This window comes from Scomber japonicus, chromosome 19 (genome assembly GCF_027409825.1).
Source record: "Scomber japonicus isolate fScoJap1 chromosome 19, fScoJap1.pri, whole genome shotgun sequence".
Lineage (NCBI taxonomy): Eukaryota > Metazoa > Chordata > Actinopteri > Scombriformes > Scombridae > Scomber > Scomber japonicus.
The window spans coordinates 15,673,194-15,744,840 of NC_070596.1; the positions used below are offsets into that span (position 1 = coordinate 15,673,194).

A 71,647-nucleotide genomic window follows, 5' to 3' on the forward strand; every position below is an offset into this window, starting at 1 on the left:
TTGAGTTTGATCACTTGTGTTGTGTCTTTGAAAACAACATAATAGGCAACATAATAACCTGACTACGTGGTTAACATGAGTCTGTTAATTACATTACAGGGCCTTTGCCTTTGGCAACTGGCCTTACTTAACCCTTCATGTCAGTTTCTGCTTGAATTACAAAATAAATGTAACAGTAATCCATTACAGTTACTGAGAAAAAAATGTGTAATTAAATTACAGTTACTTATGAAAATGTTGATGAATACAAACCGGGTTACATCTGAAGTCAGACCTTTAAATATTTGCTCAGGAGAAGGTTTTTTTTCCTAATTTTTAATATTTAACATGTTACTGAATATATGTTTTACATATATTGCTGTTTTTAATTCTTTGAAAAGGATATTTTTTATATTGTGTAAATAAATCATGACGTGGGCTTAAATGGTCTCACAGTGCAAAATAAGCACATGCAGACTTTTGACTCATGAAATATCTGTATTTTATATTCCAAAATCTACATGAACTAAGAAATACATTTTCAAATGAGAGCTAAATCTTTCTTTATAAAAAAATCATCTCCCTTATAAATCATGTCAGTATCCATGAAAAACACCTGAATTTAGATTTTGGTAGTCTTAATGGGTACACTAAAAACTTATTACATTTTAAATAAGGTAACTACTAGTCAGCTGTAACCTACGATCCGTAAACAACACAGGAGCGGTTACGTCACAACATCTACGTTCCTACGGCAACGCGTTGAAGCTTTCTCCAAGAGGCTCATGGGAAACAATTCCTGCTTCTGGAGCGGAGGGAGTTTCGAAATATTTTATGTTTAGTTACGCTATAACATGTTATACCACAGTAATATGATATAGTAGGTGACTAATAGATACGAATGTAACATGTGAGCATAACCAATATGGTGGAAATATTCTGGTTTGGCTTTTTTTCCGGGACCACTTTTCCGCACAGTGAGGAAAATTAGCTGGGTGGCTAATGCTAGTTAACGGTATGATTTAGGTAGTTTTGTTTGGTTCAAACAAGAGTCAGTATTACGTAAAACGACGTCTTAATGTTATCAGTGCATGCCAGCTATTGCTGAAAACGTGTAACGGCTGAGTCTCACTTTTAAGTTTTATGATAATTGTAACTAGCTGACGTAATTGTAATGTTTATTTGAGCAAATTGACTAATATTACTATATCGGTTTGCTTGTCCATATAGCGGATTAATTTCGATAACCCCTTTCTGAATGCATAACCGCAAGGAAAAACGGATACTGTTTTTTAAACATGGAGCTAGAGCTAGAAGTTGTGTTGTCATCCAGCATCAAAAGGAAGAAACCATGGCCGCGATTCTGCTGGCTCGGGCAGGTAAACAAATGACTAATGAAGTATTTCACATTTAAGAAGGTGACAGTGGCTTTTATATCATTACCAGTAATATAATAGTGACTGCAAACCTGTGTCATGTCACTAGGAGAAAGAGTCTGTGTTCCTGTTAGATGACAAACGGATCAGTGAGATCAACATGGTGTCTGGCCGCACCAAGAAAAGGACACCTAAACTCCATCCCTTTCTCAACAGTGTGGTGACAATGGCTTCATCCCAAAATGGTGAGTTTATTGTGCCAGCTCATAGCAAAATACTTGACACTACCAGCAGAACTGAAATTAGCCCCAACAGTGAACATTTTTAAATCCAGGTTAAAAACACTTCTCTTCTCCTGTGCTTATGATTGAGCTCTTTTAAAGCACTTTACATTTTAATCTTTCATTTGCACTCTATGTCCTTTTAATGATTTTAAAGCAAATCATTATTTTATGCTGCAATCTTATACATTTTATTTCTCTCTTTCTATTTTTCTGTACTTTGTTTTTATTATTAGTGTGGGGGTGGGGGGTGGGGGGGTTAATTGTATGTTTTAATGTTTCTCAAATTACATGTTTTTCTGTTTTATGTAAAGCACATTGAGTTGCCATTGTGTATGAAATGCGCTATATAAATAAAACTGCCTTGCCTTGCCTTGCCAATTCTTATAATACACTACTTGTCTTTTCTTTTTCCAGGTATGTGGCTTTGTGGACTTTTGGTCACGGGAGAGCTGTTTCTGTGGAACAGGGATAAAGATTTGTTGAAAACTGCTGCAGCAGTCCCAGAAGTACTTCATATGATTACTACTTTTGAAGGTATATAATCTATGTATACATACATCTAAGTGTCATTGCAGTGTCAGTAGATTAGCAATGACCATCCCAGTACTAAGAAAAACATTACCCATTGAAGGAGCTCTGGCCTGCTGTCTTAACATCAGTGAATGGCTTGTTATCATGCTATTTACACAGGTCTTCTCAATTGTGAGACTGTAAAGTGCTGTGACTTGAGAATGTGGTTTGTGCAATTTGTCAAAGATTTACAGAACCAGTCAAAAGTATGGACACGCTCTCTCATTCAAGTGAATGGAAACGTGTACAAACTTTTGACTGGTACTGCACAAGTACCTGCTTGTGTAATATATTGCAGAAGATCACAATGACAGGAAATAGTGAGTGGGTATTGGTACAGTGAGTGTAAGTTGAATTGCAGATTTGCAAATTCCAGTTATATGTGCAACAGTTTTTTAAGATATCAAGTTTTGAATCCATGGATGTATTTGCATGTATTTTCCACAGGGAATGCTACAAGGCTGTCACTCCAAGTTTCAGGAGATGGGATGCGTGTACTCCTGGTAGCCATTACAGGGCAAGTGTTCCTGTGGGAATGTATGGACATCAGAGATTTGACGGGGGTACGAGATGGCACAGTCAAAGGACACTGGGCGCATATACAGCCCCTTGAAGATACCATTTTGCCATCTTTACAAGACAAAGAAGCATCCCAACACACCATCTTTGTTAAGACGGAGGTTTGTATTCTTCATAAGAATATGTGATTGTGTCATGTTTTAAATGAATGACAGAATTTAAAAAACCTGTACTCAATTTCTGTTTCACTATTGGATTATTTTCTATTGTACTTAAATCCTATTTATATCTCTCTCCAAATTCCCTTACAGGTAGTGGGTGATACCTGCTTATCAGCATTTGTTTTCACATGTGGGAAGAAGCTAATCCTCACTTGTCTGAAAATCCAATGGGAAGAAGGACATGTGAGAGTAGGGTGAGTAAACAGGTTTATGTAACTCAGTTCTCCCACTTGTTGTCACAGTAGTTACAAGTACACATTTCTCTTTGTAGTTCTGTGGGATACAGCATACGGTGGGCCACCAAGACATACCCCATGTCAAGTCTTACCCCAGCATGCCAACCAGTGAAGTCCAGGGGTGCATTAGTGTCAGCCTTCTCTCCTGATGGCCGGCTGTTAGCCATTGTCCTGAACCAGAGACAGCCCAAGGTAAGTGTATGGCCTCTCTTTCTCTTCTTGTCACATCTTCAACAGTTTTTTCCATGTCCATCCATACATCCATGGAAATGTGACACAAGATATGTTTTGAATGCAGGCTACACAGGTCCTCTTTGTGAGCACACAGAATTTTGTCTCGGTATCAAGTAGTCTGGGCGGATGTGGAAGCAAGAAATTGGAGATCCCTTCTAAATACATAAGGTACAGTATGGATAAATAGCAACAATAACAGGTGTTGTGGCTGGTGTTGGTGTGATTGGGTGACTGCCGCACACAGGTTTAAACTGAATTCAGAACATAATTTCCAGACTGTATAAATAAAAAAATATACCAGAGAGGAATGAAAGGAAACCACAATGTCTGTACAGCTGTATCAAGCCGCTATTACCTCCACAAAAGGCTGTGTTACATCACCCCATGTCTGTCTGTTGTTAGAACTACTTTGAAATCTTTGTTGGAGAAGATGTTTTTTATTTTATTTCTGAAGATGCTTCACTTATCTTCTCTTTTAGGTCGTACTGGGTCGGCAGTATGACCTGGTCACCGGGTGGCCTTTTCCTGGCCTGTGTTCTGAAGAGAGGCTCTCTTCTTATGTTGGCTCGCCTCGGAGGGCTTCTCACTCTCACAAGCTCCGGTTGCAATGTTGACTTCGGACCAGCACAGTTCCTACCCCTGCACCCTCTCGTCACTTACTGGTATGTCGTAAATTGAGGCAATTTACATTCATTGCTCTTATTAACCCTTATTACAAGTTATTGATTTGTTTGGGCTGATGTTCTGTGGTAATGTTTTCTATGGATTGGTTCACTGTCATGTTACAGCATGTGAGTTAAGAATCTCTCATTCTTTTGCACTTTAAATGAATGAAACCAGTGTGAAACGTGTGATGTTGTTTAACTATAACGCTGTTTTTTCTTGCTTTTTGTTATAAAAGTTTTTCATTTCCTCCTGCAGGCCACCAATGTCTGCAGGGAAAGGGGAGGCCTCTCTGTCCAGCTCTAGTATGTCTGTGCGGGATGTCCTGAGGCAGCGATATTCTGTGACCTGGCATCCACGGCTGTTCTATCTTATTGTGTCTGATGGCTACATGGCCACAGTGTTGAAGGTGCTAGATAGGCCTTCTCCTGCGCTGCTGCTGAAAACGCTACTAAGGGACACCAGCAAGGACCTCGAAAAAGCCAGCCGGATCCTGGATAAATCACAGGTGTTAAATCAGGAATTTGAAGCAGTAGAAGAGAAGAGATTTTATTCAAATTCAGCTTTAAGTTAATGTTATTTCTTGAATTATTTTATTGAAATAATTAAAATATCTTATTTTCAGATTAATGTGAGGGCATGGTTGGAGTCAGTATCTTGCCTGAATCTGGACAGCAGCCTTGAGGAGTTCAAACCTATCGTTACACGTTTACCCAACACCACAGACTCTGTCATTTCAGCAGCCACAGATAGGTCCACTTTACCCCTTTTCCTGCAGGACCAAGGGACATTTGGTGGCACCAAGGAGCTTCTTGAAAGAGTACAGGTCTGTCAAATACTGTTAGAATATAGAATATAAGTTTAGACTCAATGTCAAAATGCTCAAACTACTGCACTGCATTTGATTACACTTAGTAATATTGTATTGTGGCTACTGTATCGTTTGCTTTATTCACTTATATTACCAGTCTGTAACCTGGTATTTATGTGTTTGGTTTCCCAGACGTTCTTTGAAGATGATTCTGATGTAGACGGACCTCCTGTTGGATCTCATGTAGAGGATGGTGGACGTCTGGAGTTTGCCTCAATGTTTGACACGCTCCACGCCCTTGACGCCAACACTGAACTTGTCTCAAGCCCAGATCATGAAATCATGAAAGACTTTGCTGAAAGAGAGAGGAAGACCCCTCTTCTACATCTTGAACTTGGGAAGATCCAGAGCAGGCTGTTAACAGCCTGGGCTTTTAGCATGTCTCTAGGAGACACTGTGGAAAACAAAGCTTATCTGCTAAAGCACACCCTCAACTGTGTTATGCGGCTTGCTGCTTTACTTCATTTGATCCCTAGCTCCACGGTTAGCACGGGGAAAAGAAATACCTCAGTTTCTACTTGCCTCCTGCACCTTCTCAAATCGCTTCTTTCTTTTCTTCCATGGGATAGCGCTAACTCAGATGGGCCACGCTGCCTGGGGCTGATGGTAGAGCTCAGTAAACGGATGGTACACCTGCTGCTGAGCCCTCAGCCTGAGTCCTACCAGACTGGTCACTGTGTGCTGTCATCTCATAGTCTATCCACAGTACTGCTTATCTTGCAGCTGGTCTCTGATTCCCTTGACCAAACTTACAGCCCGCATCAAAAAACTGTCTGGTCCTCAGCAGAGAATCAGCCACCACACCAATGGCCTTCAGATGTACACTGTGTGCCTCTACTACAGGATGAGAAGGAAGAGATCTCCAGCTTTGTATATCAGGCTCGGCCTGTCCCCCAGCGACCGTCCAGCAGGTTGAGACAGTCTCTCTGACTTTTCACATATAAGTGTTTATGAGGAAATAGTCAGGTATTTGTTGTTGTAGATGCCAGTCAGACAAAAGTTGTGATTTTCTCTTTTGGTCAGAATGTTTGGCGTGTGGCAGCGGTTCTATGAGATCACTCAGCAATATATGGAAGAATTGAAAGGCTTTAAAGGTTGTGATGGCTTGGAGGAGGAAGAGCAGCAGCTGTCTGTCATCATGTCTCAAATCCAAACAGCTCTGCAAGCTACAGGAGAAAGGCTTGAGGAGGGTCCTGCACTGCTAAGTTACCCAGGTCTGAGAAAAATCTCTTATTTGTGTACAGCACCAACCAAAGCAAGTGTGATTGCATCCTAACCTAACTGTCTGAACAGTTATTTTTTGTTTTTAAACTAAATATTGAATTCTTCTCCCCTTCAGGTGAAGATCTTTTCCTGTGTGGCTTGTACCCAAAAAGTGCTGACACATGGCGGTCACAAATTTTGGAAGAGAGTAAAAAAAGTAAGACCATGTTGTCATTTTCCCCATTAGCAGAAACAGTACAGTAACACACAGTCTGAAATAGTAATCGTATATCTCTTTCAGGTTCTGATCGTAGTGTCTTCCAGGAGACTCGGCTTTGTCTGGCACTTCTATACAGTTTGTTGTCCCAGTACCATCTGAGAGAAGCCCAGGAGTTGGGAGACCACATGGCCCGCTTAATACTACACAGGGCTGGACAACAGGAAGACAGCACAACCTGCATAACAGGTTAGGCATTGTCAGCAATGATTTTTATGTGTGTGTCAGTTTATGGAATCAAGTTATTAGCGTTTTCATATTTAACAGCTTGATCCTTGATGGCTAACCCTTTATTTCTGATTATGTTTAATTATTCAAAACGACAAGTGTACCTCACTGTGAAATAAGAAACGTTGGTTATTAGCTTTGCTTTTGTGCCCTGCAGCAGACTCTCTTCCTTGCCAGTGGCTGCCAATGGACCTTCACAGTGACACAGCCTGTGCAGTGGTTCAGACCCTGGGAAGATTCATGGCTGCTTATTTCACCAATCAACCGCTCTACATCTTGCCCCCACACAATGTGGGCATCCTGCCTCCACTACACCTACCTCATGGTGTGTTTCCAAAATCATTTCTTAGTTTAAATTATGTTTTTTTTTAATTTAAATTTTTTTAAATATTAATATTACTATTTGGCAATACGCTCCTTCTCAGCCCCCAGTGTTGGACGTTTGGTGCCGCTGTGCCAGGAGGAGGTGGCTAGAGCAGTTAGACGACAGCATCTGTCAGAAGTGTGGACTGTAGATTATGCCCAGGACCTGCTCCTGCTAGGGGGTCTGATTCCTGAGACTGTGTGGTTGGCTTACCATCTTGGGGACTGGAAGACAGCAGCCTCTCTGAGCTTAGCCTACACCAGCTACTGCACCGACCACTTTGACTTCACTCGGTCAGTGTGTTAGCATAAAATATAATTGAGGAATGGATGAGTGTATTGTGAATGTTTCCAAATGTTACAATTTGTAACTGTTGCGAATCTTTATATAACAGGTTTAGGAAAAGAGAGCTCCACCTGCCAACAGTTTTAGAACCAGAAAGCATTTTTCAGGCTGAGTTGGAGTGTCTTTTTGGCAGTAAGACTGACTCCCAAGAGGGCAGAGACAAGGACAGTGACAAGAGTTTTACAGGTTAGTGAAACCTGACAACTATGAGATGACAGCGATGCACATAGAGCCCTTTAATGTTAATCTATGCTTTGTCTCATCTCCTATTACTAGATCCCTTGGAAGGAGAAGACTGGGACTTGTTACATGTTTCCATACAGGAGATTCTGAAGGCGTCAGTCATGGCTGGAGTGAATGTTATGTCTTCACCCTTGTCCTCCTTGTTGGACGCAGCCAAAGACCTGTGTTCTGGCCTGCCTGCAGTTGTGCCTAATGGACTGTATCTGCCTTCCCCACCTCTCTATTGTCCTCAGCCTTCCCCCAACACGCAGGTACATAACACAAAAGATAGACTCTTGCATATGCTTACATATAAATTCTCTGTAACTGCTTAAGAAAAAGTGTGTCTCATTCTTAGGACCCAATAGGGACATTAGGGCAGTTTACAGAGGTTGCGTCTCGTCACAAAGTGTCTGGGGTTCTCCAAAGATTACTGTTACTCCTGAGATCAGCTCATTGCTGCCATCCAGCTGCCCAATGGTACATCAGCCATCTACGCCGTGCCAGACACCTACTGCACAAGGTACTTTCCAGGGCTGAAATGTTTTTAACATGTGTTCTAAGAAGCTTAAAGGTCTGTGACATTCATAATGCAAATATTTTATGTTGTTTTTAGATCAAGAAGAAGTACTCCTATCCATCAGTTGCTGAAGAGGAAAAGGCTTTCCCAGAGGGTCTCATGAAGTTTGTCACCCGCACTGGATTCTTCAAACAAGGACCTAATAAAGATGGCTACTTGGACTCTGATATCATTCAAACTATTAGTAAGATAACACACATAGGGCCTGATTTACCAAAGGTTTGCATGTGTAAAAACATGTGCAAACTTGACATCATCCGCAAAAAATATGCAAGCTGTTAACGCAACGCACTGAGATTTGCGTCTTTCAAATGTGCAAGATAATACGCGCTGTCCATTTAGTACGTTTGTCATAATGAATATGTAATATGGGGCAGTGTGCAAAATACAGGGAGGAGAAAATGCAAATATGTTATTTAACACACGCATTGTGATTTACCAAACCTGAAGGTATTATTTCTGACGCTAACAGCATCTATAAATAATACCTTTGAAGGGCAGGTATTAACCAGCTGCGCACTGCGCTCAGATGACTTTTGTCACTGTGGAGAGGAGGAGACGGAGGCACAATGACAGAATACGCACAGGATGGATTTTTTCCACCCTTTTCTCCATCCTGTTGCACCTGTTTTCATTTACGCAGTTATTCTTAGTAGATGACCCGCAAAAGGCATGCAAACGAAACGCGCAATCTATTGCACTGCGCACGCAATTTAGTACCCACTATTTGGGGTCTTAGTAAATCAGGCCCATAGTGCATTGTGAACATCAATCAATTATCTAATTTCAACTGCTTTTTATTTACTATTTTTCTGCGTCAAGTCTGTTTCAGGGAGCTGTGTGGTTTATGCTGGATGCTTCACGTCAGGGATCAGCTCTCTATTTCCTGCAGGAAGTATCAAGGTGCCAGACAGAGTGGTAGAGATGAACAGGTATCACGTTTGCATTTGTGACATGTTTATGTATAAATATCCTCGTGGATTCCCCGTAAGTATTCATGTATATTTGTATCCCTTAGATCCCTGGTGATTCAGAAGTGAATTCTGCCTGTGTGGATGCTCTCCACTGGGCCTGTCGTTTTCTACCTTTCTCTCATTTCCTCAATGCCGAGGAAATCCTCCAGGACATACTGCTCAGCCTTGTGTCTGAACTGCCTCCTGTGTCTCTGGTGAAAACACTTTTTCTTGCTTTTTCACGCAGACGTTTATCAAAGTAAAACAGAATGACCTTGACTGAGTGCATTTCTCACTCTTGGCTGCTCTTCTTTTTAGGTGGCAGACACACTGGCACACGCTTTCCCAAAGGAGGAAGAGTCTGTCAGAGTCCCTCTAAGAGAAAAGTATAACTCACTGCTGCAGAGATTGAGACAGTGCAATGTCCTTGGTATGTATCTATTCACTCACAAAGTGCTTTGAAATATTATAACTTTTTGGGAGATTTATGCACTCTATAACATATTGTTTATGTTCTCTGGTACATGTATTGAATTATGGATTCTCCATGTTTAAACTATTTGAATCTGTAGATCAGAAAACTTCCTGGATCCCTTTGGGTGAATGGATAAATTACTTTAATCCTTTACCTATTATGCATTGCCATTTTAATATATGTAATATGTCTGTAATGTATTCTGTCACATGCTGTCTGTTCTGCAGAAGAGGAAACACAGGAGCCAACTGAGCTGATGATCATTCTTCTTCAAGACAAACTCAGGCAGAGGAGAAAACATCTTGGGCGTTTGAAGAGGCACCTTGCTGCCCCTGTGCTCCATCTGTGGGAGAAAGAGGAGGAAGAGGAGGAGAAGGGAAGTAAACATGGGATGGCCATGTTAAGACAGCTCTCCCTGGGTACAAGTCTGAGCACCAGCACTTTAACTGACTATGGGTTCCCCCCACTGTGCAGTGATGTAGACACAGCAGAGAATACATCTGAGGCTGTCTCTCCTGAACAGAATAACAGATCAATAAACAGGTATCCAGCGTGCAATGAAAGCACATCCATTACTTTCAGGAGTTGCTCACATGTGGCTTATTCTGTGATCTGTTTTGTTCTTTTAGGGGCGAAAAAGCTAAACTACGAGACGGAGAGAGTGCAAAGAAGACTGTTAAGATTGAGAGGGTGATCCAGGAGGAGAGTTGTGCAGCCAATGCCAAAGAGAATGATGACCAACATAATGTGGCTCTGCCCTCCTTACCGGTGGTTGGCACCTGGGAGTTTGAGCTGGAAGATGAAGAATATCTCAATTTCCTGGAGCTATTCCTCAGCTACGTGCTCGAAAAGGATAGTACTGATGGAGGGGACTCAGGCAGTGAACTTCCTTTGTTGAGAGGCTTCTCCTCCAAGTTGAGGGAGAGGGAGTTGCATTCTCTAACCTTTGATGTGCTCACAACTATACATCGACATCAAAGAAATGGGCAGCATCCAGCAAGAAAACACTGGAGCAACAATCCTCCAGTGTTCAGAGCTGGCTGCTGCTACAAGTCTATACAACAAGTTACAATACCAGAGCCACAAAACTCCATCTGCAGCGAAGTCCACATATCAAGTACTGGCCTTGCTGTCACCTCTCTTCCTGGGTTCAGAAATGGGAGGCAAAACGGTCTGTTTAGCCTCCAACAGCAGAGCCGTGTGCCTTTAGTCCAAAGAATGAGGAGAGCCTACTCTGGTTCTGACACTAGCCCTAATCAAAGTGCTTTTCCCATGGCTCAGTCATCAGATTATTTGATATTTGGCTTTTCAACCTCAGTGGAAACCGTGGTAGAACTGCAGCAGGGCCTCGATCCTAAATTAGAAGCTCAGTTCCCAGAGCTTGGCAGACTTCTGGAGTGGATGGTACGATGGGCTGATAGGAAGGTACTTCTGGGACATCATGGCAAAAAGAAGAAAGCCAAGGGAGAGGGGATCAGAGGAGCAGTTAATGAAGGAATAGTGATTCGCATTAAAGCCTCTGCGCCTGCTGTCCTCACATCTCTCAGCCTGCTGGAGCACAGGTACACTACTCTACTTGAGACCGATCATTACAGTGCCCACATCCAGATTCCAGAAACACGGTGGACTGTAGTCCCTGTGCTGCAACCTGAGGTGGAAGAGCTGAAGAGAGAGAGCAGTGTTGATACAGGCTACCCTGGATCTGCCAACACTCCCATCACTGGCCTTGATCACAATCTACAAGAAGAAGAACTGTTCATGTGAGCACCCCATGTTTGTCTTTACAATGTTTTATTTGGCTGGCTGAAAACAAGCACACCACACAATTTACTGAATATATGAAGAATCTACTGTATTGATATTGTATTTATGTCCCTGCAGAGATTCTCACAGAGATGAACCAGAGGAGCTGACGTTTCACAGGACACCTCTCCCCAATGACCAACTTACCTTTGACACTCAGATGAGACTATCAAGTTCACTCCAGCTGTCTCTTGGTGATTTAGATGTTACACCTGAAAAAGAAGGTATGATGCAAGAATAAATTGTCTTGTCAAAGTTGCTGCAAATGCAGACTGGTATAGCTGAGAATATTAATTAACATGTTTGATATTTGTCTTAGGCAAAAGTAGTGACGGTGAGGGCGTGGAGGTGTCGTCTTCTGTTTCCAATGGGAACATCTCTGGAAACATCTGCACACCTGAAACAGTGAATATTACTCTTAATTTTTCAAGTTTTTTACATGTGTCATGAAGGTTGTCACAAAGCACAAATAACTTGTGATTCTCGTCCTTTTCAGAGTTTAAAACTTGCAGATCTAGACTACTCAGAAAAAGACTCCACCTCTCTGTGAGTTTTGAGTGAATTATTTATTAAAAACGTGTGAATGGGTAAAGGGAGCCGTTACTGTAGTATGTTAGTGAGAAAACAGTTTAGCTAGCCCTTTTCTTTGATCTTTTACGTCTGTCACTATAGTTCATCATAATTCTTTAACTGTTCAACATCGCACTATAAAATTAAGATAAAACATAATCCCTGCTGAGTAATTTCTACATTTACATTTGGTTTTGAAACCCCATGTCAAAACCAAGTTAATAATTGAAATTTCCTGTTCTGTAGTTTAAGCCACAGTCATACTAGAAGCCAACAAGCCCCTACACACCCAGAGCCAAAAGCTCTTCCCATCGTCCAGGCTGAGACAGTGGTCCATGCACAGCTCCCTGATCCAACTGAAGTACTGCTCCCCAATGCACTAGAAGATCCCCCAAATGTTCAGCCACAAATCTCCACAGCCAGTGCACCCAATGTGGTTCCTACTGTCCCCAGCCAGACATCGTCCACTCCGCCAATGAGACAACGTCTGGGTGAAGACTTATTCAGATTGGTCCAGGTAAGAACAGACTGAACAAATGGACTCTCTAACCTTTCAGAAATGACTTGTAATTGACATGTATTTGTCCTTGCAGCATATCAACTACATGGGCCTGATGGAAGTTTTGGGAGAGTCATTTTCCAACCTGCAACTGGCCCAGCAGAACTCGTCTTTGGCACAGTCTAACACAAACAACTCACACCCTAATGTTCCATCATCTTGTGCTGCCAATTTCACACCTCGACAAAATGCCTTGTCGGCTCAATCCACAATTTCACGGGCCCCTCAGACACAGGCATGTGTGCCATGTTCAGAATCCAGCAACACTCAGTTTAGTCAGGCCCCTGCATGCATGTTTGCAAACCAGCCTGCCACACAGAGCTCAGGGAAACTCTCTCCAACAGTTGATCAGTGTCAAAGCACCAGGAATCTACCCTCCATTGCCAACGGTGCAGGTGTAAATTATCAGGTATTGCTCAAATGTATTGCTACATTGTGACACATTCTTTCTGTGTAAACAATATTGAAATGACAGCTGATTATGTTCACTCTTTTTTTTCAGGAAATGCAACCGCTCTCTGTCCAGGCAGAGTCACCAGAAATTCAGTTTAGTCAAAGCAGAAGATTAATCCCCCCCTCCCAAGGGCTTCTGACCACTACTGACACCAGCCATGCAATTAACAGTGCCCCTGTAATAGTGCATTCAAATGGGAGCGTACAATCTGACCATCCTACCCAGGTCATGGGCGTGAAATTACTCAAGCTCCATCGTCCTCCGTTGCCCCAGCAGGGTGCCCCACGCTGTCCCCCAGCCCAAGGATTCCAGATGCCGCTCACTGCAAACCCTGCTACTCTGGAACCCTTTCAGCCTCAGCTTAAACACAATCACAAAGCTTCCTCAAAGAAGACAGAAGAGGAAAAAAGAAGTGGGTCTTCAGTTCCAAAAAGGCCACTCAGTTTTAACAACAATCCTCCACATGATCCTACTCCCAGGAGCTATCATGTGCAGAGTCAGACATCAGAGAGATCCAGGGTGCAAGACTTCTCACTACTCCCTCCTGCTTTACCAGCTCATGGACCTTCACCAACCCAGGGCATTCGCCTGCTGTGCTTTCAGAATGTTCCACAGAGAAACATCACATTCCCCCAAATCCCCATAGTGTCTTCCTCCAGGCCCTTTAATGTAATTGCAGCGCCAATTGCAGAAACACCTAGCATCAAGCTTCTTTGTATAGACTCTCAGCCAAAAATGGTAAGCTATTCTACATTACTTGAAAGATCTTTCAAATGAATAACACCAAATATGGCATTGTGATTTATGCCCAGATATCTGTCTCTACCACAGATGTTGCCCCAGGCAGCTGCTTCAGCCCAGGTGACCCGTCTCTTCTCTATGGAGGAGTTGACTAGCTCGGTGACAGGGAGGCAGAATGCTGATGAAGCTCGACTACGGTTGCTCAGAGTTGACCCACCCATTGAAAGCAGTAGAAGAGCTACAACCTCTTCCAGCTCTAACTCCAGCAAAAGGCAAACGCATATCTTAATTTTCATGCTATCGATTTAAAAAAAAAATATATATATATATATATATTATATCTTATTATATCTTGTATTGTGTTTTATTTATAGGCAGAAAAGGAGAGAGCAAAAGTCTGGGAGGGCAAAAAAAGCAGAGGTCACATTTAGGCCAGATGAGTCCATCATCCCTACACAAGAGGTACAACAATTATAATCTTAGTAAGAATAATTTTGTACTGTCACCGATATAAAAAAACAAAAACATTTCACCACTGTCATTTGTTTGTTCTAATGTGTATTTAGCCAACAAGTGAGCCTGTGAATGATGAGCCAGCAGCTGCAGAAGAGATCACCCCCAGACTGGATTTCGCTGTTCAACTTGGTTAGTGCCAAATACATATTTGAGTACACTTGCCTGTTGCAGTTAACACCAGGAAAAGCAATAATCCATAGACATCTTTAATGGCAACTACAATGTTGTTTTTTTTAACATAGCAAGAAACTCACACCACTATGTCTCAAAGGGACAACAGAAATCTGTATTCTTGAAGATGTATAGTGACCGGATAACAACTCTACTGATCTTTTGTTCTTTAACTCTCAGGATCTGTTGACTCAATGTTGAGTGGTCAGAGATTATTGGACAAGGCAATGTCCACTGCAGCCGAGCTCCATGCCTTTGCTGCCACATGTAAAAGTCCCCCAGAGTGCCATGATGCTTTCACAAACACAGACCCAGGTGAGTACACGTGGTGGTAAGAGTTGATACAGTCTAAGATTGTAATATTTTTGAACAGTTGTAATTTAATTCCACTGTTGCTGCTTGTGTTTGTAACAGGATAAAATGCTTTCATGTGTTATGGGTTGGCTTTCTTGATTGATCAGAAAGTAGTAACTTTTTTCTGTTCTGTCTGCATTTAATGAAAATACACAAAACCTTTTTTCTAAATGTAAATGATGATATTTTTCTTTCAGCTTGTCCTCCCAGACTGGTGGATAAAGCTGTGTCTGCTCAGGCCTCTGTGACTGATAGTAGTCCTAAATGTAAGCTGATTTGAAATTGTTGGACAACACAGTGCTTTTTATTTTTGTGGACATATTGACGAGTTAAATTGTGTGTGTTTGTGTATGTGTGTGCTTTCTCCACCCAGCACAAAGGTCAGAGAATCAGCAGTTTTACAATGAACCCCCTGTCCAAGACACAGTGAAGACTTCACAGACACCACAGATGAAGAATCTGGTAAGATCTCAGACATACAATGTGGACTCCATACAGTATGGCTCAGCATAGATTTTATATTAAATGTGCATTTTTGCAAGGACTCACTTTAAGCAATGTATAGTTTGATTTGCCTCTCTGTTTTTTCCCTCTTTGTTTCTCAGGATCTGCATGGACGCCAATTCTTAAGTGTTTTGGATCTAGAAGACCAGATGCAGCACCACGATTTGCAAGCCTCTCTCATCCCAGGAACACAGGACGTTCCTTCCATCCCTTCTTCACCTACATCTGCTCAGCTTCATGTACTTGCAACTTCTGTTATCTGTGGTGTGTCTCCTGCTACTGATCCACAACCCTCATTCACAATTCCAGATGATATCCTGAATCCCTCCACTCACCCAGGTCTTTATATGTCTATATATAAGATTTTATACAGTGTGGGTGTACATTGAATAAATTCAAACCTGTGGTGAACAGTATTGTCAAAATTTGGACTCAATATGTGTTGTATTTTCTAGATATCCTTGAGGAGACTCCTTCACTCAGCTACATTGAGCCCAAGTGGGATCCAGAGAGAGTTGCTCCACAGAATATATTAGATCCATTTGAATCGGAGATCTGTCAATCCATAAAGATCCCAAGTACTGAATTTAACAGTGCCCCGTACACACCTCCAACAGTCTGGTTCTCATCTCGCCTCTCAGAGCTGGATGTACAGTTAGCTGTGCTACAGAACATTGCAGACCACCTGGAAAAAGACTTTACCAACTCCAGGATGGTACATATGCATTTTGTTTTTATATTTTCAGTGTTACCCAAGTTTACAAATGGTCCTGACACGTATATGTAGATAATTCCTTGCTTGTCCTGCATTGTTTCTGTGTAGTTGGTGAACACTATTGAAAAGCTCAGCCCAGTTTCGGGTCCTAATTCAAAGACTGCAGGGAAAAAAACTGTCAGACTGGCTGTCCCACAGGAAGGTAAGATCCCAAAAAAGAATGAAAGTAGTGCATTGCATTTTAATTGAAATGCAAATCCAAATTGTATTTTTAATTGAGTAATGTTTAAGAAACCTCTATAAGACTGTTGTGTATTCTCTGTGTCTCACAGCATGGGCACCAAGACTTGCCACTGTAACAGAACCAAATGTGTATGAAGATGAAGAAAATCTGGAAGAACAATACGTGGTTCATAATGACTCCTGTGCCACTGAAAGAAAACCTTTTCTTTATTCCAATTCTTCTCACCGTCCCAGTGCTGGCCCTTCCCACCCTCACACTCCTCCAAGTAAAGATGCACTTTAATCAAACTTCAATTCAATTGCCTTACAATTATTGCATCATTTTAAAAAACGGACTCGCATGGTGGCAAATAAAATCATTTCCAGTTAATGTGTAGATATTAAAACAGGGTGCTGAATGTGGAAGCAATGCAGGCGTTAAACATTTTTTGGGTATTGCAACAGTAATATTTTTGAATGCCAACTGCAGCTAAAAGATGTGAAGCATAACATTTAACAGCATGACAATAACTGTCACAGTGTTTGTGTTTCTCGCACAGGAATTACACACCATGAAACTGAAGAAGCTGAACTATCTCAAGTGTAAGTTAAAGTATATTAGAAATCTTCTAAGTATTTAAAGATGTATGATATTTGTTTTGGATGTGATTTGTGCACTGTTATTTTGTCCATTCTCTCATGTTTTACGGTACTGTCCTCTCCACCTCTACCTCTCTCTAGATGGGCAGATAAGAATCTGGGTGAGACTGGGCTATCTGATACAGCAGAAATGTTAGAAGAGTTAATTAGAGAAGGATATCTATCCCCGACTGACCTGGATTTGTCCACTTCACAGACTGCACACCATAGCAGGTACAGTGCCTATAAAACTGAGAGCTATTCAAAGGACTGTCTAAATAAGTCTGATTATCTCTGAGCTGAAAAGTAATGTGACCCACAGCGCACTGGAGCAGCAGCAAAGTAGCTGGATGTCACAGAGACGCGTCCTTCCGGAGGATGAGAGGAGAGAGCTGAGGATTTGGATGAGAAAGAAACAGAGGGAAAAACTGGCTGTTTATCACAAACACAGAGAGAGCCTGAAGGAGAGGGAGCGCAAGCCTTTTTCTACTTCTGGGACAACTGTGAGACAGCTCATGTTATTATTGGCGTTGATGTTAAATATTATTGTATCCACACTGTTAATCATCTCCTATGTCCTTGCTCACTACAGAAATCTACAAACAGAAATCAAGCATCCATTTTGAGAACCAGGGAGGAAAAAGAAAAGTATGTGCCTGTTTACAGTGTTTGTACACAGGAGAAATTAATGTGCATTTGTGCAATTGAAATTTTAATTGTGATTGGCAGGGCCATGCTTCTGGAGCAATATAATCAGAGGACTCATGAAGCCCATTCTTTGGCCAGTGAAGTTTTGACCGGTTCTCCAATCCTGCTTAGTTCTTCACAGCCTGAAGGTGCTCCGATGACCTCTACCACACGGTCCACCTCTGCTCACAGGTACCACATGCAACAATAGTATGACTAGGATCTTGTCTTATTAAAGGATCATTGTGATTGGATCTTGCAGCTGAACTAATCATCACATTTAATTGATTGAGTTAAAATATTAAGATTATACCACAATGACCATAATCTGCACAGACAGCCTGTATTTTATGTTCACTTTAAATTAGCTGGATTTGATAATGGAGTAATATCTTCTTCTTAGGACCTACACTATATATCCTAATGATAAAAGAAGTGTTAAGTCTGAGTCAGGACAAGCTCAGCCCCACCTTCATCCATGGACTGCTGAGGTGCAGGAATGGTCTTCAGAGGACCACCGCAGGAGACTGGGACTACATAGACCAGGTACCAAAATGATATTCAGCTAAACTGATGTTGTGAATATGTTTATAGTAACTCTGTTCTCATAAAATTAATAATATTAAATTGACAAAATGTATCAATGTTGTGTGACTTTGTTGTCAGTGACCTCTCTGCCAAAGGACCGCCTGTCTCAGGTCACCAGACGTGGCATGCTCACCATCACAAAGAGCCACAGTAAACTGCACACAGCCAGCCAGGGTGAGGAACTGCAGAGAAAGATGGGTTTGAACAAAAGTCCTACAGGAGGGATTCAGAGGAAGCAGACCAGGATAGAAGAGAGAGAGGAGAGGGATGCGGTTAATCTGTGGGAGACCTCTTCGGAAATGTTAAGCCTGTTTGGACCAGAGGAGTCAAAGTCTAACATGGTAAGAATGGCATGTTTTGGTTTTTTTTATAAATCTGATTAATCTCCTTTTTACTTTACATGACAAACCCTCTCAGTCATCCTCAAATTATTGTCTTGTGCAAGAAGAAGGAAGTTGTTTAATTAATATGAGGATAAGAATACTGTACTATAATACATTGTTGTGCACCTCTCAGGTTTTGGCCGGGCTATTAAATGCCCAGGATGATGGTGCCACAGCTGGTGTGTCAGCGATGGACTGGCTGGACAACCTCTCTGAGAGCGCCGGCAGCAGCCTCAGCAAAATAGACTGGGCTGCTATTGAGAGGATGGTGGCTGCTGAGGACACATGAGTGTTTAAAGAAAAGGAAAAAACTGTGCAATGTTGACACCTCAGTAGATGGTATATTACTTTTAAATGATTTCGAGGATTTTATGTGCCTGTTGAATGTACTGTATGTAGAGGCAACTGTGATAACAGACCTTATAATTTATATAATAAATTTGATCAACAGTGATATTAAATATATCAAGACACAATCAATTTGTTTATTTATTTATTTGTAAAGTAGACCCACAGTAAATGACGTGCTGTAATCAATTGAATTTTCATACATAGTATAATTAATATTTATTGCACTGACATCTGCAGTGATGTCTTCTTTTTTGAAAATGTAGGCTTGTGCCATCTGTGTATGTAATGTTTTCTATATTTATTTTTCTACAGACTTAAATGTCACTACAATAAAGCGAAGTTTAAGTAGTTAAACGCAATTTGTCCCTGATTAAAATTGTTGAATGAAGTTATCAGTGATTGTTCTTATTGCAAGGCTTCATCGTGGATCACACATTCATGCTTTACAAAGCAAGAACAACGTGATAATACTGAAACATTCCTGTAATATTTAATATAAACAGGCAACTTAAATCATTGACCTCCTATTGTCAACTTCAACACTGGATTTTGCTATGGATCAACAAACATCTCTCACTTTATACACATCACAGGATTTTTTTCTCAGTAAATATAAAGTGTCAAATCCACACATGCCGCACTCTTTTTTGGAAATGTGAATTAGCACTTCTGTCCCTTTAAATTGGGCATTTTTAATTATTTATTTATGTATTTATTTTATTTCGCATCTATGAGACAGAAACACGCTGTTGGCCTGCAGGGTATAGTCTTGTGTTCATTAAAATACGCTCACGGTTTTTCATACTAATCATATCCATTTGAAAACACTTGGGGGCACCCTGCATCAACTGTGAGCCTTATATTTTCCTAGGATGGCGAAGGAATCACCCCCCCCCCCCCCCCCTCCACTCTTCCTGTGATTGGCTAGTACTCGTTACCTTAGTTTGTTAGAAACAGAGCTCTGGCTCAGAAATACAGGGTAAGCCAACCAAATGTAAAGTAGGGCGGGTCACTACTTCGTCATCCTAGGAAAAAATATCGCTAACAGTGACTACAGCAAGGAGAACTTCCGGAGGTCAAAGGCAACCATCGTATTTGAAAACATGGACCCTAACAGGATGGATGAAGGTAGCAACGTTTGCTCTTTTAAAGTTTCATATTGCTGCTTTATACGAGTCACTTATATGTACAAGTTCAATGGGCTGCATTTCCAATTGTCTTAATATATATGAGCCAGCTATACGCAGCCAAAACGTGAACAGAAACTGATGCAGTAGCTGTTTTTGTGCTAGCTTATTTTTTTTTAGCTTCTTTTATGTTCGCTATAAATAGTGTTTGTCCATTTTTCACCGTGGACTTTTAGTACAGTTTTTTCTTTATCAAGTCACAGCTTTAATTGTCCTTACAATGGGAGAAAATTATGCTCAATTATCTCAATCAAGCAGAAACGACACAGCATGGTTAGCTAGACAGTTGGCTCAATATTTTCAAGCCAACATTATAGTCCAAACTGATTTATGGTAACTCAGAGGATGTCAAATCCAGCTTTTTGAAGACTTAACTATATATCTGACATAGGTTAACAGTCAAGTAAAGTCACAGTCACTTAAAAGGAACCCATAGCCACAGTGTGGCGTATGATAGGACCCTATACATTGTTACCTTTTCATAACTCATTGTTAAGTATTCATTCATTTTTACGAGTCATTTCCCCTAAGTAAAATGTATAATAGATTGTGCTTCCTTCACTGAGGGGTCACTTTTTGTTGAGTCTTCTTAGCCTACAAAGAAAACACAATTAAAAGAGCTGTACTTTAAAGCATTCACATGAAAAGGAAATTGTAATTACAGTTTTAATGATAAACACACTTTTTTTGCAACATCAGGAAAGAGTGGAGATGGAGACATTTCATCTGTCATGGGATTCTCTGGGTTTGGTATGTGCAGCGGAGCAAAATTGACATATGATATATGATAAACTGACATTATGAGTTGAGTCAGGTATTGATCAAGTGAGTTTTGTTTGTTCCTTCCAGGTAAGAAGGCCCGTACATTTGACCTTGATGCCATTTTTGAACAAACCCGACGAACCGCCATTGAGAGGAGTCAGCATGCATTAGGTAATATTTGTCAATTAACAACAAGCATGATACGCAAGTTGTTTACTAATCATCTGTATGTCAGTGTGTGTGAAATTGTAACCATTACTTTCTCAGAGGAGAGGCAGAAGACACAGAAGGAGGGAGGCGGGGAAAGCTCCACGTCAGTCAAAGCATCAATCCACACACAAAGAAACAAACCTGCTGCTGCTACTTCTAGGTAACATGATTTTTTTAGATGATATGTTTGAGTGACTAATACTGAGTGTCACAGTTTGATCAGACTGAGACGTGAATACATGTTTGCTATTAAAGTTTTTGCTTTGTTTGACAATTGTGTTTTTCTTTTTTTTTAGAAAACAGGAGAGTGACAGCAGCAGTGACAGCGATTCAGACTCTGACTCTGGCCTTATTGGGCCTCCACCACCTCCTCAACATACAGCCCAGCATGACGATGATGATGACGAAGAGCTTGTGGGACCGCCTCTCCCACCAGGTTACACAGGCAGCACAGCTCACAGTGATGAAGATGATGAAGATGATGACGACGATGATGATGTATGTCTAGAATGTCCCTCTTGTCCTCCTGTCTCCACAGATGTTGTGGGATGCTTTTAAGATTTTACCACTAGATGGCAGCACAAGAAAATATAAGCAGTGGACAACTAACATTTTGTGTTGCTGATCAGTAGTTCAATTGTGTCTTGGGTGATTTTTCCTGTTTTATTTCTAAAGCCTCTTTACTGAAAATGTACCACTGCTATGCATTGGTTTAAACAGTCTAATCAAATCCTGCAAATGTGGCAAGTTCCTAACTTCATATTCAACAGTGTGACTGTAATTTGCAGCTGAGACTTTGATTTCAGATTCTATTTAAGTTGAAAGGTTATGTGTGATTGAATGTTAGGGTGACAGACTATGTTATAAATACACACCTTATTAAGACCTGTTTTCTTTCGTAGAATCCAGTGAAGAAGATTCCAGACACTCATGAGATCACTCTGCAGCACGGCACCAAGACAGTAAGGCCTTCTTCTAATTTTACTTTTATTTTTGCTGCTTTTAGAGGATACTGTTTAGTGACAACACTGTTAAATACTCTGAGTAGCAGAAGCAAACTTCCACAGTTGGTTCGCCTCCTACGGATGATCATCAATAAATGAATTGTGAAGACTTATTGATAGTATTTAATTTGTAATGAGGTAACTGTGTCCCCAGGTATCAGCTCTTGGTTTAGACCCCTCTGGAGCCCGGCTGGTGACTGGTGGATATGATTATGATGTGCGGTTCTGGGATTTTGCTGGGATGGATCAGGCACTGCAGGCCTTTAGATCCCTGCAGCCCTGTGAATGGTGAGTCAACTTCTGAGAACTTGACACAGAAAATCAACACAGTTGCTTAACATGTGGGTAATTAGTTTCATGCAAACATCCAGAAAGCTCACTGTATTTATGTGTGCCAAAGTGTACACACACACACACACATTTGTTGAGGTTCAATGAGCTTCATGTTGACTCCAGGACATCCTCTCTTTTCATTCAAAATGAGCCTTTCAGAAGCAGATGGTTGAGATGCGTGGGTGTTTGTATGTCTGCAGGTGTTTACTCCGTTTCACTGAAGCCATCATCAAAGTTCAAATTCTTTATTGTTTTTTGGGAACCAGTGGGCTGAGCAGGAGCAGGCTTCCCCTTATTTACGCTACATTTATTTTGATTACAGTGTGATCCAGTAGCCTCTATGGTTTACTGACAAGCTGGGTTTCATAGAGAACTGTGCTGTTGAGGTCCGCTGTTCGTCTTTCCGGACCCAAAAAGGCAGCACCTTAGTTTGATCAAACTGGAACAGTGAGGAAACTGAGCATTTAGTCCAATTTAGTGAACCTTTTAAAGTTTCCAAAGAGCATTGATGCTAACCTCACTTTCATTTCAACAATGGAACTTTTAATTCAGTGTATAGAAATGGGGGTGTCTGTCTACCCCCTGCTGTGTTAATGCTATTTGATATTGGTGCAGATAGTTGTCCATCTCTTCACTTGCATGTGCTGCCCTGTATCCTAGAATGATTGTGTATATGCTCACAGCTATGTTTTTTTTTGCCTGTACTAGATCAAAGAGACCAACCATCATGTTATGGTGTATTCCATAGTCACGTGTACTTACTGTTTGTTTTGCCTCTGAACTCTTTAAATGATTAAAAGCTTCTTATATAACAACTTTTGTTAACAGTCTTGTTCAGTCACAGTTTGCAGATGGCTTGCAAACAGGCACTAAGATACTTCTCAGAACTTCTCAGCAATGCAGAACTCTTCATGTGTGATATGTGTGTGACTTGTGTGTCTTCTCAGCCATCAGATCAAGTCCCTGCAGTACAGCGTCACTGGTGATGTCATCCTGGTGGTTTCTGGCAATGCACAGGCCAAGGTGTTGGACCGTGATGGCTTCAACGTCATGGAGTGTGTGAAGGGAGACCAGTACATCGTGGATATGGCCAACACTAAGGTATTCTACATTTACATATATTTCAGGTTCATCACAACTTTGGTCTTTTTTCTGTTTTTATTGTTTATATGATAACTTTATACTCATCAATGTAATTGCTGAGTTTAGCAGCATGGTGTCATCGTTACTTCTATGTCCATCAGGGCAATAAACACAAGCACTGATATTAGACAGTTTAGCCAGATTATCTAAACCACTTTATTTGGAAATAAAACCAAAAAGTAAGTGGACAAGAAATATAGGTAATAATCGTAGAGTGGTTGATAGTCGATAAATCAATTAATGGATTGAAAATTAAATACCAGCTAGTTTTATAATCAACTTTTTAAGCAAAAAATGACAAATATTTACTGGTTACAGAATCTTGGATGTGACGATTTGAGGCTTTTCTGTGTCGTACATGATAGTAAACTTAGCACTTCATTAGGAACACCTGTGCAATCAAATGCAACTCAATACAGCATCTCTACCAAAAAGTCTACTATTTTGTCCACATCATTAATATACATAAGGGAGGCAAAATACTATTAACAGTTTTCAATATATTGTACTCCACCTCCCCCCACTACAACCTCAACAGTAAACATAAAGTAGATTTATCAAAAATTGAAAATGTATTAACTTTGTAAAAGTAGTAGTTTACAGGTATTCCTAAATATAAAATAAATAGCTTGGTGAGTGTATATCGGACAAAATAAGACATTTAAAGATGCCACCATGAGCTCTTACTTAGAAATTAAAACTCATATTTTCATAAACAAAACAATTAATGGGGAACTTAAAAGTCAGATTAATTGAAAATAATAATTTGTTGCAGCCTTAAATAATTCACCATTGCACAAGAAAGCTGTATGAGGTCTGGTAGGGTTAGAGTTAGAATTTGGTCTGTAATCTGAAATGAATTTTTATAACAGACTTTTCACTTCTATAGCAACTGCAGTATGCCCAAGAGAGACTATTCATTTTAAGCACAGGCTGGACACTCCCTGAGGGTAAAATTCTTAGACAACATGTCGGGCAGCACTTTTAAATTCATATAATACTTCATTCAATACATTGTACACATTTCCTCATCAAAAACTTTTCAGGCTCACAAATCTTTTCTTGCTTTAATCCCTATGCTCCTCTTTTCTGCTCTATGGGTGAACCCTGCCAACGCATAATGGTAGCAAGGTGTAGCCATGAGCTGCTCTGTTTTTGTGTGTGAGGATAAAGGTCTCTGCTGTGTGACCAGCCAGAGGCACTCTCAGAGGAAGAGGAACACCAATTGCTTTCAGGACTTTTCGTGGTTCATCTCTTCCTTGTACCTGAATCTACAAAGGATGATCCTTATTTAGTATCCATGTTTGGATTTTACTGCGGTTAAAAAAGCTGTATTGTTGGTTACTAACCATCTGTTACAGCTGCAGTGCATTTAGACATGGTTTATACTGCCCATATGAATTACCTGAACAAGTGAAGGCCCATTGATTGCAAGTAGTGTTTTCCTGGATGTCCCACATTCTTGTCCTGCTCAGCCCCATCTGGAGCTGATGGTAGAGTTTGGTTCAATGACAATGCGTTTTGGCCCACCGACAACGTCCCAGTCGATTAGCTGTGTCTCATGTGATAATTGAGTCCCTGCCTCTGCTCTGCCGCTGTCGACAGACAATTACTTCCTTCCTAACTCATCCCATTGTGTACACAGAGTTTGTCACAGAGGCCTAGACACACAAGTAGTAGGATTGTATTAAATGTTGTTTTTATAATTATGTCTATAAAATCTCAGAAAACAGTGAACAGTGTTTTGTGCAAACCAACAGTCTGAAATCCAAAGGGAGAAAAACAGAGAGAATCAAATCCTCACATCTGAAAAGGTGGATTAACAGAATAGTAGGCATTTTGTTAGTAAATTACTTATTTGATTATCAACATTCTGAATTTGTATCAATTAGATATATTGATTCTTTGAATATCCAGCTCCAATTTTCAGTTGATCAACTAATCCATTAATCAACTGATACTTTCAGCAGTTCCAACCTGGACCTAACAAATACAGAAACCTGTTTAGCCTTTTCTAAATGCAGTTACAATAAAAACTATGACAGGTAATGCACCTAAAATAGAATAAATATGGTAAGGACAGAGTGAGACGAAAGATAGGTGTTTTCTTTCAATGTTCTTTTGTGAACATTGTGCATTATATTCTTTTCCATGGTTGACCTGTTGTAAGTTTTATTTTGTCTATAGGTCATGAGATAAAGCCTAAAGATTGGTGGTCCAGATGTCCTCTGTGATCCCTAACAGTATTAAAGTTGAGTCATGGCACTGTACCTGTTTGTAGAAATAGCACCCTTAAATAACCTCTTAGCTTATCCTGCAGTGTGGTGTGTTTGTTTCATCTATTTTTGGGCTCAGATGAAACATTTTTTTGCCTGTCCTGAGATGCCTGCGCAATGTCGACAAACTAATAATAGCAATGCCATCTATATTACTTGAAGGGACAAGTATATCCTAATGTTTCAAACCAAAACCAAATTAAAACTGAGAACTTCTCTTGGGATTTTTAAGTATCTCATTAATTCAGAAAAACAGCTGAACTATTTTCGTGAAAACTTTTTTCAGAATTCTGAGATAATTATCTCATTAATTCAGAAAAACAGAGACTTTTTTTTTTCCTTCTCAAATGAATGCATTATTCTTCAGTAGAAAACAAACTGGGAATGCCGGATTTGTCCCAAGATAGTCCGTTGTTGTTTTCGGACTGACTTCTTTTCTTGGCTCTGTTTGTCATTAACATGTTCTATTTTTGTTTGCTGTTTGTATGAACTTTAGTCTGTTTCTGTTTAGTCATTGGCAATTTGTTGTCCTAAACAGTTGAGGAAGAGGAAGGTATCAGCTCCTTCACCCTCATCATGAAGCTCTTGTGATGAATGATTCTGTTTATTTTGATGTTATTGCACAGAGCAGGGAGGCAGTCACTCACAGCCCATTTGAGCTTTAACCTCATACATTGAGTGTGTTTTTTACCACTTAACAACCCACAACTTCTTTTTTAGTCGTTAAACAGCAAGACCTGGGCAGTTTCCTTCAATTGATTATTAAAGCAGTGTGCTTAAAGTATTTGACAGGGAGCAGCCAGTGCTCTCTTCCTGATGTACATACCAATGTCATTTGGTCAACTGCTGTTCATGCAAGCCTTTGCCTTCTTGAGCATCCTGTCAAACAGTGGTATGTCATATCTGAAACCTCTTTGCAAGCACACTGAAGTGTTCCTCTCTGACCTGGCAATGAGGGAGGCCTCCCCCTGTGATATCCCACTTTGAAGTCATTTGTTATGAGTAATTCTTCGCAGGACGACTCTAACAGCGGAAATGGTTAGAAGTTAGTCTGCTAGGAGCTTGCTGTTTGGAGCTGTGACCTACAGCCTGCTGCACTTCTTTAGAGTTCACTGGCTCAGTTATACGACAAAGCCTAAGTCAAGATAGGCCAGAAGTCAAGGTTACAATATGTTGAAATTAAAGGTCCAAAATATATCCTGTATATCCTAATGGGAGGGCACTTTTAAGGTGCATTCAGAAGAAATGACAAAATTGGTGCCTCCTGGGAACTTTTTTGTGTTTTTAGAAGATTTGTTTGTGTGGGCAAGTGAGGTCTTACCGTTGCCATGAACACTACACAACTGTAGTACATTGTCACAAAAACAGCTGTCTTTTTACAGATTGCAAAAGAAGTCTTCATGAATTTTTCTTTATTGGTTCCTCCTGGTAACATTTCCCATGTTATGTTTCCATCAGCTCTTACTGGCTACAAGTGCTACAGCTGGCTTTTAAATATCAAATGGGTTTGAAAACTGTCATATAGTAAATGATAACCTTGGATATCCTTTTTATCCTTTGCATCTGAAAATGACGCTAGCTACAGGAAGTGGTTAGCATCAATCTAGGGCCCATTAAAAGTCTGTAGTTTGTTAATTTTTACTCTTTTCTCTTTTAAGGGCCACACAGCTATGTTGAATTCTGGCTGCTGGCATCCCAAGATTAAAGAAGAGTTCATGACATGCTCCAATGATTGGTGAGTTTTAAATATGTCTATATGTAATGCAGTGGATCAGAGAGCTGCAGGCAGAATCTTTGTTTGTTATAGGTTCTCTGTGGTATATAAGCTTAAATAATCTTGCACATTTAAAAACATGAACCAACATGCAACATACGGTTTGCATTTTTTGTTTTTAATAGCAATGTTCCTGGTATTGATCCGGTAAAACGTGTCTCTTAATTTAAATGTCCATAATAATTAAAGTGGAGTGAAAGTTTATGAAACAGGACATGCTGTGATTATAGGTATTTCTCTGAGGCACTGTAAACTGCCAAATCTAATTTTCAGACATTGCTAAATGTTTAACTCTAAGCAATGAAACTATCGTATTTTGTTGTATTATCCTACATGACTTTCCAGGATGTGCATAAAAAACATCTTATTTCATGGTCTACTGCACAGTGACATCCAATTTCAACCCCCCAAAAAATCCCTTCATCTCATCAAATGAAATTCTTGGATTGATGCTCCTGAATAATATGATCACTTGTCTAACATTTATTGTGAATGATCTCATCCCTGCTGGGCAAGTAACTAGATAACGCCATATCCAAGGCAACACTCTCATCTCACTGTCACCAGCAGGGAGTCCTCTAGTCCAGACTATGCTTCTGGAAATAGTAGTTTGGCCTCACTGCTGTGCATTGACACATGGCACATTTTCTACTGGATGTAGTCCAGATGCAGACCTGTATTTGTAGGCAGTGAGTAGGACCAGAGCAATGCTGCAGGTGATAGTAAGATGTGACACACACACAGTTAGAGTTTTAGCAGGATTCTGCGTACTTACAGCAAGCAGCATGAGTCCTGTATGCCTGCAGAAGCTGTAAGCCCCTTGCCGTGTGTATAGGTGTGCATGAATTTTTGTGAGCGAACATGTGTGATGAAAGCACAGTGATGAGTCTAAGTGAGTGTGACAGGCAGCAGTGCAGAAACCCAGGGCTATCATCATCATTAAGTGGAAACAAGGGCCTGGCTTTGTGGGCAGGCCGTGGCCCAATGTTTACCAGTGTTACTGCTCTCCCAGATGTGGAGGCTGGTTTATTTAGCTCTTATTGAGGCTCTGGAAATCCTCCCCTGGCACGTTAGCACTGGGTGTTGCCCCTGGCCGACTCACAGGAGAACAGCGGAGAGGAGCGCACAGGGAGCCATTCACAGGCAGAGCAGCTGCGTGTGAGGAGGGTTCACACCAACAGTGCAGGTCAGCAAAGCAACCTGAGTCTTATAGATGGAAAGAGCCAGTGACCAAGAGAGAGAGAGAGGGATCGCTCAGAGTGATTTACAGGTGGGAGAGGTTTTCTATATAACCCCATATTGCACTTTTACTTATCGTCACGTTGGTAATGTGCAGCGCAATACAAGGGGTTACTTGGTGATAAAGTGCAGTACTTCACTTTCCTGGTTGACCCCACAACCCTCCCTCTTCAATCTAAAGTGTTGCTCATTCCTCCATTAACAACAGAATATAGCCTCCAGGGTTTTAAACCAAACATACAGATCACATTATTTCAATCCTGTCTGTGCTCTGGTATCACATCATTTTTCAAGTTTTATGTTTTAGCACATTTTTTTTTTTTTTGCAGATTTGCATTTAATTGATATATATATACCCAGCTTCTTGTGGCAGGCCCCACAACTATACTGAAGTGAAAAAATATTGTCTTAAAATAAGAGTCTGTTTTTTGCCAACATTTTATGGTCTCACAGTATGTCACTTCTGTAATGTGAGACTTGGTTAGGATTATTTAAAAAAAGCTGTGTTTGCTTGAGTGTCAGTATCACACTTGGTGGTCGTCTCTTTTCTCCATCTAAGTTCCCTCCGCTTTGCCCGAATCAGAATTTTCTGGTTTTAGTAAAAGCTTAAATTTATGCGTGTGTGAAAACCTAATCTGAGCTTAAAACATACCCTTTGGAAAGCATAGCAGAGAGTATGCCCCGGACCCTGCTCTCTATGGACTTCAACATGACTTTCTTACCCACAACTGAAACATGAACTCAAATAAAAAACCCAAACAAAAGACTGGCTGCTGTAAGACGTGTTTTTGAATTAATGCCGACTTTGTTCTGCTGCCTGTTGTGCAGGCATGAAACAGAGCTGTGACACTGTAGTCCCTTCGTGGGTGGACCTTTTGTGATCAGACATAATGTAACCCTATGGACAACATTATGGAGGGAGCATCTTTTTCGAACTCCAGTAACATCCTTTGAATTATAGAGTCTTCAGAGGCCAGTCAGTGCTCAGTGGGCCTCTTCAGAATGGACCAGTAGTTGGCCAATAGTACCAGTCGGTGCTTGCTACTGGCTGTTTCTGCTTGAACATCAGACCGACACTCCTGTCTTTCTTCCTGTGTCAGCCTAGTTAGAGAGTCTTTGTTGTGTCTATTTGAATAGGTTATTAAGCATGATCACTGGACCGCCCAGCTCCTTAATTAAAGGCCCCCTGAGTTGTATGGAATCTCATTCATAAGAACTGCCTCCCAGCTCCTTGAATGATTTCATTAACCCAACCTTTTTCCTTGAGAGGAAGTACTGATGAGGCAGTTAAATAAAGCAGCAGTAGGGTGGTTGTGATTGTCCTTGCACACTGAGGTTTGAATGGTGCTTCAGCAGGACTGTGTGACTCTCATCTAACAGTGAAAAGCAGTTCTGCTCAGACTGGCGTGAATGTGTCAACATTTCACATTCCTCCCCATTCTGTTTGAGAGATTGTGAGACTATAAAACGGCACAATATTTTCCAGCATTATTCATTTTAGATCCAAAGAGGCCAAATGCGTATTAAGAATAGAGCCACTTTAACTAAGGCTTTGCTGAAAGACTGAACACCTGTTTGAAAACTGCAGATTTATTTCTCAGAATGTGAAGGCAATATGTGCCGGGTCTACTCCCGGTGGAAGTATTTCTTTGGCAGGATTGAACTTAAAGTAAACTAAAAATATGGCCGGGACTTTTGTGTCAGTGTTTTTTTTTTTTTTTTGAGAGCTGGAACCTTTTCTAATAAATGAAATCCCAAACAGTAGTGGCTGAAAAATCCTCCAGCACTCTTTAAAAGTTGTAAAATGGTAATGTACCGTACTGTAACTAACTGTATGTATCTATTCCTTGGTGCCTTCAATGACATGACATTGCTGATTATTGGTTTCACTTTAAGTCTTTTTATGGCGCCCCGGAGAACCATCAAAAATTCATATTATGCTTGTTTTGCGACTGAAATGTCAGCCAGCAGAGCAGAGGACAGGACAAACAGCGACTTCCTAATTGAGCCCACATGTTACTTCTGTTGAGCCCTGAGACACACTTGCAGATGTACACACACAAATACACACAATTTGAGGAATGTTTCCAGGAGGTTTGAATGCCAGGGATTCCCTTCCTGCTGGCCTGCTGTCAGGGCTGCAGCTGGACTCGGATGTGTAGCTCTGTGCAAGGAAACCCTGAGGACAACATGGCAGAGCTTTTTACTGCTGAGGAACAAACTATTTGTCTTTATCATGTGCTCAAACCAAACACATGATGTGATACATGTGACATTTTTGAGGAATTACCTTCAGAGAGCATCCAAAAAATAGAAGATGTTAAACAAAGCAGATTCATGATCTGTTACTTGGTTAAATCCTCATGATCAATGGTGTTTTTTTTTGCTACCTGTGGTCAAAGTCTTTCTTTATAGCTTTATATGAGTCAGTATTTCTTTCTCTTTAAACTTTTGTAACCCGTGTGTCTAAATAGATAATATCTAACATACTATATACTAGTAAGTAGGTCATCTATTTTTCATTGCTCTGAGTGAAAAGTTTGGTGATAGCTCACTCTAGATCTTTTGAGAGGAGAGGGTTCTGCTGATCTGCGTGACAGAACAGGGATGCAGAGTGAGGACAGACGCCACAAATTGTGTGTGAGCATGTTGGGGCGATCTGCAGTTTGACACATCAAGTTCATCCACAGTCCAGCACGTCTCCAATTGTTGCCTTACAATGCTACTGTTCCATATCCTGCCCAAGAACGCACATACCATACCACCAAGGAGTGCATCTGCTGTCCTTGTTCAATTTACAGTCATGGCTGAATTTTTGACTACCGGTTATTTGTAGTTGTTTAGTGAATGAATACAGTTTCTTTTCTTTTCTTTCCTTTCTTTTATCAGCCCATTTCATTATGAGGAGGTCTGATCAGGATGCTTGGCTAAATTTTAAGAGCTGTTTTAACTTCTTTTAGTCCTTGAGTCAATCATTTTGTATCCTGTAGTGTGGTCTCACCTCCTAAGTTTACACCCTTTTAGATTGATCTTCCAGCTTGCAGCCACACTAATAAAGTGATGAAGTTTCATGATTCAGCATCTCACAATAACCACAGTGCATCTTTACTTAGACCACAGCGATTCCTCTTCAGCTTCCTTGCTTGAGTGCCAGTGTGTGTATGCCTCCTCCCAAATCCTTCTGTTATTTTCCCACTTTATCTTTTTCAGCTGCAATGGAACATGGAGCATCTTCTACTCCTAATCCCCCTTTTCCAAAACACCGCCCCAGTTAGTCAGTCAACCGGCCATCAGGCAACACAGCCTGTCCCCATCACCGGAATTCGACCAATAAACAACCTTATACAAGTTGTATACCTTTCTTTTCCCTCTCTCTTTTTTATCGCTTCATCTTGGAAAGTGATCCTAGCAACCGTCAGCTCCCCTTGGTCTATAACCTGACAGACAGATAAAATCTGGGGCCCGGGGAGTTGTCACTCCTCAGTTGATGTGTGAACGACTGCACTACCTCTTAAAGTGCACACGCATGACTGAGGATGTATGGGTCTCATTTTATTGCATTCACCCCACTGTCTCTGAAGCATTTGTGTGGAAAAAGGGGGCCGTTGATTGAAGGGAAAACAGGTTTGCAGGGATAAGAAAAGGGGCGAAGGTATTGCCCCTGAATGTTTTTGCCAGTTTCTTCCTGCCGCATATGAATATTTTGACTTATTCATTGCTGCTACTTTCCCCAAACAACCACCTCCTCTGATCGAGTAAAGATAGGTAAATATCCTCCGAGGATGTTTCCTCTTTGGAATAAAAGACATAAAAAACTTCAAGATGATTTTTTGTTAGTTTGATGGTGCATGGAACGTTTTTACACTTCATTTAACAATTTTAGAGTACAAACAGCTTCCCCTTCCCTGCCCTGCTCTGTGTCTTGCTTCTGACAGATGAGGGTGTGCAGTCTTCGCCTTGTGTTTCATGGTTGGCTCAAGACTGGTGGGCTCCAACCTCCCCGCTCTGTCCCCTCTGACAGCCGGCAGTGCCATGTTTTGGAAAGAGCCCTTACGATAAATAGCATTCCAGGTTTTGTGTGCTACGCAAAAGGTTATGTTGTCTTTATTGTCCTGACAGACGCCTACAGTCTTCTGTAAACAAAATAGAGATGTCTGTGTGAGGCAGCAGGTGGACCAATTTGTCATCCAGTCCATGGCTATCACTCTTTCTCATTCTCTCTCACACATACACTCATGTTAACACAGTGTACAATGCAGTAACCTGCACATTGTACTTGGCAACCCCTTCATACATACAGCTTTTGCACCCTCTTGCAGAAAGAGAATTTTTGATTTATTAACAGCTAAGGTTTATGTGGATTTAAGCACAACTATGCATCAAACAGAGTTTTATTTGACCCTTGCCAGTTCTTAGTCAAACCATATGTCTTCAGTTGGCATTTGTATCACAATGTTAGACTTATCCAAACACAGTTGAGTGTGCGTGTCTGCGACTTTGTAGCCAGCCATGGAGGAATCCTTGCCTGGCTGTTAGTAGCAGCCACGACTGTGTGTTTATACTCCTCTGCCGACCTCATGACCCAAAGGTCACAATGCTCACTAAAGCAGGCAGTGGGTCACAGACACATTTGGACACGTTCTGTCTGGTGTGAGGGTGAGTTTGGGTGTGTGAGAGGTTGGCTAAACGTGTTTGTGTGTAGTTCTGTCTTTCAAAAAGTAAATGTGGACCTTTAAGTCTGACTTCCAGTAGTGATAGGTACCTATATTTATCATTATTACTACCTTTGTTTTATGTGTTTTTCCTTTTTTTTTTCTTCATTTGATTTTTTAAGTTTTTCATTGCAGGCTCTGTTATTAACTTTGTTTAGAGTTCTGGTGGTTTCACAAAGGCCCTGAAAAAATAAAGAGCTAGCCGAATAAAGAAAGATGAGTGATGCTAGCTTAGGTGGGAAGAAGCTGTGTGAAACATCTCTTGCTTGGACATCCTCTAGACAGCATGGCATGCCAGCAGGGTCAAAGGTGAAATGTTCCACCTTGTTTTAAGTTAAACAACTTGATGTTCTCAGATAATTGTCCACTCTACTTTGAAATTCAAAGCATGCAGTAATACTGACATCTGCTTTGACTATTTTTTTACTTCATTGTTTCTCTTGTTTTAACAGAAGAGATACTGTATCTCTTCATTGTGCATCCTTTATGTAAATATATGTCCATTTTTTTCTTGTTTGCTGGGTAAATTAAGTGCAATGATATTGAAGTAATTAGTCTGTCTTTTAAATACCACAATCAAAGTCAGTAAAATGTGCAATTGTTTATATAAACTCAGTCAGGGGCTCTTGTTGGGCCTAAATTAGAACAATATATAATCAAATCTCATTTACATGTATCTGAAAATCAGCATTTAACTTCCTTGCCGTCAGTGGTCCAGGTTGTGTAATGTATCCAACAGATGTAGGAAAGAGAATCAGGATTTCATGGAAGCTTCAGACATGCCTGTCAGACTGATCTACTGTTCTGCTATTTGCTAACTCCTCACCCTGTAACACGTAACTGCCTAACCTTATGTTCATGAGAGTGACTCGGGCACACTGTATCTCTATATGATTCTGATTTATGGTGACGATGGTGTTAATGACCACATATGTTTTGAGGAACAGATATTTTATGATTGATTTGTGACAGTTGGGTGAGGATAAATTCAATTTTATCTGTCTACAGCACTGTGCGCACATGGGACCTGAACTCAGACAAGAAGCATAAGTCTGTGTTTAAACCCCGGTCTGTCCAGGGGAAGAAGGTCACCCCCACATGCTGCACCTACAGCCGTGATGGGAAGCTCGTTGCAGCAGGCTGCCAGGATGGCACCATCCAGATCTGGGACAGAAACCTCAGCGTGAGTCTTAAAACATACACACATACCAACCACCACAATGTACAGTGGGTTGTAAACATAGGATGTCTGTTTTGTTATGGCCTTGGGTACAGAGTCATGAGACTTGGGTCATCTGGTCACAGGCCAGAGAAGTCAGAGTTCAACAAGTCAGGAACACAGAGAAGAGTTCAAAATGCCTGGCTTAAAATGCATTTGTCCAAACTTGAAGTACTTGAGAATATTAATAAATAGCCTTTCTGACCCGCATTGACTCTGTTCTGACACTGACTGGGTACATGGCAGTGATCCTGGGCCAGAGTTGCTGTCATTCTGCCTAGTGTCTGTAGAAACTAGAGTTTACAGCCATGGCTCTGTGATGCTGCACTTTGGCACAGCGTTGCTTTGAGCTAAGTTATAACGTCAGCATGCCAACAATGACTATGCTAACATGTTGATGTTAAACAGGCAGGTTTACCATTTCCATGATTTAGTCATAATCTAAAGTATTGGATGCTTTAACTGGCACTAGATGAAAAGTTAAGGGAGTGAGTAATTACAGTTTATCCTGAGGGGGACTTCAATGTGTGTAACACATTTTATAGCAGCGTATCCAATGTTTGTGTGACATTTCACACGAAACTACAACGTAGGAACCTCATGGTTGTGATACAGAAAAAGTCAGGGGATCATCAGGATACACCATCTGGGAACCATGAATGTCTCTATAAAATTTTGTGCTTGTACATAAAGTAAATGTTGAGGTATATCAAAGGATAAGTGAAAACTCTGACCTGCTGGTGGTGCTAGAGGAAAAGCCAAAAGTAATGACCGAAGTCATTAAGCTTCATCTTCCGGCTACCATAGATTTCTGGACCAAACTTCATGGCTATCCATCTGAAGTGTATTACTGTAAACCAAAAATTTCAAGCTGCTGATGGTGCAACAGGAAAAGGTAAGGGATCAACAAAGTCAGTGGGTAACATGAGTGTCTGTACACGATTTCCAGGTAATCCATCCAATAGTTGTTGAGATATTTCAGACTGAACCAAAGTAGTGGACAGACCAACATAACCATCCCTTGAGCCACACTGCTAGCACAGCAAAAAATAAAATTATGTAACTGAATTAACTGATGTGTGATGATTGAGTTGAGTTACATGGAAGTTGTTGGGAGGCCCAGTCACAATTTCCCTCTGTACATTTTCCACTATTAGTTAATGAGGCAATTAGTGATCAAAGTGTACATTCCATTCTTTCAAGATTCACATTGTTGAGGTAATAGTTGATCTTGGCTCCAGAGAAGCGTTGCTCTCACTTGTTTGGCTGTTTTCACTTGAGTTATTTGACAAATCGTCACTGTAGATAAAAATGACTTCCATTCAGGCCTGGAGAATGCCTCTCCTCCATCTTTCATCAATTAGATTGCCTGGGAGACTGTTTTATCACTGCTGGTTAGTCCTTAACCCGTGCCTTCCTGTATACCCACAAGTCTTTCTTGTTGATGACAGCTAGAGTGACACATCTCTGGTCAGTGTCTGGGCAGGAAATAACTTGCTGTTGTTTCCCGTGAAAGGATCAGAGACAGAGCAGGTTTGGCAGCTTATTGCTCACAAGACTCACCTCCGTTGCACAGATGGGAAGAGGGGGGAAAAAAGGGTGAGAAGTGCATTTCTGCAAGAGGGGGTTTTTGGGACCCACATCACTCATAATTCAGTATTTCTAAAGGATGACATATTGCAGGCATCAATCCAGTTTGGATTTGTTTTACATTAAAGTTAGCAACTTTTGAAACTGTGTTTGCAAAGGAGCTGTCTCCACTGTGTAAGAAATACTGTGTGGTTACTCACCTGAGATCACAAAACTCTATAAACCAGCGACACTTCAAGGTGGAAAATAATTGCATATACAATAGAGATTTAAAAAATTGAGTGTGAGTGCATTTTCATGAACTTGTTTTTCTGCCTCTCAGTCTTTTAGCACATTTCTAATTATTTTCTTCACTTCTTATCCTTTCATCTGTCCAAGCCCACATGTGGACAAGGTTGAGTGCTTCTGTTATTTCATATGAGAATAGTGACAGTGACAATCAAGCTGTAGTTAGTGAGTTGGAACAGCTTGATTAGACAGAGGGGCTTATCTAGATTAGTCAAATGGAAAGTAGGCTACATTATAATTACTCAACTTTGTAATTATAGGACACACAAACAATGTAGTTAGATGGAGGAATTGTTTTCACTGTAGCTACTTCCCCATTGTATCTATACTGTGTTTTGTACATTCATCTAACAATGCTGTATAGACTCCCACCTCTCTCCCACTCACCCATCATCCCACCCCTGGTCTGCTCATAGCAGCAGGCTCTAAATGATTGGGTTAAAGCTCTCAAAATTTATTACCCCTCCTTCTTCAAACTAAATATTTACCTTGCGTCCCATAGCAGCTTACAATACTCAAGTCTGTTGCCTGACCACTGGAGCCTGTCCTGTCTGAATGGCTCAAGAATTTTGTAGGTGCCCCCTGCCCTAATCAGCAACCTGTGCTGCTGACTCAAGTTCAGCCACGAGCCTAAAAAGGAGTCAACCTCATGCTTTTATTGCTGCTCCCTCCCCCAGCTGAGGCCTATCTCCTGTTGTATGACCACTATTACTCATGGACAGAATATGCAGGAAGATCAATCACGATCAATCATGTACATGACCTTGATCTAGAGCTCATCCTGAAGAGAAGCTATTGAGGATGACACATCGTGCTCTTGAACCCTGACATGAGCTGATTGATCCTATGACGGGAGTCAAGTAGGTCTCTTTTAGTGGACTGCCACAGAGAGTGATTGCATGCTCGTTCTCTGACCAGAGGGGTCGGTGCCAGAATTGCAAGACTTCATTTGCATTCAGTGGTTGCCAGGTAATGTGCACTCTGTGATACTTTGTGCACCGGGGGTTCAGGTCTTCGTTCCAAAACATTACCACAGAGACCGGTGGAATGTTATGATGTCAGTGGTGGACTTAGATGTTTCCAGACTACAGAGTGGGACCCCAAGAGAGGTGGTTTTGATAAACTAGTCTCTGGGGAGTGTTATCATTAGATGATGTGGCAAACTCTCTCTTGTTTTCTGCACAAGGTGGCTTTTTCACAGTGAGGTTTCTCTCATTATTGTGGATCAATCAGAGTCCTGCTTCTCTTGCAGTGCAGATTATTTAGATACTCACTCCAGTGTGATCCTCTAAAACACACACACACACACAGCCATGAAAGATCAGAGTAGCCGTGCAGCGCTGTGGTTTGGCCACTTGATCCTCAGAAAGCAACAAAGGTCAGAGTGAGATGTTACAACTGACTGCACATTGGGCATCATCAAGTCTTTCACAGGTGTCCGGTTGTTAAAGTATTGAGGTTGGAGAAAGGCAGAGCCGTGCAGTATTTATATAATGATACTTGGATAGCTTGGTTTGGAACAGTTGGCGCTGCGGTAGATTGTTATCATAGGCTACTGAGGATGAAACCCAATGCGGTGTTCCTTCAGCTATTTATGAACTGCTGCTGCTGAATGTGTGTAGACCTTGATAACAGCTCTGTGCATATGTGTGCATGTAAGTTGTATAAATGATTATACGTGTAGAAAAATAGTCACATTGGCTCACTGAATAATATTATGACAATTTAGCCTGATGCTCCTTGGCCAGAGAAGAAGGGCACAGCTTACAGAGGATGTCACAAGACATGAGAGAGGTTTCAAACAGTATATGAGAATCCGGTTTCACAAGCCGGCTGTGTAGATTATCACAGGAAGCAAACACCATGGCATCTACCAATGCCAGCCAACATCAGGATAGTAAATAAACACGCAGCCTTTCACAACAGCATTATATGATCTAGAAATAGCTACAGTGGGTGTAATAGACAGCTAGAATAACCACTAGCTGCCTATTAAAGGCACAACCTTCTCTGATAGTTATTATTAAGATTATCAGGTTTAAAAAGTGTCATTTTTTTCCTGCCCTGCATTAACTATCCCATGTAGTTAGTATTTTTATTGCGAGTCTTTGTTTCTTTTGTATTCTTTTTATCATTACCTCTGAAGTTGGACAAAGGTTATGTCTTTTCCTCATTCCATTTGTCTGTCAGCAGAATATTTCCTTATGCAGACATTGAAGCCAGTATAACATACCACAACAATACAACATAAAAAGAGCTCAAATATGGCGTGACCTAACAGCAGATGGTGTTAATCTTAGAAAGAAAGATATCAGGTGAAAAGGGTAATAAAAACAAAACACTTCGTGGATAGATTTAGCACAACAGGACACATTGAAGACAAGACAACAAGTTGAACAAGAACCTCTAATTTTTCTTACTAGTTGACCTCAGGAAACCCGTGGATATGCCAAATAAAAAAAGTAGTTTAGTGTAATTCTCACTGGACAGTTATGTAAAGCAGATTGCCTCACTTTCTCCTTGCAATATATTCATGCAGTAATACCTACATGTGTTTGGTGTACTCTTACTCCGCACCTCTGCAAACCATAGAGACCAGCCTGGACAATAATCACTATGAGCTAAAACGTATTCATGATGTGCCATCGAGCATTGAGCATTTTGCAGCAGCTCATAAGTTATACTGTAAGACAATATAATTCTTAGAAAATGGTTCATCAGCATACCTCCTGATCATAGTCCACTGACCCCAACCAACCCCTTTGTACCTCGCATAGATGTGCCTGCACTTATATGAATGGAAATAGTTTGCTTGAATACGCTCCCTTTGTCCATGTGCTCACAACATAACGGAAAAAAGACCCCCAATGTCTTTGTTTTGAGCTTATATATTAAATTCCAATTATTGAAGCCCAGCCAGTCACTACACACCCTAAAGGTAGAATATTCTGTGTTCGACGAGGTTTAAAACTTACACTTTCGACGTCAGATAGCCTGTGGCCCAGCTGTTTCAAACCTGCTGTAAGATTAGAAAATGTAGTCTTAATATTAAATTGCCCTCTTGACTTTTATTTCTCAACCAAGTCAATTTCAGTGCAGTGCATAAAATAATAAGTAGATAATCAGAGATAAGAAAGTGGGGGAAAATGGCTTTGTGTCAATGGTAATATATGAGTTAAATGATGATGGGAAGCAGAGAATTATCCCTGGAGAGACTAAGAGGCTAAGTGGCCGAGACCTGAAAAAGTGGAATCCATGTTATCTACAGTTCAAGGTAACACTGTTATCTGTCTCGTCCAAGTTAATAACTTCCCTCCATTTACTTTGGAGGTGAAGTACGGCCTCGATTCCTTCTTTGTATCATAAGGACACATCACTCATTCACCTCATGCTCCACTCTCCTTGCTTTTTTAGCCAGTATTTCTCTCTATTTATCTTATCTGTCTTCCACACTTTGCACACTTAAAATTCCTTATCCACCTCGCGGAGTCAAAAGCCTGTATTGCTGCAATTCTCTTTTCACTGATTTATTTGCATTCCGTTTAGAATTAATGAAAATGTGGCTGTATAAACCAAGGTTATGTTTGTTTGAGTGTTAGCAAGACTACTTCCCAAACTATTGCTCCACCAGCGTCTTTTAATGATCGATCTCTGTAATCTGGCTTTAGTCTCTGCACAGGAAAACTCTGGAAGGAAGAAGTAAGAAGACACAGGAAACTCATTTTAATTAGTGCTGAAGCATTTAGTTAATTAATCAAGTAGTCGATGTACAGGAAATTAATCCAGAAAATGGGTTTTGGCCTGCTGGTCAGACAAATTAATCAACAATGAAAAATAATAAATCTTTTTTTAGCTCTAATTATAGTATTTGGAATTAAAAAAAAACTTGACTAGAGTTATTTGTTTCTCTGCAGTTGGAGATAATTTTTTATAAGCTTCAGGTTGAGAATAACATGTATTTTTACGTCACTGATTTTCTTTTTTTTATTGGTTATCACGTTTTTTCATTGCTATTCATTGACCACGTTTTTAGTACCTGTGTACTTTTAAGGAGCTTTTCTTTTTGCTGTTCTTTTGTATGTGTGAGAAAGATAGAGAGAAAATTGTGTGTGTGTGTGTGTTTTTGTGTGTGTGTGTGTGTTTTTGTGTATGTGTGTGTGTGTGTGTGTGTGTGTTGGGGGGGGTGGGGGGTTGAGCTGGGTTATTTCCAGCCTGGAGCTGCAGACCTTGGCACACACACTCCTTCTGCACTACAGTAGTACACCACTTACTCAGAGTAAGCACTGAGGACGTACATCGAATGGCAGGCCATTTTGGAAACTGCTGTTTAGACAAGAAGTTAAAATGCTTCTGTGTGCAGAGGGAGCACGACTGAAGAAGAAGCCGGAATGAATTAGGAATATTTTAGGATAAGTGTTTGGCATTTTCCCATTGTTTCCACAATATCCCTAAAATGCCATCCAGCACCACAGTGACATTCCATTCCCCCTAGCTTTTGTGATCAGTCTATTCTTACCTATATAATAACCCTCAGCTGAAATGTCATCTAGTCTACTTGGTTTTCAGTGATACATGCTGATCATCCCATGTTTAGAGTTAAGACTAAGATCACATTCTCTCATAGCAACATGCTGTGGAAATAGTTACAAGGACAGAATTATACAGGTGATTGTATTTTATATGCCTAATACCTCCAGGTATTATTCCATAAATACCTGGGAGGTTTTAATATTCAGTGTGCAAGCTGCCTCTCTTTTTCCATTGTAGGCTTTTATGTTTAGCTGGGGTTAAATATGGTCCACTGCAGCTAAGGATTACATGCATTATCGATTAATCTGCTAATCATTTGGAGAGAAAACCTCCAATCTCCCTCAACTGGCTCCTTAGGCCACAAAGGAGCAGCAGCTCTACTCTGAGCTCCCACCAGGTGTCTGAGCACTCTACCCTACCTTTAGAGGTTAGCCCAGCCGCCCTACAAGCTTTTGATCTCATTCTTTCAGTCACAACCTAAAACTGGTGACTACAGGTGATCGAAACGAGCCTGATGGCAAAGCTCCCAATTGTTTACCACAGTGGTCCAGTACAACCCCCACATTACTGCTGATGTTGCACCAATCTGCCTGTTGACCTCACGCTCCATTTTACACTCACTCTGGGAACAAAACCCTGAGATACTTGAACTCCCTCACTCAGGGCCATGACTCACTCCAAACCAGGAGGGAGCAATAATCAGTTTTCATGCAGAGAACAATGGCCAGACACAAGTCATACTGTGTCTGTATATAAGGTTATGTAAGGACCAAATGGCTCATCGTGATGGCCACTGAACCACTTACTCCTGCAGCACCCCAACAAGACAGGGCTCACTGGTTATCATCTGAAATTTAACCCTATATTCTCTCAGCCCAAACACAACTTGTAATTGTGCATGCTCAGTCCCTGGCATGGCTTTCTGGGACAATTAATGAAGTAAAAATGAGCTGTGAAAAGGGCCTGATATCCATATTTTCTAATAAATATTTTGAGGTGACATGTTTTAAAGATAAGAAAGATCACAAACAGCAAAGTTAGCCATGGGCTGCAGTTAAAAGAGGGTGTCTGTTGTGTGTTGTTGCTTGTTGAACTATACAGAGCAGGAATAATATACTACTATTTCAGGTAGGAGGAGAAGTCAAAATACCATTTGTCAGACAAGGGCTTGCCAAGGTAAATATCTGTGGTCTGTAGTCTTGTTAAAGATGGTGGAGGGTACAGTGTGTAACATTGGTGGTGGGCTAAGTTGTAGTGGGCTTCATAGTTGAGTATATAGTGTGGTGTTCATGGAGGAAATAGAAGCCGTGTGTTGTTTTGAAGAGACAGAGAGAACAAAAAGGTTAAATTTATGCTACTGATACAGAGCGTTGGTACATCTGGAGACATCAGGAGAACTGTGTTTTATTATTGATGATCAGTAATGAGCACAGCAGCGTGTTTATGGAAACTGCGTGGAGAGCCAGCTGTACTTTGAATGTTGTTTTAATTAATGATAAGTTTTGGCTATTTCTTTTTCTTTCTGTTTTTGTCCACCACAAGGTTGTATTTATTCGTGATAAATATCAACAGGATATAAATAAATACACTAATCTGTATTTGCTCAAGAATTCCTATTTTTGTCACATACACATATTTATTATTACACACAAACAGACGTGTGTTGCTACTATCGTGGCCTCTGTACTAGACTTTCACTTTCATACACAGGCTGTGCACATGATATGGAATAATGAAATGGCATTTAACCTTTATTTGACACATTCATGCCAGTCTGTTGGTCACGGGCGAGTGAGTGGTCATTACTTACACTATCACTCAAAAGTTTGGACACACTTTCCTGTTCCCTTGAATAAAAAAGTGTGTCCAAACTTTTGGCTGGTACTCTAGTTGTGTTGTACATAAATGAAAAAGCATAAAACTATATAAGAACCAGTTTAGCAGAGTCATGAATGCAAGTTCATATAATGTGTTTAAACCCATTCTTTTTTTGTCTTGTTTTTAGGTCCACACAAAGTTTCACTGCCGGCAAGCCCACACTCCAGGATCAGACACCTCTTGCCTCTCCTTTTCCTACGATGGTGTGACTCTAGCGTCACGTGGAGGTAAGAAGTTGCTTTCATCAACAGTGCAACTTAGAGCTTCTTGTTTATTGGTCTTAAGTGTGATCACTGAACCATAGTGATGGTTTTGAAGCAGAGAAGTAGCTTGTCTGTTCCTGAATGTGCAAATAAACAGGGACCACCACTAACAAAACATAGAAGTCTCTCAATAGATCACTTGACTTTCTCTTTGGTATGTAATCTAGACAAGAGAGTTTTAACACAAAGACAAACAAGAATAACTTTGTATAAGAGTCTTTCACTCAACCTACTGTATCCCTGTAATGTAAACGGAAAATGCAGTAAAGTAAATATCCTTTAAGAAAGTTCCACTGTGTTGACTTTCTGTAATGTAAATCTCACAATTTACAGTTTACCTGTTGCCTTCATCTATTCTTTTCTAGGTGATGACACTTTGAAGTTGTGGGATATACGTAACTTCAGGAAGCCTGTGAATGTTGCTACTGGACTGACAAACTACTTTTCTATGTGAGATTTTTCTAACTTTTATCTTAATTACGATCTGCCTGATAATTATGATGATTATTATAAACTCATTATGTTGTTTCTGTTATTTTCCCCATATTAGGACTGACTGCTGTTTTAGCCCAGACGACAAGCTTCTGGTAACAGGGACCTCAGTGAAGAAAGACGAGGGAAATGGGAAGCTGGTTTTCTTTGACCGAACTTCCTTCCAGAGGGTCTATGAAATAGAAGTCACCAATGCAGTAAGTTCTACTTCAGCCCCCACAACCACATCTGCTCTCATTGTAAGATGTTGTTTTTCAACTGGTTGGTATATGTTGGTTTAAAACCAAAATGACCCAAAGTGGTGCATAATGGAAAAGAAACATAATCATCCGGAATGAAACTGATGCAAAGTAGTGGTCTGAAGTAGTCTGGGCAACTGCAAATGATTTCATATGATTCTATCTCCTTGAAAACACAACAGCAGTAGCACATTCTGGAAGTTGTAACATTTGACATGCCTGGTTTGTTTGTACATTTTATTTTAAGCATATTGCATTCATTCTTTTTGTTCAAATTGATGACACACTTTTCATGACTCTTAATACTGCTTGTATGATGTAGAAGTAATAAGCACTGCCGACACACAGCTTTTAAAAATGAATCCAGCTTTAATCTAAAAGTCAATTGAGTTGACTTGTGTGAAAGCAACACCAGTATGAACCCATATCATGTATTTTAGTCAGTAGTATTTCATAACTCTGACAGCAAATATGAAGCAGTCTAGGCTGCACTGCAGTTTGCAGAAACAGAGCTATGCAGGCAGCAGCCTCTGTTATGTTTGATTATGGACTAATATTGTCTGAATGTTTTTAATTCAGTTCACTCAGAAACTGAATTTAGTTTTGTGTTTTGGGTGACTGAAATCAATAAGACCAATCCTCTGATTGTACATCCCTCTGAATGACTTGGTGTCTTAAGGTAGGAATCAAACAGTTGTGGTTTCCCAGCAGCATCACAGAGTATGTATTTTCTCCTTTTTACCCCAGTATGGGTGATTGTATTCTTCCAGTACATATTAGAAGAGTTATGGAGGGCACTGAAGGCAAGGAGGAAACTTTTAAAATACAGTTAGCGCTGGGGGAGTGGAGTAATGTGACCTTTCCTTAGTGCAAGTCTTTCCCACAAACCCTTGACAGGACCATTATTGACGCTTTTATATGTACTGCCTTTGAGTTATATTTGAGATTAAATTATTTCAGGACACAATCAGCATGTTCTATTCACATGCACTGACTACATTCTCACACACGTAAGCATACTACGCACTTTATAGTAATCCTGCTTTCTCAGAAATCCATTTGGTGAAGGCAGCCAGCCATGCTGTAGGTGCTGAAATGAAGAGTAGTCGTACTGTCTTAAATAGAAAAACTTTTTGTCTTTTGTTGCTTCCTGCTCTGCCTCTACTCTCTCTTCTTCTTCTCGTCCTATTCAACAAATTTAGCACTGTGTATGTGTAGTCATAACAGTGAGGTCCGACAGAGGATAATGGCTTCTAACTTGGTCTCTCTGGCAAAGGCATGAAACTTTCACACCAGCCATAGAGAGAACATGTTGGAGAGAGGGGGAAAAGAGACAAAAGATGGGTTTGTGTGTGTCTGTGTATCCCCCTTCTCTGCCAGCCAGCTGCTGTTAACTTGCAAACCTTGGCACTGGATTGCATCCACTCTAAGTGCACACCACGCTGCACATTTGCACTAGCTGAGGGGAGGAGGCAGTCTCTGTTTCGGTTGACCCATTTTATCTGTGATTTTTACAGCAGTGAAAATGTTAAAAAAAAACGTTTTATTTTCTTTTATGTATTGCAATTTCCTTATTTAAGTATGACCTGCATTTCACTCCAAAGTTCAGGTGTAGATCATGGGATTATAGTCAACTTTGATGTAATAAAATGCCATTCAGCTGTCAATTTAAATAAGAGGATCACTGGTGAATGAGTTGAGTGTAAGATTTCAAGTCTGGTGCTGGATGACCCTGTCAGTGCAGTTGTCTGAAGTTAGAATAAAGTGCAGGAAAAACAACACTGCATTGAAACAGAATTGATTGAGTGGTTAATTAAATGCCTGATAAGCATTTTTAACCAGCATACCAAAATACCTTTGACAACAGCCGCTGGCCTTATTTGTTCAAATATTTCCCAAAAATTAAAACCACATTTTCCTTTCTGTTTTGATAGCTACAACTCCTGTTTTACAGTAGTCAACAGTTTGCTCCAACTTGACTTTTTGGGTGTTAAGTTTTAACGGTGTCACCCAGAGCCAGAAGGTGGCATTTTTAATTTGTAAAAAGTCAAACAAAACACAATCCACATATGTATCAATATTATTTAGATCAAACAGGTACTTATTCTTTCTTGCACTTAAGTTCTTCTTGCAAAGTCTATGAGACTCTTACAAAGAGAATCAGCTGTAGCGTTTGCACCTGTTTTCACTGTGGTGACGATGTTACAGCATCAAAGAAAGACCTCAGATACTGTGGGTCAAAGAGTGTGTTCAGAACTGAACAACCTTCATCCTTCCATGCATCACCCTGTGGATGTTTGTCTTCTCTTTCACTTTACTGAAAAAGGTAAACATTTGGAAGTGATTTTTCCATTGGCCTTTCACTTGTTCCACCATCTGCCATTGTGAGATGCCCTGAAAGCTTCAGCTCAGTTTCACTGGAAGGTTGGCAAAGCCTCTTCCTCTTCCTCGTCTGTTCATCCTTTGAGCTGTACAGAAATGCAGCAGATTTCCCATAAAATCCAACCCCTGTGCCATGTAAAACAATGTAGTCTAGAAACTGGTACGCGCTGCCGATTGTCTTGGCAGTGGTTTTATTTGTGTTAACCTCTCAAAATGTACAGTAATGATTGAAGTACTTTGATTATGTTTTTTTATTCTAAAAATGTTATTTTGTGAGGGGACATGAACGATGTAGGGGCACAGCAAAAAAAAAAAAAAAAGTTGGAGAATCATGTTTTTTGTGGACTTCTTCTTCTGTGGAGTTGTGCCTTAAATTTGACTTTAAAAAAAATCTGGAATGGCCGGTTATGGGCGTTGCATTCATTTGTTGATAATAGAGAACATTACTGTAATCCCAATAAATTGCATTTTAGTTTATTTTTTGGCATTTTAACATTTACTGGACAAATTCCAATAGAGAGATGTTTATTTTGAACAGGGGAGGGTTAGGGTTAGCACCATATTGCCTAGCCAAGACCATTTTGATGCCCTACATTTTTGATTAGTTCCTTCATGGTATTGTACATTGTTCATTTTTGCCATACAAAGTTGTTTTCATACCCATCAGCCATCACTCTAACAATCAGATTGCCCACACCAAGCATATTTGGTAGCCTCTAATATAATTTTGATAGTGTAAATTTAGTTTTTGCAACAGATCAGTTTTATCTGGTTGACATGCACTCAGTGAACCTGATGAATGCGCTATTTACTATGTTTACATCAGCCGTCTGCCTCTGGGATGGCCCAAGAATTTAAGTGCAGTCTTTATAAAGTGGCGTACCAGGCAGGCAAGTGAAAGGAAGGGCCACCAATCATTTCTAACTTAAACAGTCTACATAACCCCAGACCTGGATTCTGGGGTGTGCTTGAGAGTGGAGGCTGTTTAGGCCCGTTTGGTAAATACTTCAGACACTCTTAAGCTTATCTGAGTCCATCAAAAAGGGGAAGGAACCAGGTGAGACCCTGCTGACTGGCAAAGCACTGAACCTTTGGCTGGATTTCAAATGGAGACTTACTAAAACCTGCAGCCCCTGTTCACTGTCTGTCTGTGTGTGTGTGTGTGTGTGTGTGTGTGTGTGTGTGTGTGTGTGTGTGTGTGTGTGTGTGTGTGTGTGTGTGTGTGTGTGTGTGTGTGTGTGTGTGTGTGTGTGTGTGTGTGTGTGTGTGTGTGTGTGTGTCTATTTCTGTACATAGTCACATTTCATAACGTGTATATATCCGGTGCTGTGTAATTTGTGATTTCCTGCATATTTGCACTGACTGGAAACTGTAATATTGTGTGGAATATTGCTGAATGAATTGTGACACACTCTGTTTTGCAGTACATTACTTCTTTTAAACACTTAACAGAAGAATGATGCACCAATTTAATACACTGCATTGATACTGCTGCTGCTGATGCTGCTGTTATTAAAGGAAAGGGTATTAGCCAGATGTGTTGTGTTACTTTTGTTAATAAAATGGCAAAAAGAAGTCTCATATTCAGTTTGACTTCGAGGTAAAAGAAAACTCTGAATAATCAGCATGACAGTCATTGATTGTCCAGCCCTACTAAGTTTTTCTGCATGGATGGAAAACCATTTTTCAGTCACCTTGGCTAGTTGTAGTTTGCTCATACTACTCCTACTATCTCACGCTTGATGGCTCTTTAACAGTGAGCTGCTCCCTGTGCCATGCTTTTCAAGGAAGCCTTTGATATGAACAGTCTGTCTTTCATCCTCAGTAAGAGCAGCCAAGGGTGAAGTGTAGAAAGGAGGCCTGAACTTTCTTCTTTCCTGTGCATTTTACCAAGTGAATCCTGTAAGATGTAAAAGCCAGTTGTTCCAGGAAGGTAGTTTGTGCTAATTACGGACTTGTTGGGCAGTTGCACATTCAGTGTGTGCAGCTGAGGTGTGTAAGAGTTGTGTTCTCCTTTCCCCTACTGCATGGATTTGGCTTGTGTAGCTCAGTCTGTCAAAAGCGGCGCGCCTTTGGATCCACTCACCAGCGACTAAACAAGGAACGCAGCTGTGACTGTTGTGTCCCATTAGTGCTGCATAGCTGTATTTCATAGTCAGCATACATATCAGGCAAGTGGCTGTCTTATTTAGCTCTAATCAGCCTTTGGTATTTTAATGTGATGAGACATAGAAGGCTGCTACTGAAGAACGGACTGATTAAAGTTTCCTCCTGCATGATGTGATGTAATTTTGTGGACGTGAAGCCTAAACAGGGGTTCCTAGAGTATAAACACACTGGTCTGAATATCTGGAAAGCAGTCTTAGTGTTGGACAGACTGAGCTGTGCTTGGCTGTGGACTTGTTGGTGGATTCAGTTGGGGTGGGCCCCACTGAACTCTTCTGTTTTTAGGCTGCTCTCTCTGGTCTTTCTGTTTGAATTGTTCCACAGCCAAGTAACTGCAGTCCAGATACTTGGCTGTATTGTCCCTTTTATTTTGGATTTACTGCCTGATTTGGGCTGTTATATGTTGTGTTGCCGTACAGTGGTTCTGGTGGATTCCTCCAGCTCTCACAGTACCTGCGGAGTGTAACAGAATTCCTGTCTGTCGTCTCTGCCTTCCCTCGCATATGGGAACTGACCGTGCTGCTTTAGCTACCTCGACAGGGCGATTTACAATCCATTACACATTTACACTTCAAGCACATCCACAGGGAATCGACTTTTATCTTTCTTGATACATACATCTGGATACATGTTATCAAAAGGGTTAGAGCTTTCTTTGTGGATGAAAATACAGCACGTTTTCACAGTGAAAGAATATTTGCATGTGTGCTTATTAAGTAATTAATTAATTAATTAATTAATTAATCATAATTGTTATAATCCATCAGCCAATATGTGAATTGAATATGTGAGACTCGTGTTAAACTCATCCTGTTTATAGCATTTTCCAGATCTTTCTGTCAATTATGGCCAGCTCATGATCTGGTTGAGCAGATTAACCCTCATCTGTCTCATGAGCTACAAACCACTGACCTGCTGGCCTGATAGCGTAGAAATGTATAAGCTTATTTCATTAAAAAAAAAACAAAAAAAAAAACCTTATGTTGCATACTTACATGATGATATTAGAATTTTTTTTCTAATATGATTTTTTAATTTAATGATTTTTTAAATTTTTATTTACAGCACAGAGTGATAGAATTTTGGTATAGGGAATTTGTATATAGAAAATTGGATGTACCAAATGTTTTAAGAGATCCCCTAAACTTTATTATATATTTTTGATTGAAAAAGTAGGATTGCATTTTCTCTACGTACATGTGTGCAGGCCTGCTTGTCTGTGTACGTGCCTGTCCTCTTGCATGCGTGCGTGTGTGTGTGTGTGTGAGTGTGTGTGTGTGTGTGAGATTGAGACTCCTTCCCCTGGTATCCTGGTGGGAAGCTGAACAGCTGGGCGTTAAGCAGCTTTCACCGTCACTGAATCTGGACATCCCAGTCGTAGTCCTACCCACCCCCCATCCTACACTCTTGCCCCAGACCCCTGCCCCCCTTCTGCTTCACTGCTCCACATACAGTAAACGCAGGCCAAACACTCACTTTTCTTTCTCAAAAATGTTTTACAAGAAACTGCAGATGCCCTTCAACACAGCTCATCACAGAAGGTTGTGATGCTCTAATAATGCGTGTGAAGAAATGAGACACTCCAGCAAGGAGTCTGGAGTCTCTACTGTAGCTCACATATCACAGAGTGAACAGAGGGTCTACATCATTATCCAACAACTGTGCTTGTATCTCTCTCTCTCTCTCTCTCTCTCTCTCTCTCTCTCTCTCTCTCTCTCTCACTCTCACTCTCACTCTCACTCTCTCTCTCTGTCACTCACTCTCTCACACACACACACACACACACACACACACACACACACACACACACACACACACACACACACACACACACACCTCTGGATAAATGTGGTCACATTTGCCTATTGGCACTGAGCCATCTGTCACACACAGACTGAGGGATCCAGCCCTCATCCCAACAACCAAATATAGTCAACTAGAGCAGCAGAGCACGCTGGGACTGATCCTCACTGTACCACAACTAACCTGGGTCACATACTCACAATACTTCCAAAATATGATTGTTACCTTTGATCAGTGGAAAAGCAGAAAGCCTTTAAACATTCTCACAAATGTGACCCACAATACAGAAAGTTGTTCACAACCTGCTGACTCCTTCCGTCACATGTATCACCTCCATCAGTTAATGGACAACAAACATTTAACTGCATCTTGTTTGCCTTTCTGTGTGTATTGCAGAGTGTTATCCGCTGCCTGTGGCACCCAAAACTCAACCAGATAATGGTGGGAACAGGGAACGGACTGGCCAAGGTCTACTACGACCCCGTCAAAAGTCACAGGTATAATCAGATCAGAACTTAATAGATAAGTCTGGTATGTAATTTATCTTCTTTTTAACAAAAAACTACCCTAATGATACTAAAACAAACAATGAGTTAATCCTTCTAACATAATTTGTCGTATGTTTAGTCGATGTTATCATCACAGCAATGTAATTTATCCTCTCAGCTTGCTAGCAAAACAGTGTAAATATGAGCATAATGCCTCCCCAGTGCAAAGGTCCTGTGAGATTGAAAATGAAGTCATGAACTTGGCAGAAAAAACACTAAAGCAATTATTTGACCCAAATATTTGAAGATACTGATTAAGTTCATCATGTCTCTGTGGTGGTCGCAACAGATAACATAACTGAATTATTCACTGCTGTTCCCAGTGAAGGAATATGTCAACCAGACGCTATTTATTTTGGAATGATGCAGCCTTTTTTATATGCATCTTTAATTGTATTTCCATGCCAACACGTTGTGAAGTATGCATACCTTTGACCATTTCTTTTTCAACTTCACTAAAGCTTTAGCATCTGCCCTTAATGTACAGTTATAAATCATTTAAATTAGTTTCTAATTCACTTTGTAGGTGAATTGGTGATAATGATGAAAAGATAAAAGAATTCTAGGACAGTGGAATACATCTTTTAACACTATATTGACCTTTTGTTTCTTATGATACTGTACTTTCAAATAACTTCATTGATAACCATGTGTTTTTTTTTTCCCCCAGGGGCGCTAAACTGTGTGTAGTGAAGAGCCAGAGGAAAGAGAAACAAGCGGAGACGCTGACGCAAGATTACATCATTACACGTAAGTTTCTCCACGTCTGAGCTCGTAGACGCATGCACATGCAAACAAACTCGGAGTCTCTTCCATCTAAAAAATAATTTGGCACTTAATGAACTTTGAATCAAATTCCTTGCTTTTGTTCATGGCATGCAGATTCACACATCTCTCTCCCTTTAATCAGTAAACAGTTGGCGAGGTGATTGTGGTGGAGTGCTGTTCTCAAAGCAGTTTAGTCCACCTGGAGCCATTAACCCATCTGCTCAATATTGCTGTTCTCATGATACAGCAGTGTGAGACAGACATCACCAAAAAACAAGCCAGCCATCTTTCAAATGAATGATGTGATATTTGGAGCGTTTTCTTATTATAATCGATCATCATAAAGAACAAAAATACCAATCCCTCTTTCTTGCTTCTCATGCACACAGAAACATTGAAGTGCTATCTCATACTATCTCGGGGGGGGGGGGGCTTTGCGAGTGTGTTCAGGGCTTTCACAGTACCATTAGCTGATGGAGTAGGGTGTGGATGAGCGGATCGACAGCCGCGGGGCACTGTGCCACGTGGCGGCCATGTGGTTCCAGTAACACCAGATCACGCTATGGACAGCAGCCTCTCCCACCGCTGCTGGCGTGATCTCTTGCTGGTCCACACCGCACACACGCTACCTGTCATCCTGTCATATCATCGACACACGAGGCTGTCATCTCTTTTGTGCGTGCTTCACTCTCCTCACCCCCAGACTGAAATCATGAACCCACAGGAACAGAACAGCTGTCGGGCACTCGGTGTCTGATTGGCTGGCCGGACACAATTCAGACCCCATTTATTGTTTGGGCTACGGCAGCCTTTTCATATCCATCATGTGATTTCATTGCCATGCCAACAGGGTGTGAAGTAGGCAGACATTTGACTGCCACATGCAGCGAGTGACGCACTTGATGCCCTGGCACTGGAAAATTAGAGGGGACAGGAAGCAAGTGATGGCCCATTGAGAAAAGCGAGGGAATCTGTTAACAGTAACCTTTTTGCTTAATGTAGCGTGGAGGAGAAGAATTAACACTGAACAGCGACAGGGCTCCTGAATGGAAAATCACTTTATCTAACCCTTTACTAAAGTGTCTCTTTGTTACCCCTGAGGATAAGAGCAGAGCATACACTCACTTTACACAAACACACACACACACACACACACACACACACACACACACACACACACACACACACACACACACACACACTCAGTCTCTCCTTCGTGCACATCTTTAAGGGCACTCATTCACACTTACTCATGCACACATTCACTCACACTCTCGTGGCTTTAAGTGCTGGGGGCCTTTATTGTGATAGTGTTCACAAAAGTGTGAAGAGTGGTAGAGCGATTGTCTGAATCTAAACATGAGGGATATAATGAATATGTTGGTGTGCACTATGGCAGAAAGAGTACACAAGAGGGGAGATGCTGCCAGAGGTCAACAGGTGTGTGTGTGTGTGTGTGTGTGTGTGTGTGTGTGTGTGTGTGTGGTTTTTTTTGGCTTTGCGTAACTGCTGCAAGGTGTAGTAGTAAGTGAGATTGTAAGGACATATTCTGTCTGCAAAATCTCAGCTTTTCATTTGTTTTCATTGGGCTCCAAACACTCAACATATTGTCAGGTGTCCCGTTCGCTTATTTGTGCGTCCGTGTTATGCGATCTTGCAGTTTGAGTTACCTAAGCAACTTGATTATCCTTGTTTACCTTGTGTGTTTCCAGCTCATGCCTTACCCATGTTCAGAGAGGCCCGACAGCGGAGTACTCGGAAACAGCTGGAGAAGGACAGACTTGACCCCAAGAAGTCCCACAAACCTGAGCCTCCTGTGTCTGGACCAGGTAATGTCTCATTTCTTAGTTTTTCCTCTCACTTTTTTTCTCAGTGCAAAACATGATATATGAGGCAAATTATGAGACAAAAATAGATAAGCTAAAACAAAAAATGCACAACAAATGCTATCATTAAATATAAATCCAGTAACAAGAGCTGCAGCTACAGTCCTGCAGTTGTTTTTGAAGCATATTAGTCATGTTCTTAACTGGATGAAAACATGATTCTGTTTGAGGCAGATGTACAAATCCACAGTTGTTGATGTGTTCCCTATTATGCAATCCAGCTGAAGTCAAGTGCTAAAACAGCAATGCTCCCGCTTGGCCTCTCAAAGATTCATTGTAGCCTGCTGTTGCCTCATATTTTTTAACTGCTGGGACATAAAGATGCATTGTGAACTTTGTGTGGAACACACGGTCGGGCAGTTGATATTTTTACTGTAATACACATTTTCACCGATGCCACACAGATGCATGATGGTGGATACAGTTTGAGCTTGGATCCAATAAGCCAGACAACATTTCGTGCTTCATTGTGTTCCAGCTGGCTCGTTGCTATGTTTTTTTTTACTGTCTCTGTTTTTTCACTTATTCTTCCTGCAAAATTTACTCCACAATACAAAAAACTATAGTCTGCAACTTTTGTTTATTTTACATATTTAGACATGGAGCAGGGGGGGAAAGGGGATTATAAAAAACATCTTAAAATAGGAAAGTAACTAAAGAATTAGTCTAAAAGGTTATTCTCAATATATCTATCTATCCATTCCTTTCTGCTCATCCTCTAGTGGGATGTAACAGAGCTGGAGTCACTCTCAGTTGACATTGTGCCAGATTGAACAGGTTGCCAGTCAATCACAAGGCAAACATATAGTACAGAGACAGGCGGCCATTCACATCTACAGGCAGTTTTACAGTCACCAATGAACTCAACCTGAATGTTCCTGGTTTGTGGGCATGAGCACCTGCAAACTCCACACAGTTGGTCCCCAGGAAATGTTTCCTTCATCCTTCTTTGACAAGTTGTCCAGGTTACAAAATACTTCACTTTTTCAGTGTGAAAAGAAGTATATCTGAGAGTATGAAAATGAGTGACAGAGATTGAGAGGATGAGACAAACATGACATGGAAAGGTCTGCCAAAGAAATTTTTGAAAATTTGGGTCAATTTTAAAGAAATAAGTTTGATAGCAGGGCACAGTGGTTTTTGTAGGAGAGGCTATTTTTATATTGTTTATCTTCTTTGTGAATTCACTTTCCAGAAGTTCAAGGTAATGTTTGGTGGTTGGTTCAGTGTTTACAAGCAAAGGAAAGAGGTGCCTCACAGTCCCTCAAAAAAAAAACCCCATTGCCCAACTAGATGAGGAAGTCTCTGTGTTTCAGTATGTGAATGTATGTGTGTATGTGCATGTGCTCATGTCTCTTATCCTTGATCATTTAAGACAACCATAATAATGTTCTCCCTGGAAAGAAAGAGTTTTTTTCTCTCCAAAAGCTCCATTAAAGGGGAACTATTATGCTTCTCCTTATTTTCAGTCATGTATATAAATGTTATAATGTCGGATGTTCATGTTAAATGTAGCCAAGTGTCAAATAATGAGGTAAACATATGGAGAAGTAATCCCTGTGAGTAAAAGCCTCAGACTGCTCTGAACAGGAAGGATCAGTCTAGCTTTTATGCAGCAAATCACAATACAACTGTACAAAACAGACTTCTACACAGTAAGAAATACAAACCTCATAATATGATGATCCACTAAATGTAAAAAACCACCACATAACTCTTATGCACAACAGAGTATGGTATAAAGTAATGGTAAAATATTTTTGAATAACATAATACAGTCTCTTGAAATTAAATAAACTAAAATATTTAGTAACTTTTGGTCAGTTCAGGTGATTACACCATAGAGGTAACATTATATTTCATCCTTATTGAAATGATCTGTTGCATTAAAATCAAGTTCAGGATCTCCATTTAGTTTTTAGGCACTAGAGATCTCAACAACGATCATATGGAAGAAATTTGATACATCCAGTCCCGTCCTTCTCTAATGACCTGGTGAACCTCTAACTTGACACTTATTATCATCATCATCATGTCAAAATTTCAACTTGTCCACATCTAACCAGATACCGACAAAGATAATGACATTCTCATCAGAGCCAGCTTTGTGAAATGTAAAGCAAACGGTACTGAGATGTTAGCTAGTAGGTTAGCTAGCTATTTTCTGCTCTTTGATGCCTGTTGATGTCAGTGTCTATAGACTATAGGAGATAACAGATGATGACATCATCTGGCACCAAAGACAAGTCCATAGCAGACATCTTCAGGTCTGTCTGCTCTTTACTGGTGAAAGTCAGGCTTTACCCAGATTTTGGTTTCACTGCTCTTCTAATTTTCCTTTATTTAGCACATCAAGTGTTTTTTCTCAAAATATATGCAACAACGTACTTTTCTGTCTGTCTCCATGATACCATTACTGAAGGCACCAAACTCAAGATTGCTCAAATTCTACACAAAGTGTCTTTAATTTAAGTGTTTTTTGGATTATGGGTTACTTTTTATAATTATATTTGTGTGTGTTTGTGTGAGTTGCTTAGATAATACATCATTATGAAGTCATGTAAATTGTTCTCACATTAAAAATGATCTACATCTAATCCAGTAATCATGTGTCCTGACAGGTCGTGGAGGCAGAGTCGCAGCTCATGGTGGAACTCTGTCTTCATTCATTGTGAAGAACATTGCTTTAGACAAATCAGACGACAGTAATGCCAGAGAGGCCATCCTCCGTCACGCCAAAGAGGCTGCTGATAACCCTTACTGGGTTGCCCCAGCATACACACAGTAAGAAAACCTGTCCATTTATGTGTTTATCACTCATCTTGTCTTATTTCTAGGTTTGCTCTTATTTGCTGACAGTGTAAGATGAGTGCTGCTTCTGGTATTTGATAGTACTTTGGTTTCTTTCTACTGGTGTGACACAAATATTTAACTTCCTTGACCTTGAGGAACCATTTTTGGAGATTTCTGTTCAAATACAGCATTTTTAGAATAGGCATAAATACCACATTCATACTGCAAACACTACATTTATGCTAAACTGGCTTGGGTTAGCATAAAGTGGGCATGTCTGTAAAGGGGTGACTCATGGGTACCCATAGAGCCCATTTTCATTAAGATATTTTGGGGTGAGAGGTCAAGGGACCCCTTTGAAAATGGCCTGCTAGTTTTTCCCTCGCCAAAATTTAGCCCAACTTTGGAGCATTATGGCCGCCTTCCTGATGAGCTAGACCTGACGTGGTTGAAACCAATGAGTGCCTTCACTCTAGCTTTAAAAGTGAGCCCACTACAGCCTCTGAAAAGAGCTGCACAGTTTCACAGGTACACATTCAAACAGCAGAGAAGGAGATTAATGAACAGCTTTATATCACTATCAGATTCAGACGGCTGTGCAAGCACGAAACAAAGCTGTGAGCCAAATCTGTGCGGTATGTTTTAAGTACTGCAAGCAAACTATCATTAGTTAACTATAATATACAAGTGATACACTTGACTGTAGATACATCAGATGAAGTACACCATTTTAGCTTGGCTGCAGAGCTCTCTCTCAGGCAGTAGGCTAATGGTGATATCACTATCACTGCTCTCTGCTCTTTAGGAATGATATTAAACATCAAATGAATTCTTATAACAATCAGTCAGTGAAAGGCAGGTCTAGATTGCTCTGAGATTACATTTACAGCCTGCACATCCCACCACTTATAAACTAATATATCGAAATAATAATAATTTGTTGTTTGTTATTGTGAATCCCTTTAGGACCCAGCCAGAGCCAGTGTTTGCAGAGGAGTCAGACGAGGATGAGGAAGCTGACAAGGAACCAGAGTGGAAGAAGCGCAAGATCTGAGTCTCTTCGATGGCAGCTCAGTTTCTACAGGATAGCAGACAGGGTGGGCTTGTGGTTGGATATACAGCACGCTAACCACAAGGTCTCAGGATCAATCCCAAAACAAAACTACTGTCAGACACTCTGCATAGGAGCATCAACTAAATTACTAAATTGTCCAGACTGTCCTTTTAGGGTGCATGTACAGTATTTATGTGTGTGCTTCTGTGTTAAGGGGCAGCACATAAATGTGCTCACTGTGCAAGCACTATATAATGTAAGTATATGGTCCTCCCATGGCAATTCATCAACCACTGAAAGAACTTTTTTATGTCTGTTTTTACTGTGTGAACTTCATTTCCATTATGTGTATTGTCCTCTGCTCCCACATCTTTAAAAAGTTTGCTAATGCCTCATAAATTGTCTCCAGATTTTGTGGTCTGGTGCTGCCCATCAAAAATTTGCCAGATTGTAAAAAGTAAATAGCAAATAACTAAAACTTGCAGAAAAATGTACTTTGTTTTTATAGGGTTTAGTTTTAGTTTAGTTTTTTAAACTGTTGTTGTTTTGTTGGCTGCGATACAAAAAACTTCATTAAACCATTGATGCAAATTTAGATGTTTTCTACTTACTGTATTCCTCCTCACAACCTAAATAAAGGAATTTGTATATTGTTGCTAAAACAGTGAAATTCAATGTAAAGTCTGGAGTCATATATCTGCTTTTATTCACTAATCAAAGATATGCTTTTACCAAAATGTATTGTTTGTGTACAGACATCAAAACATCAAGTCCTAATCAAAGCCAGTAATGAGTCACTACTTCAAACAAGCTATTTTACCGACAATTGTTAAATTAGTGACATTTACTGCAAGTGCCACTGATATAGATGAATCAAGGTTTGAGTCCATGAGATGCAACTTAAAGTTGAAATTATTTTTATCAAACTACTAATCCTATAATATTAGTTATAGCAATAGTAGTGCTATATAATCAAGAATTAACTTCCAAATGGCTCTAATTCAATTTTTGTTGACACACTAATATAAATGTAACTCTTCTGTTGTCTTTCCACTGTATGACAGGCGTGGCGTGGCAGATCTCAGTGCTCTTTTTGAATTCCTTAAACGACCTGCACAGCGTCTACAAATATGTCAACTGACAGAGAAAACCACAACATACAGCTCTAATGAAACCCATGTTTGTATTTTTTATACATTTGTCTGGAATGCAGCTTCTTCCTACAACAACATACTACAGACAGTGTGCTTGTCTCTTAAGTTCAACTCTTTAGTTAAAGGAGACATTTGAGTCATATGGTAAATTCCGCTTAATAAATTCTGCTCTACCAGGTTGTGCCTCTTTATCATCTTCACATTACATATCAGTGATTCAGCTGATGTTGCTGCTCAGTAACCTTCAGAGGGTGAAACTGTAGCTCTTAAATTCCAAGCCAACCAAAATTACAAGCAGACAATTGAATGTCTCGATGTCCTGGCAATTCTCCCGTGGCTGTAAAACGAATGAGACAGACATTCTAGGATAAGAAATATGGAAGGACTAGAACAATGTACGATGTTTTTATGAGCAACTAAAGTAGAGAGGAACTCAACTTCAGATATGGGTGTTTTGGGGGGGGGGGGTGGCGGGGTTGGTGGATGCTGACGTCAAGCTCTCTTTGTGAAGAAGAGTTCTGAGCCAGCAGCAGGAGGTGAAAAGTCACTGGAGTTTGATTCAAGTGGGTTAATCACTCCACCAGCAGCGGGGGACAGACAGGGGAGAGTGATGAACCAGTTGGCATGTGGTAAGGAGAAACTGCTGTGACTGCCAGTGGTAACTAACCATGCCGAATGTTTTAGTTTTATGTGCTGAGATTTTCAGTTCACCTTTACAACGTTGCCAACACCCTAATAAATCAGGTGAATGCAAGGTTATGTGCCGCTCAAACATTAAAAATTACATTTGACAACATGACACTAATTTGTCTATCAAAGAAAATGTTTCCTGGTTATTCAGAATAACACACAGACCTCGTAAGCACCAATTACTGCCCCAGGTATAATGTTTGTGTGTGATTTCAACTTAACAAGAATAGAAAATGTTGAACCCAGATGTGTTGATGTTAGTGTTGTTACTGTTGCCAAATCCCTCCAAAAGACCAAAACCAATCAGTTTGTCTTTTAATACTTTCTGTCTTTATTTGCCCTCTCTGTGGTTTTCAGTCAAAGCCAATATGTTCCTTCTTAAGGCTTAAATCTCCAAAAAATGCATCATGAATACACACATTAAAAAAACCAATCTAAAACAGCTGGACACTGTACTCACAGTAAATTGTTTATTTATTAGGGACTATTTTCAGCCACAGATTTGGTGCACTTGGGAGTATTTATGGCAGAGGTACAGTGTACAGTATGTAGGAGTCACTCAAAATAAACTACAGTGCCCCATGTTTATCATCATTCATGAACATGTCATCAAGAACCACAATGTAGCTATTTTCTTTTTTTTAATCGTTTTCTGAATACAACTGAATAAGGAATGAGCTGTTCAGGCTTTAGCTACACATATGATATTTGTTAATTAGTTCATTGCTGGTTTAAATCTTTTATTGGAATTTGTTGACAGTATAAAATATAACCAGAATTAAGATTTGGACAAAATCAAATTGTTTTGAGTCATTAAATTCCCCAAACTATTGAATTATTAGGTCTACATAAGGACAGTGATTTGACCTCAGCATGTAATTTTCATAGTGTTGATGATCAGATTTTTAATGGTAAGTATTTATGATAACATTTGAAAATTAACTTTGGACTTGCTATGACGGGAATTGTGACTAGACTGGAGATGGCTCTAAGCTATACATTGTATAGTATATACACCTTGAACCCCTGCTTAATGACTCACCGTCTGAACCTCTGCCATTTTCTCATCAGCATTTACATATCTTCTTTGCACAGTGGAAACATTCTTGAGCTCCTTGATTTACAGCTCAGTGGCGCTTTACAGCTAGCTTTTGTTTACTGTACGACCCCGGGCTGGTGTTCAGGAATGCAGAACAGGAGGGGACACCACCGTGCAGTAGAGGCCATCTCTCAAACCGTCCCCACAAGTCTCCATTTAACCCAAATTTTCATCCTCAATTTTACATGATGCTTGTGTAAACATACCCCAGGCAAATTAGCACCATCTGGCACTGAGGGGATTATTGTGCGTGGCAGAATACCAGACGAACGCTCATTTAATAGAAACAAGTTTAATTCTGTAAAAAGTTATAAAATGAATATTGTACAAAAATAAAGTTTGCCGAGAGCTTTGGTTCTGTAACACAAAACAAGTGAGACGACATGACAGGTATTTTTTTTTTCACAGAGGTGTTAACACAAATGCAATCCTTTCTTCTAATATTAACACTGAGGATTCCTTTGCATCGTTACCTTTCGCTCGTTTACCTTTGCATTACAACCAGAGGTCTAATCGCTAAGAGACAGTTGAGCAAACAGTCATGAAGATGAGAGAGCTAGTGGTCACCATTTACACACTTTAATGTATGGTATCAGAGAGTAGCGAGGTGCTCCGAGGCTTCTGGGAAGTCTCCTAACTGCACATTCTCATCTGGAAAGGCTTATACACGAATCTGTTGTTAAAGGGGAAGATGATCCAATTGATGAGGTATGCTGTGATAAAAGCTAGAGGTTTTTTTTTTCTCCCTTCTCTGTGTAGTGTTTGGCCTAAATTCAGCTTGATGCAGTGGATTTGTTCTGTGTGCAGGGGGATTACACAGTAAAGCTGGCTTGCTTGCTGCTGGGTGGGCACAGATACCTTGGTCCCTAATCCGTGCACATCAAGACCTACCCGAGGACTCTCTTTGTTCCTCTAAAGCGATCCCCTTGCAGGGTCTCGATGGGCACAGCAACATACTTTCAAAGAGTCAGTTATCCCGGTTGTATATTTCCGCTACAGTTTGGGAATAAACTTGGCCGAACAAGTTATTGCATGTAAAAAAGCGGGCTGAGTCTACCCATTTTCTTCCCTCTGTAATTCAAAAACATAATCTTTTGTTGAAACATCCAGTCTTGAGATCTTGAGATCTTGACATCGGTGTCGCGATGACAGTAGCTAAAGCTTCCTTAACCTGCCTTCACCAAAATGCCTTAGCCAGCGGGGATATTTGGTTAAGACTCATGTTAGAGGATCACTTTCAAATCCCCTTTCAGGGAGTAAGACCTGTCTGTCAGAGCTGAGACAGAAACACAGTCAGTCCCGTGAACTTTAAAGCCCATTGGGACAGTAACTGCTACAAAGCCTTTGCTCAGACTTGGTGCAAGGCCAGAGTGAGGTTTCGGGTAATGCATGCTGATCGGCAGGCATTCTAGCAGCTTCTGTACTTTATGACTCAAAGGATGGATCCTCAAAGGCACCTACAGATCCTCAGAGACCACTACTCTCATGTTGACTTTATATTTCAATTAGAAGATGTCAGGGCTCCCTTTAAAGCAACAATTCTGGTCAGTTGTTTGGAGTGAGACTAGAACTATTCTAGATTATGACTTTGAAAATTGTGAAAATAAACAGCAGCAGAGTTGTATGCCTCCTTGTAAACATATAACGGCGTGTGATTGATTATGAGTCCCAGGTGGTGAGAGTCGCATGGTCATATTGGGGGGAAATGAGGTTAACGTCCCCCCAAAATGTTACAAAAGATCAATTCTAACAAAAAGCTTCTATTGGTCCCCTCCTCTGTGTCTCTTTCTACCTTTGCTTTACTTGATAGTTAATGATGATCTTTTTTGGATGTATGGATTGAGATACTCTGGAATCTAAGTGAAGTGAAGAAGTGTTATTAGGAGTGAGTGTTTTGCAGTTCTGGATCACCTTGTAAGATTTTGTTGAGAAAAATGCTCCATTTTGGCACCATCCAGGACAAAACAAAGCTTTTAAATAAATAAAAAAATGACAATTTCTTTCATAAAATGGATTGAAATAAATAACAATAAGTTAATTCCATCTTAATAAATATACCTCTTACACACATGTGTATATATATGTATATAGTATATATTTATATAAATGATAGGATTTTATGCAGATGCGTTGCACCAAAAAGTCTTTGCTGAATGCTGGTGTGGTACTTCTCATTCCTTGGCTCTGAATGTAAATGTCAATATCCAGACTACACAGTGGAAGTGATTTAGGTTGCAGCTGAATACACTCCTCCAATCTCTATGAGTCTTAGGAGCCAGCTATGGAAAAACTGATGATCCTGGGAAAATTAATTCTTCCAGACAAAAAAGAAAAAGCCAAAAGTTTTCAACACGTTTTTCTTCACTCTCACCTTTTTAGAAAGCCCAGTGAGCAAATCTGGAAGTGTAACAGTATTGTTTCTTCTGCATTAGTACACACCTCATACGAGTACAGACTTGACAAAGTTAAATGTACAGTTTACATTTTTTTAGCGGCTGCTCCGATGTCTTTCAGGTCAGAGAAATGTCAGCACACTCACCTGTGTCTCCTTTGATGATAACTGACAAAAATGAGACACAATACACTCCCTTTTCATCCTCGTATGCCCATTTCCAACATAGTTTTTCCTGTCTTTGCAGCACCAGCTTATAAAAAGGTGATCCTTAGTTCACTGGTGCGGGTCATGTCACGTCCAATGTGACTTCCTCAGACACAGCCACACTTCCTGGCAGAATGTTTCTTCAGTGTGTGATACACAACATTGTCGTCCAAGAAAGATAAGTCATCATCGAAAGCGATCGGTCGACAGCAGGTGCGAGAGGGTGTGTCTTTATCCAGCTTCTTGTTGTGTGTGAGGTTGTTGAGTATCTTGTCATAGTTGGTCTCCGCCTCCACACAGGGGCCGCTGCAGTACCGGAAGATCAGCTCCTCTTTAGTCTGATATCCCAGCCCCAAGTCTGTCACATTGAGATGGACTTCCTTCAGCAAGCAGCCTCGAGTCTGCACTGATATCCTCTCTCTCCCCCTCTCGCTTCGGCCTCCTTTACCACCTCGGCTTCCCCCTCGCCCCCGACCTCGCTTCCTGTCTCCTCCATGTCCTCTGCCCTCGCCTCTCGAGCCTCCTGTGTTTGCTGCTCCTCTCTGTCTCTGCTCCCTCCGTCCCCTGGTGCCCCCGCTGCTGGGATCTGATGATCTCCGGAGTCTGCCGATGGTAGCCTCTATAAAATCCATTACATCATCGAACTGCTCTGGATAGGGACCTGTGATGTCATCTGGAAGATAGAGAAGAGACAGAGGGTCACTTATAGAGCTGGTATTAAAATCAAAATAATTTCAGCACAGACATGGACAAGGAATACTGTCTGTGATTTACTGTGATCACAAGCCGTATGAGACGTGAAGGCAGGATTTAACCAGCCATGTGACAACTATTTAATACAAATTATAACACAGCTAATGTATAACATTGCACATTAATGCACATTAAAATTACATGGTGCAAAGTACAACATTATAGACTTGCAAAAAATACAAAAAAATTAAATATAAGTTGTTTTTACATAAATGTACAAATCCAGATAACACTGTTTGTACACCTGGACAACTAATAATAATTCAATAAACCATCTGGACTGAAATGTAATTTGTGCAGAAAAGAATGATGAACATTGTTGTTGACAGAACATGTTATACATGATTATACGCCTGGCTAAATGTCCAAAAACATGTGCTGACATAAATGCATACAAAATCCATAAATACTGAGAAATGTGCAGATCAGAAACAGTACATGCTGATTTATAGATTAGTCTCAGGCAGAGGAATGCAGAAAGCAGTCCAGGGTTTGTTCACACTGATGTGCAGGTGCCCTGCTGTAACTCCTTCCAATATGGCTGAGAGTATGTTGAGGGGATGAGTTGGAGACTGGAGGTCAGAGAGTGTTGTCAATTCCAGTTTGTGATTTGCTTTTGCCAGATAGGAAGACAAAATGTGCACCTGTATTAATGGGATGGGGGCAGATATGAAATTGCATTAACAACATGGCCAGATGATGCTTTCACGTGGCACAGACCAATCACACCACCAAGAGAGATGCAGTGTGACGTTTTTTCAGTTATTTAAATCTTTGATGAATGTAATTTTAGAATCCTGAGACTTCAAAGGCCAAATAAAAGGAAATCATATGCTTTGAGTCATTTAGATGCAGTAGATTGCAATCTGCTTGAAACTCAAAACATGCATCAGCACAGCTCTCAGCCATCTGCTGGGAGAAGCGATCAGGACTCACTGAAAGTCTTAGACCCTCCTGCATTACACGCTGATTCTATTATAGAGAAACATCTCTCCTACTCCGATGCCTGTAGGTCTGACGACAATTAACTATGGAGATCGAGAAGATCTTTGCTGATATGAATCAATTAGTCTAATGTCTGTGCATGTGTGTCATCATGCTTACATGTGTGTCAAACAGTCATGGCAGCGGGGTGCGATGTCTGGCAGGTGGTGTTGTGCTTAACACTGCCTCTTTATTGCAGTGTCACCTAACTCTCCTCTCTTACCTGTTCTCCTGGCAGAGCACGGGCTACCTGATCTGCCTGTGCTACACAGCTGATTGGGCTGCCGCTCACATATCAGGTGATGCAGGGCCAATCTGTTTGGACACACCTGCCCTTTGATTTAGACACCTCTTATTGTGTGTCAGTTGACAGGCTGGGTTGCTACAGTATACACCTGCTGACAGACTGGGCTGGTTGCAGCAAATCATGCAATTCATGGTGCAACTCTTGCAACTCGTTTTCTTTTAGCTTGTTTTGCTTGTATAGATTTTTGTCTTAAAACTAAACACTCCCTGTTCTCTGACTTTACGCGCAAACCGAAATACCCACCCCCTCTTTGAGCTACAGTGTTGTTTACACTATTAGTGCATAGTTAATGGTCTTGGGTTACACAGCAGATCAGTGATGTCACCGCCATCCAAACAGAATATGAGGTGGCAGGACAAACATTTGTCCAAATGTTCCATTCCTTATCTAGTTCTTGGCCGCGTTTACTTCTGTGTGAAGATGATACAGTGTCACATTGATCTAAACAAAATAAATTCCTGCCCACCATCGCTGTTAAAATGAACATAAACACAGAACTCTAACTTGATGCTTCAAACTTTCCAGTGTTGACCAGTCTCTCTCCTCAGAATCCCTGTGATCTGTTTCACCCCACCGTCTCTAAAACATGCCATGATTTCTGACTTTTGGCAGAGGGGAAAAGGTCATGGCTCTCTAAGTCACGGAGAGGCAGAGGTGAACATAAACAACGGGAGAGAGGTGAAAATGTTTGGGATTGGAACAGGTTCATACTCTTATTCGTACTGCTTGCTTGTTTTGACATCAGTGTGATGTAACCCACAGCAGCAATAAAACACAAATTAAGATCTTCCGTCTGATAACCTGCCTTTCTGACAGCCTTATCAATGTAGGACTCTCCAGCAGTGGCTCACCCCACTGCATATCATCGTATGTGCAGTTACTCAAGTGTAATTAGTCAAGAAAGGCCAACTTACACACGTCTGAATTGCTCTAGTAACAAAATGCAACTGTGAGGTAACTCTGACTGAAATCCTCTCAAAAGTCAAAACATGGCACTGCATGCTAACAATTATTTCCTTTATGTTTCAATTGTTACATGCATGTTGCATGAAGTTGACATGTCTATAGTGTGGATAATTTGCCCATATGGGCCAATTATCTGCCATTCAAGAGACTATCACAGTGACTGCACATCACTAAAAGATTCTGTCCGAACATGCCGTGTGCATTACATTGATCTTCCATGGAGATCTCCTGCAGGTTGTGGTCTTTGCGCTGGAACTTTGGCTCGTAGTCCTCCACAGACAGGGACGCAGAATCACTGTAGCTGTTGGGGAAATAAGTCCTCTTGGCTGGCTGAGTGTTTTGGTAGAGAGGCCGTGTAGCAACAGAGCTCAGGAGCAACAAACACGTGGCCAAAACATCCCATAACTTCATCTTAGACTCAGTTCCTATGAAGAAAGCTGCAAAGAAGAAGATTTTATTTAAAATAGGGAGACAAAACAAATCAAGTAGAAACAAAACAATTTGAAACATTTTCTAAACTCACGCACAATAAGAATGTAGGACAGCACTTGTTTATCATGGAGTCAGCAAAGTGCCTGGTATTGTGTTGTGGCCAGAACTGACTCATTCTGTATTAATAACTATGTGTCATCATGTCAAATCCTTGATCATTCACTTTGTCTCCTAGTGGGATTTGTTGTAAATACCACTGTAGACACCCCAGAAATCCTGAGTTAATCAATCAAAATGAGAAACGGCCCATAATAAACATAAATCGATGCACCTGATGTAACATATCCACAAACTATGAAAACAATAATGCGTAAATGTGTGCGTAAAAGTATTTAATTGTTTTACAATTACGAACAACATTTGTGATTAATAAACATCCCGGCACTTTTTTATTCTCTAGTGAGGACCAGACCTATTAGTATTATATGGTATATAAATGTTTTGGTATTAAGCCAGCTCTTGCTACTTGTAATGAGGCACGGAGGGTGCGCCTCGCACAAAACTGCGTTGGTTAAAGCACGCACCAAAGCGTGTTGGCAACGATAGCCTAAATAATGGTGCGAGTTGGCCAGATGGCGATCGCCAAAGCTTACGTGACTCTGTCTAATGGCATGTTGAGTCTGCAGTAAACCTAAACAGCTATGCATGGATAAATACTGGGCTTAAACATGCTATACAAAAGTCCTAACAACTGTCTTCACAAATGCACAAGTTGCATTTATCATCTTTCCACGAAAATCTCTAAAGTGAGGCTCGTGTCATTGGTGCACAAATAATCAAATAATATATATATGTATATATAAGTATTTTCTTTTTCACTTGGTAATTATAAAATGTGTAATGTCTCACTTACCTTAAATATGGCCCATGCAGACCTGAAACTGGCTTGGTTGTTGGTGTTAAAATCCAAACAGAAAACGCGACTCATTTATAGCGTCCCAAGCTGAATCAACTATTAAATGGTTTTAACAGCCACAATCCGAAAATTTCCTTCAAACGGGTTCAAATTCAGTTTGTGTCCAAATAGGAGAAATGGTGAAAAACTGCACAGGTGTGTTTTTCATACTCCGACCCAGCGCACCAAACCATGCGTCCCACACTTTGGAGTCCAAAGGTAGGTGGTGGATAGAGCCACTGCGCCTTTGCGGGGTGCAGTTGCAGTTGCTGATTAATTGGATGCTACGTTTCCACGTTGGAAATCCGAGAGAGATCCACCATCTCCGACTGAAAGTAGTCCAATGAAGACATCAGCGTCTCCTGCGCGTACGAGGTGCAAAAGGTGCACGATATATGTTTTCCAGAGTGCGTGCGGCTCTTGTTTGCCTCTTGAGAAAACAGTCAACGCGCCGTTATATCCAGAAGTGCGTTACAATTTTATAATCGCCAACATTTGACAGTATCTTGACATGGTAAACAACACACATGGGGGTATTTACTCTCCATTTTCTCCTGGTCAGATAGCGTCTATGTTGCTCGAAGGGTTTCTACACGCGCTGTCCTCATACTGGACTGAAGCGGGACAGATGTCTGAGCATAACACTGCACCGGGCACAGAGGGCAGTTTGGAGAGATTTATAGTTAAGTGCGCTCTGACGTTTGGGGCAGTTGGTGTCCGCCCCTCTTTTATAGATCCCTGCAAGAGCAAACTGCGAGTAACAGAGGTCCGCATATCTCTCCAAACCACCCCTGGAGCCCCGTTTTGAGGAGCGCAGTTTTCAGATGTCTTGGGGATTATGTCACACATCCTGATGTCCTCGGATTAGATTTCAGTATGCGGAATGCGATTTGGAGATGTTCTGTTGCGATGCATGTTTCTAAGCTGATCTCTGCACACTGTGCGCACCGGTGTCAAGTTCTGTCTGGTGGCTACACACATCTCAAATTTAAGAGTCCTACTTCACTTGCTATTTACTAGAACATATTTGTAAATACGCAGACGAGCTTTTAAGGAACTGTAGGCACTTTGATAGGGAATGTTAGCCTATGGAGGCATTTCCACTCCAAATCTATTACACAAAAATGTAATTGACACACACCTCGGAGCATCTGGTCATTCAATAAGCAGTTTCTGGTTAAGGTGAGCCTGGGGCAACGCTGCACACTCCACAAAAGAAGAACTAAGCTGTGGTGTGGCACCTGAGAAAGGCTTTCCATCAGCCTTCATGACTTACAAGCCACACTCACCTTTCATCCTCTGCAAAACTGAATTCCACAAGTTACCCGAGTCCTTCAAAATAGAGGTAATATGTGTACATGTGCCAGAAGAAACCAATTCCTTCCAATAACACACGCTTTCCAAAACAGCATTCTGGTTTTAATTTCACCGCTAATGATGGCTATTCGATGAAAGGATGACAATCCCAGCACTGACACGTTAAATCCACACTGGCTTATGTGTTATTCTTTGGTATTAAGGTTCATGCTTGTTTGCTCTCTGGATGAAACTTCTTGTCAATACATGTTTTCTTTCAAGCATTGATCTGCGCCCTGCCCATTCTAAAAGTATCTGCATAGCACTGAGCCAAGTCCTCATTGTATGGATTCCTTTCTGTCATGTTCTCACATGGCTTCATTGTGTTGCTTGACAGTCTCTGATGTTTCATAACTGTCTGACTCCATATCATTTGTTTGTGTTTATAACCATATGGTAGTCTGACTCATACCTCCTTTCACACAGTGTAATTACTTCTACACAAAAACAAATGTCTGGTGTTTTGAATGGGTTCATGTGTGTTTTACATGTTAGTCTCAGTATAGACTACACTAGCAACATTCTGTCATTACTGTCCTGCTCTTCCCTTCTTCACCATCAACCAACATCTTGCAATAGGGATGCTCGAAATGTCTTCATTTGGCATTTATAACCGAATACCAATTTAACAATTTGTTTGACATATTAAAGTTGTCCAAACTTTTACTTCCGATACTGAGATATGACTTGGATAAACTGTAAGAGCTGTTCTGTCATAACTGAAACTGAGCCCAGTCCCTGTGATTTAGGTGTTGCAGCGATCCTTCCCATCAGCGGCCGTAATTCACTCTGCCCTCCTAATCACTGAAGCATCACACTAGTTCAGAAAAAGCAATAAGTGGACAATGTGCACCACAGCTTCTTTACACGTGTTATTTCTACAATAAATAAGAATTCTTCTTCCTTTTATTCAACAAGAATGTTCCGAAAAACAACATTTGCTGATGTTCCCTTGCCACTGCATGCTGGAATAGCCTCCAGGCTCCCATTTTCCCCCGAACAGGAATAAGCTGGTAAAGAGAATGAATGAAAGGAAATCTGCGCTTATATAAACAAGCTCAAATGCATGAATGTAATGTGAACTGGCATATGGTTGATTATAACAAAAGACTGAGTCATAAAAGCAGAGCCAGTGAATTTTAGAGAAACATGAGCTGAAAAGTGTAGTTATGCTGGCAGGACTATTGTAATCATATTTATTACATTTAAAATTTCATTATTACTCATGTTGATAGAAAACTGAACTGATAATTTATAATCTGTTTTATGTACAACTTAATCAGTACAGAAAATCTAGATATAAAATTACAATGAAATCGAGGACTATTTTTAATATTAACTAAGTTTTAAAATCCCCAAATTAAGACCTGTCCAATAATAATGAGACTGTACAGAAACTTACTTTATTATTATGTATTTAAATTGTTGGGTTTTATTTATTTATTTTTGTCATTTTATGTATGTCAAATCCTTATGGAATGGCTACTGAATATACTGTATAGTCCTAAAACACATACTGTATGTGGAAAGCATCATTATATGTTAAATGTAACACTGTACTATGACATCTACTTTAATCTGCTGTAAATCCCACATAAAATGACTTCAGTTGCATTTATAGAGGAATATTACAATGGTATTATTAATTGAGAAGAAAAAATATGATGATTAATTGACAGAATTTTAATAATCACTTGATTTTTTTAGAAAACGTGCCTACAAATTACAGGCTACCGATTCCGTTCTGGTTCCAAATGTGAATATTTGTTGAATTTCTTACTCATTTGTGATAATAGACTGAACATTTTTGACTGGTGGTCAAACAAGACAAGCAATTTGCAGACATCAGCCTGGGTTCAAGGAAACTGTAGTGCACATTTCAGCACCACGAAATACATTTTATTAATGACTGGGTAACGTGTCACTGTGTATGACATGTCAGACAAGTGTCGGACACAGCCCGCTCACAGTTATGACAGACAGAGGCTGTATTGTTTATTGATATCTGCAGCAGTGTCACCAAAGGACTCCTCTGTGACCCTCCTCTGTCTCATACAGACAGAGCTGTGAAGATAATGGCCACTGAAAATAGAACCATTTTAGAGAGTTCCTTTATGTGAGAGCACTGTGTAGTCTGAGGGTGTCATAAGTCCCCTGAGCTGAATACTTGAGTGACTATAATAAATATTAATTTGTTTGGAGGAGAAACATGAGTAAGCTGAACGAATCACCACCACATGGGGTGTGAGGAAGATACGCGTCACTCATACAGAGGAGCCTTCTTTCATTATTTGTGCCACTGAAGGGACAAGCACCTCAATTTTTGATGACGAGCCTCCACCGCACACTAAAGGGCCTTCAGATGGAAATAACAAGTACTCCCTACAGGGTTTATATGAAAATATAACAATACTAGTGCAAACAATGCAAATCAATGCAGCTGTTACTGTTTAATATGGAATTGTACAAAAATAATTTCAAACAAATGTGGCAGATGGCGAAATAACATTTTCTCTCTCTCTCTCTCTCTCTCTCTCTTTCTATGAATCTTTGGGTATCCCGTCTCTTTGTGTTTGATAATGGAGAGTTCAGTTTAAGTCATTGTGTTTAAGCTCAAAGTGATATGAAAAAAACCTGTTCATGGTTTTGTTCATGTGTTTTCCGCCTCTTGATGCCATGAGTCACTGTTGCATGTAATATGGGGTAAAAGTAGGACATCTGTAGGCTAGTTTAACATGTTTTTCATTCCCCCTTCCCCCGCTGTTTACTTTGATGTCTAAAAAATTACAAGACTACGCACAACTCCCCGAGGAAGACGATGCAATAAACAAAACTCAATGAACAAATCAAGTGAGGACAAACAACAACTGACATATTCATTTACAGCATTGTTGTGGTTTAGATTATTCAGATTTTGACGTCCTTGCAGTACCCACAAGTGTAACTTAAAGTTGGT

General features: G+C 40.5%; 3 protein-coding genes across 4 annotated transcripts; 2 read left to right on the plus strand and 1 right to left on the minus strand.

Moving 5' to 3' along the window:
* The first annotated feature begins 955 nt into the window (after nt 1–955).
* On the plus strand, nt 956–18,971 carry cplane1 (ciliogenesis and planar polarity effector 1). Its single transcript, XM_053339480.1, has 50 exons — nt 956–1,005; nt 1,210–1,358; nt 1,465–1,600; nt 2,054–2,173; nt 2,657–2,893; nt 3,044–3,143; nt 3,221–3,377; nt 3,484–3,587; nt 3,899–4,081; nt 4,341–4,590; nt 4,708–4,908; nt 5,086–5,864; nt 5,977–6,167; nt 6,293–6,373; nt 6,458–6,622; nt 6,819–6,986; nt 7,087–7,318; nt 7,420–7,556; nt 7,647–7,864; nt 7,951–8,115; nt 8,209–8,356; nt 8,995–9,104; nt 9,191–9,340; nt 9,444–9,555; nt 9,828–10,143; nt 10,230–11,360; nt 11,482–11,627; nt 11,723–11,808; nt 11,900–11,949; nt 12,220–12,490; nt 12,567–12,941; nt 13,035–13,724; nt 13,818–13,999; nt 14,102–14,189; nt 14,294–14,372; nt 14,595–14,729; nt 14,966–15,034; nt 15,142–15,230; nt 15,374–15,611; nt 15,728–15,987; nt 16,096–16,189; nt 16,320–16,504; nt 16,730–16,812; nt 16,951–17,082; nt 17,171–17,351; nt 17,441–17,496; nt 17,578–17,727; nt 17,939–18,081; nt 18,202–18,464; nt 18,640–18,971. The coding sequence occupies exons 2-50, from the start codon at nt 1,278–1,280 to the stop codon at nt 18,793–18,795; spliced, it is 9,873 nt and encodes a 3,290-aa protein (XP_053195455.1). The 5' UTR covers nt 956–1,005; nt 1,210–1,277; the 3' UTR covers nt 18,796–18,971.
* Nucleotides 18,972–19,933: 962 nt separating this feature from the next.
* LOC128380056 (WD repeat-containing protein 70) lies at nt 19,934–58,079 on the plus strand. The gene is made up of 18 exons (XM_053339737.1): nt 19,934–19,985; nt 20,744–20,794; nt 20,894–20,977; nt 21,074–21,176; nt 21,313–21,514; nt 21,919–21,978; nt 22,175–22,308; nt 23,301–23,454; nt 27,431–27,507; nt 34,506–34,680; nt 43,130–43,229; nt 43,631–43,715; nt 43,816–43,954; nt 50,744–50,844; nt 51,566–51,645; nt 53,376–53,492; nt 56,171–56,333; nt 57,309–58,079. The coding sequence occupies exons 1-18, from the start codon at nt 19,961–19,963 to the stop codon at nt 57,394–57,396; spliced, it is 1,938 nt and encodes a 645-aa protein (XP_053195712.1). The 5' UTR covers nt 19,934–19,960; the 3' UTR covers nt 57,397–58,079.
* A 4,946-nt stretch (nt 58,080–63,025) lies between these two features.
* gdnfa (glial cell derived neurotrophic factor a) lies at nt 63,026–66,359 on the minus strand. 2 transcript variants are annotated; one of them, XM_053339740.1, is made up of 3 exons: nt 66,155–66,359; nt 63,387–63,611; nt 63,026–63,356 (listed from the first exon to the last, which is right to left on the minus strand). In XM_053339740.1, the coding sequence occupies exons 1-3, from the start codon at nt 66,357–66,359 to the stop codon at nt 63,046–63,048; spliced, it is 741 nt and encodes a 246-aa protein (XP_053195715.1). In that variant the 3' UTR covers nt 63,026–63,045. The 2 variants fall into 2 exon arrangements, with proteins under 2 accessions (XP_053195715.1, XP_053195714.1); XM_053339739.1 differs by having other exon boundaries at nt 63,026–63,611.
* Between the last annotated feature and the right edge of the window lie 5,288 nt (nt 66,360–71,647).

Bases quoted from the DNA above. Each gene is read 5' to 3' on its own strand.
- cplane1 (XM_053339480.1), top strand. From the start codon at position 1,278: ATGGAGCTAGAGCTAGAAGTTGTGTTGTCATCCAGCATCAAAAGGAAG. The intron at 6,168-6,292 runs GTCTGAGAAAAA...TCTCCCCTTCAG, and splicing joins TGCACTGCTAAGTTACCCAG to GTGAAGATCTTTTCCTGTGT. The intron at 11,628-11,722 runs GTATGATGCAAG...TATTTGTCTTAG, and splicing joins TGTTACACCTGAAAAAGAAG to GCAAAAGTAGTGACGGTGAG.
- LOC128380056 (XM_053339737.1), top strand. From the start codon at position 19,961: ATGGACCCTAACAGGATGGATGAAG. The intron at 20,795-20,893 runs GTATGTGCAGCG...TGTTCCTTCCAG, and splicing joins CATGGGATTCTCTGGGTTTG to GTAAGAAGGCCCGTACATTT. The intron at 20,978-21,073 runs GTAATATTTGTC...TTACTTTCTCAG, and splicing joins GAGGAGTCAGCATGCATTAG to AGGAGAGGCAGAAGACACAG.
- gdnfa (XM_053339739.1), bottom strand. From the start codon at position 66,359: ATGAAGTTATGGGATGTTTTGGCCACGTGTTTGTTGCTCCTGAGCTCT. The intron at 63,612-66,154 runs GTAATGCACACG...TCTATCTTCCAG, and splicing joins GATCTCCATGGAAGATCAAT to ATGACATCACAGGTCCCTAT.